The sequence below is a fragment of the Primulina tabacum genome, chromosome 3 (assembly GCF_025594145.1).
Source record: "Primulina tabacum isolate GXHZ01 chromosome 3, ASM2559414v2, whole genome shotgun sequence".
Taxonomy (NCBI): Eukaryota; Viridiplantae; Streptophyta; class Magnoliopsida; order Lamiales; family Gesneriaceae; genus Primulina; species Primulina tabacum.
The window spans coordinates 14,958,567-15,030,655 of NC_134552.1; the positions used below are offsets into that span (position 1 = coordinate 14,958,567).

The following is a 72,089-nucleotide window of genomic DNA, read 5'->3' on the forward strand; positions in this document are numbered from 1 at the left end:
CTTATGCGTTTTGATTAATGGGATTTTAGCGCAATGACAAGATTTAATTTTTCGTCGTGTTGTTAATGATGATTGATTAGTGCAGTATTGTATGTGCCAATATTAGTCCAAGTGCTATGCCCTCTTAGATTAATCATGATTTGTTTCATGTTGATATTTCACTTTAATGCATTTTTATTACCGCTAGGAACAATTGTTCATTGACGAGTAGTTTATGCTAATTTAGTCATTCAGTTCAAGATCAAAATATTTTCTGACTACATTCGAAGTACCACCACGGCTCTTCTTCTCTCTACATTTGAATGAAATAAGATACGAATGTGACCAGATTCGCAATGAAATAAAAATATAAAACATCGGACAAAGAAACATACTTGAATAAGACAATTTCGCCTAAGATATTACGGTTGGTTTGATCCTAATCTTGAGGTGTGGATTCAATTGCATGAAATGGACCACATATGATCTGAAAAACCAGATGTTTTTCATCATTTGTGATTTGACTGACACCACCTGAGATATTGCTTGTAGCATGGAATAAATCCAAATTAGGTCAAAATTCAAATTAGTTTATATTTAATAGACAAACAAAATCCGACCCCGGGCCTAACGAAAATAAAATTAGGTCTTTTGCGAGACGGTCTCACGAATTTTTATTTGTACCGATATTCACAATAAAAAGTAATACTCTTGGTATAAAAAGTAATATTTTTTCATTAATGACCTAAGTAAGATATATGTCTCATAAAATACGACCCGTGAGACCATCTCACACAAATTTTTGTTCAGAAACAAAGACACGTGAAATTTGGATATTATCATAATTAGTTTGGACTTTTAAAATTAGTGACACTAATTGTATCCAATCGAGCCACAGGTTCGTGTCTGGATACAAATGTTTGAAATGGTGGATGGGGTCTTTCGGTTGATCATCCTTTCCGCTTCCACTCAATTTTATTACACGCGCGTGTGTTGATGTTTAATTTTGCCTGCTTGTGTATTTTTTCTTAAAAAATTAATATATAATAACAATAACAACATATAAATCGAACGAGCGAATTTGTCACGATTGAATCTAGAATCCGATACTCCTTCCCAAATTTCGGATCTTAGTACCTGATAGACTATGGAGTCTTGGAAGACTTACATTGTTTTACGTAGAAAAACCAGAAAATGATCCACTGCTTCCCAAGGACTACTAGAGAGTGGAAGAGATAAATTAAGAAGAAAATATATACTTTAATATATCTTATTCAAACCAGACTGAGACTAATTATTCATAAGTCAGAAATAAAATAGATTGTATAGAAAATTCTTTATTGAATTGTAGTTTATGAATAAAATATCGTTGTACCATGTACGATTTGTCGGATCTTATATTTTTTAACAATGTATTTTAACTTTTTTACAGTTTTTTTCTAAGCAATTTATACATATTTTCATTATTAGATGAAGTGATGTTTTTTTTTTAAAATGATATTTACGTGAGAAGTTTCACATTTCTGAATAATAATATTTTCTCAAAACTCGCGTGGTCGATGGGTAACTTTTTGTAATTTTGAAGAATAATTTAATCATATACCACTCACAATTAAAAAATATAGTAAAATAGAAAATAATTAATAAGGTCCCACCGAGATTTGAACTCGGGTTACTGGATTCAGAGTCCAATGTCCTCACCACTAGACCATGGGACCGATTTGTAAGGTGTGCAATATAAATTATATATAGCATTTTTTAAAACAGACATTAATATAAACTATCTTTAAACAAAAGCAGTCTAAATCTATCACATTAGATTGCAATAATTTTGCATTAAATCTGGCCTTTGAGATAACTTAGGATTTCATTGTCTAATTGATTCTTCAATTTGTTTTGTTGAATTTAAAAATCGTATATATTTCCGAAGAGATTAAAATGGATCAACAAAGGCACAAAACATGAACTCGTGGTGTGTGAAGAAAAATAAATCAAACACAAAAATTCATACAAAACAGTCTCATCGATCAATTTTGCGAAAAATATTCTATTTATGTCATCTATAGAAAAAATATTATTTTTATAGCAAAAATATTACTTTTTATTATAAATAGACATGATTGACTCATCCAACGAATACAAATAAATATCCTTGAGAATATTCGTGAGATCGTGTCATAAAAAACTTGCTCTAAATCAAATACTTGCAAATGATCACCGAAGTTGCATGCAAATTTGTTCTCATGTTTATTGTTATTTATTTTTATACTATGTCATCATTTTTTTATCTGCTAAAAACAAAATTAGGTATTTGGTCATAGGGTTTTTTTGGTTATATATTTTGGAAGGACCGGCCTTTTATATATTATTATTATTACTAGCGATGGAATGAGAGTTGTTATATAAAATACATGGTTTGATTTTAAGACCTTGTGGTTAGTAAATAATTTTCTATTCATTGGGCTACATGTATTGAAAACTTGCTTTATATATAGTCAAAGAAATCAGACAATGACACCAAATCTTTACTTCTATCATGAGAAAACTTAATAAATGGTTCTCTATTTTTTATTTTTAATTTTTGAAAACAACTTTATTTATTTGTATATATATTATCTATACTTCTATACTATTTTATTAAGTTTGAGACACTTAGAGTAACTAACTTTGGTGTCATGGTTTGTTTTAAAAATTATATATTTTAATAAAATGTTAAATTTTAATGCAAATTATATGTAATTCAGCGGATAGAGTCTTTGTTTCTCGAGGTTTAGGTTATAGGTTCAATTCTCACTCATATCATTTTTTTACTCTTTTATTTTTCAATTTATTTTTTAACTTATATATCAAAATTACAGTGTAGTCCCTCACTATTTTTTATTATTATATTTTGATTATCGTTTAAATATAAATCAAATTAATTATAAAAAATATTATACAAGGACGCAACGCGTGCGTCGGTAGCACTAGTATTTATATATTTCAGGGATCGGGGTTGTCTATCGAAGCCCATCTAATAGTCTATATAAAGCATGCCTTAATTTTTGAGGACCGACCCTTTGACAACTCCGGCCCATAGACCTGTTATTTTTATATATTTTCGAGGGGCTGGGGTTGCTAATCTCGGCCCATCAAATAATATTCACAAAGCCTGCTTTATTTATTTTCCATGGAGCGTGGTTAATGACCCCGGACCATCACATTTATACACACATATACATACTAGTGCATCGACGCACGCGTTGCATGCTTGTATAATATTTTTTATAATTCATTTGATTTAAATTTAAATGAGGATCAAAATATAATTATAAAAAATAGTGAGCAACTAAACTGTAATTTTGATATATAAATTAAAAAATAAATTGAAAAAATAAAAGAATAATAAAAAAATGACCTTAGCAATAATTGAACCTATAACCTAAACAACCAAGAAACAATGATTTTATCCACTGAACTACATGTAATTTGCATTAAAATTTTTTGGAAGGTGGATAATCAAAACTTGAAAGAGTATTCATTAATTTTTAGAAAGTCTATCATAAAATATTAATTCAAATGATAATTAAAACTAAATATCAAAAGACATATATATTATTATATATATATATATACATTAAAATAACAATTATTATATCAAACGACGCCAGCTACGACTTCTGTTTCTGTATCATTCTTCAACGTTCAATCAAGGCGCAGGTCATCCAATCGGGGACGGTTCTCGGTGGAGGAAGAGGGGAGGGGAAACGATCTCGGCCGTCGAACTCTCATATTCTTCTCTTCCCTGCACGGATTTCGAGAATTTTATCAGCGTTCACAATGAATGAGAAGGCCGGTGTTTCCAAAGAGCTCAATGCCAAACACAGAAAGGTCTTCGTTTTTTTATCGAATTGGATTTTTTTTCCCGATCTTAATTTTTCCATGATTGTTGATTTTCGATTATCATCGATTGTTTGGATGGTTGATGCTTGTGCTTATCATGTTAAATTGATAGAATTGGAGTCTTTAGGGACGTGATGTGATTGTTTTGTGTTTGATTGATTGTCGGAGATTTGGCTTGTCAGATAAATTGTGATTTTTGCTTTGGTTTGTTTACAAAAGAGAGGAGATCTGGATTTGGTTTGGATATATTGAAGATTGTAAGGTGCTTTTTAACTTAGAGTCAGAGTTTGGTTGGAGAAGCCCATGGATTAAAAAAATTTATTTATATATTTTAAATTAATCACTTTTCTCACAAATTATATTGTTTGGTTGCAAAAGTAAATTTTAAAAAGTACTTACGAAGCTAGAATCTTTTACATGTAATTATATTTAAAAATAAATATTAAAGTACTTTTCAAACATTTATCCGAATACCAAAATTGTTTATGTTTTTTAATAAAAATACTTAAAAATGCAGGACTTAAATAAATGCTTTTTTTAAATTACAGTTCATGTATCCAAACCGGCTCACTTAAAAATGTTGGACTTATTTAAATGTTTTTTTTTAAATTACAGCTTCTGTATCCAAACTGACTCTTAACATGCTGCATATTTTGTTAATACCGGTGCTTTTTTGTAATCACTGAAGTGATTGTATATGCTTAATCGCTCGTCTTATGGAAGAATTCTGAGTCGTAAATGGTAATTACTGATGAAGTTTATTCCATCTGCTATCAATGAGCAAAGATTCTGGATTATAATTTTTTGGTCTTGTTTCTGCGATTATCTGTTTCATATCTGTCTTATTAGGCTCTAACGATGAAAGTTGTTAAATATGTGATTACATTGATTGAAATTGGAAGAAACCAAAGTTATGAGTGTCATTTGATGGGGAATCAGCATACTGGTGGATGTGCTTAGTGCTTACTGCTTCTTGTTTTGCTAATTCCATGCATTTGGTTTTTGACTTCTCTGATTGAGTTTCAATGACGTGTTCTTTTTATTAAGCAATTGGATTTAATTTTGCTCGGTTGCTCTGGTGTATGTTTCCCTAATTTGATTTGTAAAACTAATAATGTTTCTGTGTTTGCAGGTTTTGGAAGGACTTCTGAAGTTGCCAGAGAACAAGGAGTGTGCGGATTGCAAAAGCAAGTACGTATTTCTAGCATTTGATCGAGTTTATGATGTGCAGGATTAGGAGAAAAATGAGACTGATCTGGAATCATGCATCTTTTGTGGCTTCTGATTTCTGTTTTTTTTTTAATTGTTATTAGATGTTATCTTTTTGTTTGCTTTTCTTTTCACATGTAGAGGTCCTCGATGGGCTAGTGTGAACTTGGGTATTTTTATATGTATGCAATGCTCTGGGATCCATAGAAGCCTTGGAGTTCACATCTCAAAGGTGATATCTTGATTCATAGCTATATTTTTCCCTTAAATATGATTCCTGAATGAATAAGGAAGGTTAATTTTGTTCATACAACTATTAAGAGGTATGAGGTCTTGTACAATCATAAGCTTGTTCTACTTTTAGGGGCATCCATCTTTTTTTTTTTGGTTCACCTGGAATATTGAGTTTTAGGCTGTGTGGGTTTTAATAATGTTTGGATGTGTGAGTTGACTTTTTGGTTTGGTTCTTATGGTGCAATTGCACTATTAGTCATGCAGGTCTTTTGTTACTGAAATTTAAAAAATATAAGGTGGGAAGAATTTTCTGATATTAGAATATGACCCTTCCAGGATTCTTTTTGTGTCTGACTACGAAATTTGATAGTAGGGACTTGCTTTGGGTGACTGAATCAAATGGATGCTCATTTATTGATGAAATAAGAATTTGTAACCTTTATTACTTATTCTTATTTCAGATTCCAAAGTTGGGAGTTCATTTTGTAACTGTTGTCTTTTGAGTTTTGGCAATGTTTTTATTTTGTCACTTACTTCCTTATTTAACAACTGCGAAAGAGTCAGACTCATAGTCCTTTTGTTTATACATTCTTGGCAGGATCATCTCTTTTATATGCTATCTGTTTTTGAAATAGATGGTGGCATAATAGTTAATTTTGAATTTATGGTTGATATCAAATATCTTTGTAGGTCAGATCTGCCACACTCGACACATGGCTTCCTGAACAGGTTCAATTTATTCAATGTAAGAGTTTCCTGAGTTTGGACGTTCTTGGTTAATTTTAATTTGATAATTTCCTTACTAATCAATATTTACATTTATTGTTATAAAATATAGCCATGGGAAATGAGAAGGCTAACAGCTATTGGGAGGCAGAACTACCCCCAAATTATGATAGAGTTGGGATCGAGAATTTCATCCGTGCTAAGTATGTGCTTTGCATATTCAAGGACTTGAGTCATGATTTGTACTGTGATATGCCTATACAAAACTCAATTTTTTAAATGCTCAAACTAAGGTATGAAGAGAAGAGATGGGTATGCAAGGAAGGAAAACCAAAGTCACCTTCTAGAAAAACAGAAGAAAAAGCATCTGTTCAGTTTCAAAAACCTGGTGATAGAAGTAGTCATGGACATGTCAACAACTTTGGAAACTCATTTGATGGCAGGAAGAATGTTCCAGTGACAACTGCAAAGGGAAATATTTCTGCCACTGGGATCAGTGTTCCTGTGCCTCCTGAAGGGCCAGAACAAGTATGTTCAGTTGCTTATGCATTGTGCTTGATTTCCGTGTCTCCATGATAGTTTCACCCCTTCTTTTCGGAATCCATGTGATACAGTGGCGATAAGTATCTTATTCGCGCAATCATAATCGTCCCCAATTATCCTGAAATATTATTGTTGGCAAGCTTGGCTTCTTTCGTTCTGCTTTCGAAATGGAACATGTGGAGAAGGGTTATAAAGGAAAGAAGTCAAGCTTGGGCTTAGGGCAGTGCATTGTGCCACGAGCTTATGCAAAACTAATAATGGTGCTCTAGATACCATTGTTGCCATGCTTGGGTGAAATAATTGACGAAAATATTTTATTGCTGCATTGTGCTGAAGGCAATGTTGGTTCCAGTAAGGGAACAGTAGACGGTATTTTTCAAAATGAAAGCTAGTTTACGTTACACGGTATACCTCTTGGATGGATGAAAATTCTGACCGTGGGCTCTTACTTTCCTGATGGTATACAGGTGGTTCCAGTTCCAGTGACTGAACAAGCTATTCTTAGAACAGAGCCTTCTCCTGAGGCAGTCACACCTCCTAAAGTCGATTACGCTACTGATCTTTTCAATATGCTTTCTATTGACGGCTCTAGTGAAAATGCTGCTGGAGCATCCGGTGATGACGATGCTTGGGCAGGGTTTCAATGTATATGTTTAAATGAATCTCATTTTCAGATATTTGTTTTTTGAGATACAAAACATTGGATTTGATAATTAATTTAGGTTGTTAGTTTGATGTATATCCATGTAGTCTCAATACTCAAAGTCACCTTTGGAAATTGCAGCTGCTGATGGGGCATCATCGAAAGAGAATATTGGCCCAGCAAAACTCGTTGATACTAAGAGCCAATCCACTTCTGAGATTGGAGATATTTTTAGAGATTCGCCTTCAATCACATCTACTTCCTTGCCAGCAACACCTGAAAAAGATGCCAAATGTGATATTATATCTCTATTTGATAAGGTATGTTATCAGTTAAAGAAGTGCCTGCAGAATATAATCCCCTCGCCCTCTCACCCTAATCGGCACTCAAAAAAATTATATGTTTTTCTTTTAACCAGAGTAAATAGACAAAATATTTTTATCACGAATCCCACAGCTTCCAGATTTTTAGGTTTTCATTGTGACTGTACTTCAATTGCTGCTTCTCCCAAGATTCAGGATCCAAATCAATACCATTTTTTCATATGCAGTCTAATATGGTTTCACCATTTTCTGCGCACCAACTCTCCTTGCTAGCTCAACAACGGTCTCTTCTAATGGCTGCCAAAGTGAATAGTTCGGGTGGAATGCCAAATGTTCCTGGCAATGCACTACAAAGGCCAAATGGCACCACCTCGTCTAATCAAAGTTGGCCAAACGTTGGCTACCAGTTCCCTGGAATGGTGATGCCAGCGACTGGAAAGGTTGATTTAGATAAATACATGCAGGTGGAATCAGGCTTTATCTAATTCTGTTAATTGAAAATCAAAAAGAAATTTGTTCTTAGTTTCTAGTATTTTTCTCATTGGACAGATTGGGAACATGGGAGCAACTCATCCGGTTGGGAACTCTTTTACTCTGTCCATGTCTAGGTATGCATGTGTAAGTGTTTGACGTAGTTGGCATTATCTTGAACTTCTTGGGATGTGGATCTACGTGCTAATGGAGAAACTCCAGGCATTTTTTGTCTCATTTTATTTGATACAAGTTGCTGATTATTTTGATTGGCGTTAGATATGCTTTGTCATCTCATCATATCTTTAATCAAGAAACAGCAACCTAACACAGAAATTTGCTCCAACATTTGACATTTGTCATATCCAGACTTGTCCCAGAAATAAAAACAACAAACATGTTGTTTTAGGAATTTGATAAATGTAAATACACACAATGTTTGCCTGCAATCATGAAATTAGAAGATTTTTCTTACCTACGCAGCTTCCTGAGGTGCCGCAAAATGGAATTATAATGGTTTGCAATTTGCCATGAATTTACGAGTTTGTTGATGGTAGACCTTCATAGCAGGTGTTATTATTGGCAATGCTATCAAGATTCTAATTTTTTATTATCACAGCACATATACCACGGGTCCTAACGTTTCAAACAATGGCAATATGCCTTCCAGCCAAAGCAGACAGCCGGCATCTTCTATCCCCTCCTCGTCTCCACAATCAGGAAAAGATTATGATTTTTCTTCTTTGACACAAGGGTACTTCTCAAAACCTTGAACTGCCTTGTTAATTTGATTCCGTCGTAACATACTACACGTACAAAGAACGAGGTGCTCGGCATTAATTTTCTCATCTGTTTGGAGATTGTAAAATATTGTAGGGAGCAGTTTGTGCATTTCATTTGTAGCTGTATGCCAGTAATAAATATGCTTAGCTTCAAACATTCTTTATTGGCATCTCTCTGGTCACCTGTTTGTTTGATTCATTTAGACCCACAAGGGAATAACCGAATTATATTTGTAGTGAGTTTGTATTGTTTTGCGATGATCGTATTCATGTTGAACAAGTCATATCCTTTGGTTCCGATATATCGCACTTTTTTTTTTGTGAGATCAGTACAGAGTCAGTGTGTTTCATGTTGTATAAGCAGCTATATGGTTGTTGGATGTTGTTTATAAATATTGATGTATTTATCTTTTGATGTCTTTTATTTTCTAAATCATCAGGATACTTCAATAACTATACACATCCACTAATTTAGACACAAACATTGCATGTGCAATGTCGCTTATTGAATATTTATATGATTTGCCTTTAGGGATTGAATCTGAAGATTCTATTTATTTTTTTTTTGTTTTTTGAATTGAAGATTCCATTTTATTCAGATAAACTACTGATTGTAATGGGAAGACATGGACGGCTAGTCATATAGTTTGGTTTCGCTTTCATTTTATGATAAGAAATCTCAAATTGGAATCATTCACTCTGTCTATATAAATCTTTTAGGTGATGTTTGGATCGAAAGATTTGATTTAATTTGGTTTCAAATTCACATGTCAAATTTGTTTGTATCTTGTGATTCAAAATTAAAATGAAAGATTTGAATTTTTTTTCTTGATTTCATATTCATGTAGATTTGAAATATCTCTCACGTTCAAATTAATCAAACACAAATTTAAGTTTTTTTACCTTAAGTTTTTTTTTAATAAATTTATGTAGATATTTTATTTTATTAAAGTTAAGGACATGATAGTAATCATTTAGGAAGGACGTCAATTTTTTCTTCCAATTTTATCCTTATATGATACTAATATGAGTAGGTTTCTTGTGAGACGGTTTCACGAATTTTTATATGTGAGACATGTCAATCTAACCGATATTCACAATGAAAAGTAATATTTTAGCATAAAAACTAATAATTTTTTATCGATGACTGAAATAAGAGATACAGATCGCAAAATACGACTCATGAGATCGTTTTACACAAGTTTTTGCATAATAATATTACACTTTTGTTTTTTGTTTTAAATTTCAACACATACTTTTATTTTTATTTTTTTTATTTCAACAATTCAAATATCAATTTAGTCTTTTCATAATTTGTCAAATTTCATTTTAGTCTATTGATAATGATAAAAAAAGACTATACACACATCTCATGTGCATATTAACTATTGATAGAAAAGATTGCTAGTGTGGTACAAATCTCGGTAATCTAAATTTACCGTGTGTTTTGCAAGGCTCGATGCACGATTTGCACGGTGCAACACTGTACACACATTGTTTGTGGGTAGTCTTGAAATATGTGGGTTAGAGGTGAGCAATCGGTTAAAATCAAATCAATTTGATCGATTTTTTTTTTCTGATTTACTGAATCGATCGATTTTTCAATATTAAAACAGAACAAATTGAATTTATAAAAAATAAAAAATACTTAGTTTATTCAAGATTTTTTAAAATCAGTGTTAAACTTTTTTAATATATAATATTTCTTGGACAAGAGAATATATGCATGAAATTCGTCAGGCTTTTCCCTGATCGAATCTGGGCCACACAAAATTTAAAAGCAATTCCCAAACAAATCTTATAATTTAGGTCCTAACAATTTTAATTTTTCTTAATAAAAACCTAAATCAGTTTAATAGATTTTTGAAATCCAAAAAGTAACCGAACCGATTAAACGAAATAACCTATAATTTTTTAAAATTTTAAAAAATGAACTTCCAAATTAACCTAGTTGAATTTCCAAATTAATTTGATTCAATTGGCTTCTTGGTTAAACGAAATTTTGCTGACCAATATAGCCACACTTTCTTTTGTTAATTAATTATTGTATGTTCCATATTATAGATTATGGAGTAGGTCTTTTTTGAGACGCTCTCACGAATCTTTACAAATTTGACGGGACAACTTACCGATATTCACAATAAAAAGTAATACTCTTAGCATAAAAAGTAATATTCTTTCATGGATGATCCAAATAAGAGATCCGTCTCACAAAATACGATCCGTGAGATCGTCTCACACAAATTTTTGTCTAGATTATATCGGGGGCCTCGTGAAGAAGGTGTATGAGTTGGTATAGTAGATGCTTAACTAATGGTCAGAGTTTGATTTTTCTACCAACACTTTTTCGTGTGAGTCTATCAAACAGGAGTTGTCCAATATGGTTTATATAAGTAGCATGGTTTTCAGGCTATTGCGTTAGTCTGAGAGTTTACCTAACATATATCGAAAAGTAGCAGTTACGGGTTTTAACGTCATAAAAAATTAAGAGCGACTTAATTTTTATTATGTCCCGTAAATATTGATAACAACGTTGTTTATTGTTATTGAATTAATTGCAATGATTACTAGATATAAATCGCAATGTGAACTTCATATCCCATGTTTATTTTGGTGGGCCTTAGTTTGAAGCAATCAAGCACAGTCCAACACAGGATATTTGTTACGTGGAATGTGTCGATGTAGTTTATATCAACAGTGAAAAATAATATATTTGATAAAAAAAATTTATAGGTCGGTTCAGATATTTGTGTCACAAAATAGAATAGTTCGACAGTCTCATACGAGTTTTTATTTTTGTCAAAATATTTGAATTTTTTAATCTTAACAAATGAAATAGTCATATTTTGTTGCCAGTTTGCCTCCTTTTTCTTAGAAACAAAGCGAAAAGTCAATTTTAAAATCTACGCTAGATTTCATAAATAAATATAAGAAGACCTCTTACTTTATCAAGTTTAACTAGAGATCAAGAAAAATGGGACACAAACAAGTAAAATTCAGTGGGACATATTCAAATTCGAATTTCAAAATAAAATTCTGATTATGAGAATTTAAAAACAACCCATTTTTTTTCTCTATTTTTTCGATTTTTTGGAAATAATATTGGATATCTAAAAGGTCCGATTTGAGAATGACAAAAACTTGTGTGAGACGGTCTTACGGATCGTATTTTGTGAGACAGATCTCTTATTCGGGTCATCCATGAAAAAATATTACTTTTTATGCTAAAAATATTACTTTTTATTGTGAATATCGGTAGAATTGACTCGTTTCACAGATAAAGATTCGTGAGACTGTCTCACAAGAGACATACTTTTTTAGAACACCTTCCTTTTTATGTTTACTGTTTTTATCACCTGATATATATTTTTATACTTTATTTCATTCATTTATTTTTTGAAAAAAACCAAACAATAAAAAAAAAGATAAAGATAATATTTGGTGATCTAAATACTTGAAGGTAATTAGAGACATGCATGTCAGCAAGAAAGCCTGCAGCTGACTATTCAATGGAAGATATTCGATTCCATTTCAGTTCCAGTTTATGATTAGATTCCAAGCATTGTCTGTTTGCCAGGAAAAGGATAATCTGGATTTTTCTTGTCTCCCTCGATTTTAATTTTATCTACTTTCTTAAGTTATATACCCATGGTATATCATAGATTTTTCCACTTTTACGGAAGTACGACCGGTTAATTTAACCGTACAATTTAGTGTTAATGTTTTTAATCTATTCAACACGTGACATATACGCAGTGCCGTACCTTTTATGAGGTCAATCAAGCGGTTGTCCTCAGGGCCCAACCCAATAAGAAGTCCTTTATATACATAAATATATATATGTTATATGTTATTTGTTTTTTAAATCACTCGAAATCTCAACCCTAATTTTTGTTCTAATTCAACAAAAAATTTTATGGTCCCCTACTTCTATTAAGCTTGAAGGTAAGTAATGTTCTTCATGAATTATGCTTTATTTTCATTTCAAATATTCTTTATAAATACAAATTTATATTTATATTTGTAGAATAATCTATCAAAGGATACTAATTGAAAATGAAATTTACTTGCGATATGGACAGTGTAATGTGCTTAGAGATCATATTAATTAAATATATAACTGAAGCACAAATCGCATTATTTAAATTCTTTAATGAGTTATAATATAAATTTAATGTGCGACTTGTGTAATTAATAAGTGGATAGTCTAAAAAAATAAAATAAATTGTGAATAGAGCTTGAATGTGTGGACCGTTGAAAGATGAAATCCATTGTTTTTTGGGATTTTTTTGTCTTTTCATTTTATGGTTTGTTATTTCGACTCAAAGAATTATTTGATTTTGTAATTTCTACATCATAGAGACTAAAAATATAGTTTCTACAATAATTATCTTCAATCAACGATATCGCAAGATAGACTAAATGAGCCAACTATGTTGTCGATTGAGAAAGAAATAGTATGACAATTGGATTACACAGATTTGATAAATATTTTCGCATCTAGAAAACTACACGAGTAGTATTTATGTAGTTATTTTAAATATTTATTAAGTTGTTATTGATGTAATATATTGGTTTTGATATATTTATGTATTTATTAATATATTTGGTATATGCAATTTGAATTTTATATTTATTACTGCAACAAGAGGGCCCATTTTTCAATTTTCGTTTCAGGCCTCATTCAACACAGGTACGGCTCTGCATATACGATTACAAGATTAATAATGATTGTATGTTTCATGTGCTGAGTGGATTAAAGGAACTCCTCTTAACGGTAGAGTGGAATAAACCGGATCGACCCTAACTTCATCACTATATTGTAATAAAAAAAACATTAATTCCTCCAAACATCCTTTTGAAAATTTTATTTAATTCATGTGGTATTATTTATTTATTTTTCAAGCTCATTTTTCCAATACAACGGGACATAGAAATTTCCTATCTAATATAAGATTTAAACACGATATGGCATGAGTTTCGGGGTCTCGTCTTTTCGAATTCATCACCCAAAGTTTCAAGAGTATATCTCTTGTAGGACGGTCTCACGAATCTTTATTTGTGAGACGAGTCAATATTACTATTCACAATAAAAAGTAATACTCTTAGCATAGAAAATAAAATTTTTCATGGATGACCCAAATAAGAGATCTGTCTCACAAAATACGACCCATAAGACCGTCTCACACAAATCTTTGCAAAGTTCCAAAGAAGAGATATACTTCGCAAGCTGGACAAAATTTTCGATTAATTTTCTCCAAGTCATTTTGGCATTTTGCTACAAAAATAGGAGATCATAAATTTGAATTTAAATCTAGAATCTTGAATAAGTTGAAATCATCAAACGAAGTCGACGTCGAAATTATTAAAAAAAAAATTCCAAAATATTAAACATAATGCATGTGGCTCAAATCGAAATCTAATCAAATATCTTATGTATGATTAAATAGAACTCAATTAATGGGATGAATTTTTTATCAGTGTTAAATATTTGAATAAAAATGAGATAATGCCAACTAAAAACCGAAGCCTAAAAATTCACGAAGTCGAACCGATGGTTAAATTTTGGTTTTGTTCGAGTATGTAAATTTTACTATTTAATCATGTATGTAATAAATTCAGTATTTTTAGTTATTTAATTATATGATTTTGAAGTGATTTATTATAATTGATTGTCGGAACATAATTAAGATATAGTAATTAAATTTATTTTAGTAAAAAATATATGAATAAAAATATCAAACCTCATTAAATACAAGAAGTATAAAAATATCACGTGCATAGAGAATGATTTATCATATCGAAAAGTTTGGCACAACTAGGCGTAAGAAAAAATACCGTAATTTTCGGTATATTGAGATTATCGTGCCGAAAAAAATGTCGAATTTACCGAATTTTCGGTATACCGAAGATTTCAGTACGGTAACGGTATGCAATTTGAAAATTTCGGTATATACCGGAACATCGAAATACTGAAATTTTAAAATGTAATGTTTTTTTGGTATAAAACGGTATATACCGATATCGTACCGAATCTCGGTATACCGTACAATTTCGATATAATCGGTATGCTAGTTATATTTACGATTTTTTCTGTATACCGATTTTCGGTACGGTATCAGTATGAATTTTCTTATACCGATATTTTCGGTACGGTATACGGTATATGATTTTTGGTACGATACGGTACGGTATGCCACCCCTAGGCACAACCCGACATTCTCGGAGGTTTGGTGGCATAAAAGGGAGAAAACATGGGTTAAAAAAATAATTTTTGTTATAAAACGAGAGTACGAATAAAAATTACATTAATATCTACATTTTAAAGCCAAAAACTTATGTGAGATGATTTCACAGGTCGTATTTGATGAGACAAATATCTTATTTGGATCATCCATGACAAATATTATTTTTTATTGTGAATATCGGTAAGGTTGACCGGTCTCACATATAAAGATTCGTGAGACCGTCTCACAAGAGACCTACTCTTAATTCATTATTGTACTTCTGAAATACGATGATAAATATTTATAGTTTGAATATAATGAATTGAAAGATATAAATAACTAGAAGTGAGAAAAAATACCGATATTACTGTACCGAAAAATATCGAATTAACCGAATTTTCGATATACCGAAGATTTCGGTACAGTACGGTAACGATACAAAATTTTTCGTTACGATAATGATATGAAATTTGAAAATTTTGATATATACCAAAATACTGAAAATATATATAAAATTTTAAAATATATAATATTTTAAAACAGTAAATCTATAAAATTCAAAAAATGTAAGATTTTTTCCGTATAAAACTGTATATATTGATACCATACCGAAATCTCGTTATATCGTATAATTTCGATATAATCGATATGTTAGTTATATGTACCGAAATTTTCGATATACTGAAATAACAAAAAATACAAAAACCCCAATATTACTTACTTGAACACCATAAATTAACAACTAAATACAAAAATCCAAATCAACTACAGAACTAGATTAATTTATGATTTATTAAATGCATAATTAATTTTTAAATGTGTAAATTTACAAATTCATAATTAAATTAATTTCAGCTCAAACTTTCTATCAATTTTGATAAATTCAAGTTTTTTTTTTTATTCCGAGGTTGGAAGCTGAAAAGGTGGCAAATTTATTGGATTATTGTTTTTTCCATTTTCAAACTCAAATTCCCTTTGTCAGATCTCAACGCTCCTCTGGTTGGCTGGCTCTGTGAAGTATTTCGAATGATTAGAGATCATATATTAACAAAAGGTGGTCTTAAGAACTCCATTGCAATATCATTAATCGAATTTACAATATCGAGCCACCTTATACTCTGTTTTTCGTGAAATGTTGGCTTTTTTGTGTGGATAAAGCGTGGAATTTGTGTTCGATTCATGGTAATGCAGTCTTCAAATCCGAAGGTTGTGGCAATGTGGCCGTAATTTTGAATTATTTGGGATTTTGATCTGGGTTTGGGTTTTATGCTCTTGTTTTGAGCAATGTCACCTTAGACGTTGTTTGGAACTTGCTTTCAAAAAAGAAGAGTAATCGCAGAATTTGTGATTGGATTCAGGGCTCTTTTGGGCGGAAATATGTTGTCTATATCGTCAAATTCGATGTCCCGGAGCTCTTTGGAGCAAATGTTGGATTTGCTCCAGCGAAGAGACGAGAATGAGAAGCCGAAGGACTTGGCTCCAGCACTTCCGGTCCGTCCCAAGCTCGCCTCTCGGGCAAGGCTTCCTTCCGCCAAGCGACCGCTGCCAACGGTCATGGAAGGTGGGGAAGCTGAACCACATTCGAGTCCATCAGATTGCAATGTGAAGAAGGAAGATTTGAAAGGCTTGATAAGGAATGAGCCGAATAGTTTTATGGCTAAAAAGGTCAGAGGAATGGACGCAGGAGAATCGCCCTATATCATGGTTTCAGCGGAGAAGGAAGAACAAGAGTCACGATTGGAGGAGAAGGACACCGCCAAGCTCGTGGATTCGTCCCCTGGATCTCTCTTGGGGTTCAGGGACTTTGCGGGGAACGATAGCCTAAAACATTTCATGAAAAAGGTAGTCAATTCGGTTGATCTTTATTGGTTTCTTGTTTGAATTAAGTGATATTTATGTTAAAATTTCTAAAAATGCAGTCATGATTATTTTTAATGAGGTTCTTGGGCCAGCAGTTCTTTATTTGGTATTTCATGAACATGTGAATAATGTATGTGATGATACACGGGTTTTGGATGGGTAGAGCGGAATTAGACAAAGAACGTTTTATAGCCTGTTCAAGCTTCTTCATTTGAGCCAAAAAATGTACAGTTGAAGTTTGTAGAAAAAAATATTATCTCTGCTATTTTGGGGTTATTATTTGCGTACTGTTCTTGTTACTATTTTGTGAAATTTTGGGACATCTTTGTGTACTGTACATTAATCAATTTTCTGAGATTAGACCTTTTCTGCAAAATGGAAATTCAATCGTTGCCTACATCTGTGCTTCATCATCTGGCTATTAATACAATTTACACCATTTAGATCTGCACATTTAAACATTTGATTAAGTTGAAATTCTTATGATCTACATGATATTAAGATTCATTGACCGTTGAATCATGCGTATTTTTAGCATCACTTTCTCATTTTCTTTTCAGAAACTTCGTGTTTGGTGTCGGCTACATAATGGACTTTGGGAATTAGGAAAAATAATTTCAACTTCAGGGGAGAAAGCTTCTGTTGTGCTACCCGATAGAAGTGTTAGTTATATGTTTCACTATCTATCATAAAGTAATCACGTTGAAGATGAATAAGTATAGTTTTTTTTTTAAAAAAATTTGGTTCTTGGATTTCTTTATATCAACATAATCGAATGGTATGAACTACAGGTTGTGACTGTTCCTATGAGAGAGCTCTTACCTGCCAATCCAGACATTCTTGAGGACGTAAATGAGATTATACAACATATTTACTTGAATGAGCCTTCAGTTCTTCATAATCTTCATAACAGATTTTGCCAAGACATGATATATGTAAGCATCTGTATAACTTACTCATCCCCAACAAGAAAAAAGTAATAATATGAGCACTCTTGAACGGATTCGTTTTTCTGTGTTATATAGAGTAAAGCAGGATCAGTTTTACTTGCTACCAATCCATTCAAAGATGTTCAACTATATGGGAATGACGTAGTCACGGCATATAGGCAGAAGCTTTTGGACAGCCCTCATATTTATGATATAGCTGATGCAGCATACAATGAAATGATGGCAGGTGCTATAAATTACCTGAAAATGTTTTGTTCAAGAGCTCCATAGAGTTAATATGTCAATAAGGCTCCTATTTACTCAATTCTTCTTTTCATTTTTTTGAGTTTTGCAGATGAAAAAACCAATCCATCATCATCAGGTTGGTTGAAGTTTTTATATCTCCATTCATTAGTTTCTGTAATCCGCTTCCGTTTTGATGCTTTTTTTGTTGCTTGATTATACACTGCTTCAATATTTCATTTTGTTGATGGTTGTAAAATTTTAGCGGGGAGAGTGGAGCTGGAAAAACAGAAACAGCCAAGTTTGCCATGAAATACTTGGCTGCGCTTGATGGAGGTTGTGGTGGAATAGAGTCTAAAGTCTTACAGACAAGCTACATACTGGAGGCCTTTGGTAATGCTAAAACATCCATAAATGATAACTCCAGCCGATTTGTGAGTCATCTCTTCTGCTATAATTTGAGGGGCATCTTTATATAATTTTAGACATTACTGGCATAAAGCAATTCACACTTGGTGCAGGGAAAGCTAATTGAAATTCACTTCACTGCCGCTGGGAAAATGTGTGGTGCTAAATTGCAAAAATGTCAGTATGCTTTATTGGTCAAGTTGAACTTCGTAAAATCAGGAATGTTGTTTGTCGACTTCTGTTTGTGTTGTGGTTCACTGACTTGATTTCAATACCTTGTGTATGTCAAAAACATCAATTCATGAACCAATGGTGCAGTCCTAATCGATAAGGTCAGCGTCTCTGTTTGAAAATTATAGTCGATTCTTTGAGTTGTGTCTCTATTCCATGAACTTTCTGAAACAAATCTCATTGGAGCAGTCAAGAGTGGTTCAGCTGGATCAGGGAGAAAGATCATACCACATCTTCTACCAGCTTTGCGCTGGTGCTCCATCTGGCCTCCGAGGTTTGTTTTCAGCATTTTCCGCTTGATAGGTTGCCATTTCTTCCTTTTCTTCTGCAAATCACGTCACCGTGCAATTTTTCTAGGTGCTTATGCCCGTCGTAACGTTCTGGTAACCACTATTTTATGTTATTTCACATGTGAAAATAGCAATCTGGTGAGATAAATGTCTTCACATTATAGGGAATGCAGAAGTACCTTTGTTCTTTTGCTTAGCATGTGTCAATGGGTTTCTTTTCAGGTAGGTTGAAGTTAAAAAGGGCTTGTGAGTACAACTATCTCAATCAAAGTGATTGCTTTGAGATCCATGATGTTGATGATTCACTGAAGTTAGTCTGTTGAGTCGGATGATGTAGATGATCGGCAGCAGCATTAGCCTCACAGCAGCTTGTTGATATGAGAGAAGTAATCGATGAGATTAGATAACTTTTGTTGAGTATGAATGGGAACATATCTGTTCAGAAGCAACCTAGACATGTTTCTCCGCATTAGTAAATTAGTTCTACACGATCTTAATGCACCTGTAATTATCTTAAATTTCTTTGTTTTCTTTGACTCGTAGCTCTTTTTAAGGTAAGGTTGGACACAGGTGCCTGAAATTTTTGATATCCATGCTAATGTATAGGTGCTTTCATTTACCAAATCATAGTTAGTTTCCTTTATCTGATGCAGCTGTTACCAATGCCGCTAGCTTGATAGGCTGCAGTGCACAGGACCTAATACATGCTTTGTCATCCTGTAGAATAGATGGAAATGAAGAAGTCACCGAGAGGCTGACACTACAAAAGGTTCATTAAAAAAAAATTTCATGTTTGTTCTTCAAAGATTAGCTGTTTCTTGGTCTCACAACCATACAGAGTTGCACCAATATTTCTTGCCAGTCCTCTGGCACATGCAATGCGTTCTTTGAGAAAGATTATGTATTCTTAACTAAATTCAACTACCAACCCGTTTTAACGAAAATAGAATCTATTTTTATTTTTGATTTAGGCAAGAGATACAAGAGATGCACTAGCAAAGTTCATGTATGCGAGCTTGTTCTACTGGCTTGTAGAAGAGATCAATTCAGCTCTTGCAGTGAGCAAACAGCACTCTGGGAAATCCATAAGCATTCTAGATGTTCACGGGTTTGAATCATTCGAAGTAAAAACTGGTTAAGTTTTTGTTGTTTCTGATATCATAATATACCCATATTTCACTCCTGTTCATTCTTCTTTTATTTTGCATTTTTACTCCAGAAAAATAGCTTTGAACAGTTTTGCATAAATTATGCTCATGAGAGGCTCCAGCAACATTTTACTCGGCATCTTTTCAAACTTGTGCAAGAGGTAAGCAACATATATGTTACTATGAGTGCGAAATAAGTCATGTCATGGTTGGTTCATACCACGCCCCTTTAACATGTCCATTTGCAAGAAATTGAACCACATCACTGCAGTTATCATTGATTATGATAATCTGCTAAAAGGCTGGGCTTTCTATCTGGTGAAACAATAAATCTGAGGCAGATTACTGTGCTTGCAATTTTATCCTATATGACTTATCTTGCACAATCAAGAATTTACTGGGACTCAAATATTTTTTTGTCCAGTTTCAGATTCCTACACTGTTTCAACACTTGTTTGACATGACATTTTGAGTTTAGAAAAACTTAGGAAATGACGGCTTTGGACATGGTTAGCATGCATATGGGGCTCACCCTGACATAGATTAATCCCCGAGGGTGTGCCAACAATTTAAAAATTGTAGAGAAGTTTTTAATAGTTTTCAAATTCTTCACATGAATTTTTTGAGGCTTGATTGATGACAAATTTTGTTGCTTGCATTCACTCTTTTGACTTTTAGGCGAACATGAATCATTATCTAGTTTTATTTTTAATATCGCAGATTTGCTTTATGTCACGGCCCAGCTCACTTGTGATATTGTCCGCTTTGGCCGGGGCCTCACGGCTTTAAAACGCGTCACAACGTGCGGCGCCCACACACACTGGCTCTGATACCAAAAGTCACGGCTCAGCCCACTTGTGATATTGTTCGCTTTGGCTCAAGACCTCACAGCTTTAAAACGCGTCACAACGTGCGGCACCCACACACACTGGCTCTGATACCAAATGTCACGGCCCAGCTCACTTGTGATATTGTCCGCTTTGGTCCGAGGTCTCACAGCTTTAAAACGCGTCACAACGTGCGGCACCCACACACACTGGCTCTGATACCAAATGTCATGGCCCAGCCCACTCGTGATATTGTCCGCTTTGACCCGAGGCCTCGCGGCTCTTAAACGCGTCAAAGCCTCCTGGATAACCTGCTATGACATCAAAACAACCACATCATAAAAGAAAAGAAGGGTCATGCCCCAGTACGACGAACCGATAAAATTATGACAAATATAACTGACATGAAATAAAATCAAGTAAAATGCAATGCAATGCGTATCGGTAACAACGAAATAACGGATACCAAAACATAGTCCAAATGAAACGCATCAGCAACATGAATAGTGGCCACCCGTGCCAGGAATGCAGTAACGAAACATCAAGCCGCCGCTCATCCATGCACGTAGCATCGAGGGTCCGGTAGCGACCCGGTCAGTCCTCGTGCAGTCACCAGGAGTGTGTTAATCCTATCACTCGCTCCATCGATGAGATGTCAAGAGTGATATAATCCTAGCACTCGCTCCATAGATGACTCAACAGATCAATAATGATAGCAATCAATGGAGTCAAGGCTCGAAATGCTATGCATTAATAGTATCAACTCAATAAATGATGAATGCATTCACGTTTTTCACAGAAGCACATAAGGCACGCCACAACTCATTACAAAATAATTAACGTCATTCCACATCATATAGACGTCATAATAAAACTGTTCATGCGTACCTCAACCGAACACCTAGTTACCACTAAAAAATCTTAAAGATTTCTCGAAAAATCCGATCATGTGGCAAATAATACATTTCATATCAAGTTCCATTTATTTTTCCATTATTTGCAAATTTAGCCTAAAATTCCAAAAATCCATAATTTAGGCTTTAATATTTCTGAAATTAATATACGACAATTCTATAGCATCCAAATGCCTAATTATTGAACACTAAAATTCGAAAACCTAATTATAAATTTCTGAATTTTCGAAGTTATGTCCAAATAAATTCTGAAATTTTTTTAATACCTCCAATTAGCTCCGATATAACACCTACAATCAATAATACAATATATATTAATTGTTGGAACTCAAATAAATCAAAATACCCAAAATTCGAAACCCTAAAATCTGAATTATACCTCTGAAATTTCGAAAATTGCTCAAAGCTTTGAATTCAAGTTTCAAACACCCTAAATCAAGATTTCCTCCTGATTTTCCGGCGAAAATAGGCGGCGGTCTCTGGCGTATTTACGGGAATCGCGAGTTTTCTTAGCAAAAGTGGTATCAATGGATAGCTCTCGTCACGGGCTTTCCGAATATGTATTTACTTTAATTTTTGGGTAAGCGGAGCGGCCACAATCGACAGATGAAATTTCGAAATTGAAGAAGAAAGAAGCTTCGGCCGTTTACAGAAAGTTACGGATGATGATGATGATTATTTTATTATATATATATTTAACTTGCTTAATGAAATTGGGAAAGACTTTAGGGAAAATGGGCTCTCACATTCTCCTGATAATGACGCCATACCTTCAATGCAAACACAATGGCAGCTAACTCCAAATCATGAACTGGATATTCAAGTAACGAGATGCATACGCAGTCACTCACCCATTTTGCATCAAAACACAACCCAATCCATTTAGAGAAACATCTGTACAAACTACAAATCCACCTGAGCCTGAAGGCAAAACTAGCACTGGAGCTGTGGTCAACTTTTCTTTCAAAGTCCGGAAGCTTGACTCACATTCCGCAGTCCACACAAAACGTCGATCTTTCTGTGTCAATTGGATCATAGGCCTAGCTATTCTAGAAAATCCCTCAATGAAATGCCTATAATACATAGTTAATCCCAAAAAATTTCTAATCTCTAACACATTTGTTGGTTTAGGCCAATTGATAACAACTTCAATTTTGCTAAGATCAACAGATACTCCTTGTGCAGATATAACATGGCCTAAAAATAAGACTCTGTCCAACCAGAGCTCACACTTAAAAAATTTGGCGTGCAATTGCGCTTCCCTCAGTGTTTGGAGGACTAACTTCAAATGTTTTTCGTGCTCTTTCTTTGACTTGGAATAAATCAAGATGTCATCAATAAAGACGATAATGAATTTATCTATGAATTCCCGGAATACACGATTCATTAAATCCATAAAAACCGCTGGAGCATTAGTCAAACCAAACGGCACAACTAGGAATTCACAGTGTCCATAACGTGTCCGAAATGCTGTCTTAGGAACATCTTCCTCTTGGACTCTAAGCTGATGGTATTCGGAACAAAGATCAATCTTGGAATACAGAGAAGTACCCTGCAACTGATCAAACAAGTCATCAATTCGCGGCAGAGGACACTTATTCTTCACAGTAGCCCGGTTCAACTGCCGATAATCGACGCACATTCTCATCATTCCGTCCTTCTTCTTTACAAACAATACTGGAGCTCCCCAAGGCGACATACTGGGTCTGATATAGCCTTTTTCCAGTAAATCCTGAAGTTGTTCTTTGAGTTCTTTCAACTCTGTCGGAGCTAAACAATATGGTGCTCTAGAAATAGGATTTGTCCCTAATTCAATGCTAAGATCTATTTCCCTTTGAGGCGGAAAACCTGGAATCTCTTCAGGAAATACATCAGGAAAATCCTTGACAATAGAAATATCAGAAACTTTCAATCGTTCTTTTTGTGCCGCGTCAAGAGCATAAATCATAAATCCTTCATTACCTATTGACGACAATCTGACATTTCCATCGCCGATACTAACGGAATGCGAGACTGTGAATCATAACCGTAAAAGTTCCATTTGCTGCCACAATATGGTTTAAGTCTGACAATTCCATTGAAACAATCCACATTAGCTCGATAATTTGTCAATATATCCATACCGGGGATACAATCGAAATCAGACTTAGCTAACTTGATTAAATTAGTTGTCATAATATTATCCTCAAATCTAATCACACAATTTAGTACTATCTCACGAGACATCAAGTATACACCGGCAGGAGTAGCCACAGACACAGTATCCAATAATGGAATAGTAGCAATCTCATGCTCATCAACAAATGCAGCAGATAAAAATGAATGAGATGCTCCAGTGTCTATCAATATACGCGCAGAATAATCGAAAACATAGCAAATACCTGCAATCACTCCTCATGGTGCATCCTGATCCTGATCCTGAGTCAATGCATGGACTCGAGCCTGCTGTAGCACCGTAAATTGCTGCTGAGCAGGACCTCTAGGTGGTGGATAACCGGACTGCTGAAATGACTGTGTAGGAGCATATGGCCTGAAAGCTGGTCCTCGGAGAACGTGCCCAGACTGTTGTGGCTGAAATTGCTGTCTTTGTGCATTGGGGCATACTTTGGCATAATGCCCAACTTGACCACAGACATAACAAGACTCCTGAACTCCTACACACTGTGTACTAAAATGTCTTCCACCACATCGGTCACAGTACACAACAGTCGATGACCCAGATGTATTGCCCCCTCTAGTACTGCATGAACTTGAGGAGCTAGATTGCTATTTATTCTGATTACAAGAGTCTGAAAATCTTTTCACACATTTAGCGTCGATGGTTGGAATTGCTTAAAGACTTTGATTGTGAGATTCAGTACCAACCAGGGCGAATGAATCAAGTTGCAGATGCTCAAGGTTCAGCCTAAAATGTTGGCATCTTTGACTATTTCAAAAGTTCATGTGCATTTGGGAACTTCAGGATGAACTTATCAGTCTAGGGGCGACTACTTTATAGTTTCATCTATTCAAGTTGAACCACATATTGTTTCTAAAATCAAAGCAGCACAGAGAACTTATCCGCATGTTCATAGATTGAAAAAATTGACTCAGACAGGTCAATCAGACAAGTTCAGTGTTGCTTCAGATGGATGTTTGCGCTATAATGGTAGACTTGTGGTTCCGAATTTGATAGACTTAAAAGAAGCTATACTTCGAGAAGCTCATTGTAGTCGACACAGTGTTCATCCTGGAATCAGAAAGATGTATCATATCTTGAAATTCCATTACTAGTGGGAAGGTATGAAGAAAGAGATTTCTGAATTTGTGGCTAGATGTTTTACATGCCAACATGTTAAGGCTGAGAGAATCAGACCCGGTGGTATATTACATAGTCTTGAAGTGCCACAGTGGAATTGGGAACACATTGTTATGGATTTCGTTACACACCTATCTCGTTCTAATCATGGTTGTGATGCGATTTGGGTGATTGTGGATAGATTGTCTAAATTAGCCCATTTTATTCCTTATGATCGAACTTGTACTTATAAGAAAATGACAAAAATATACATCGATCATATAGTGAGATTGCATGGTGTGCCTGTAACCATAGTATCGGATCGTGATACCAGGTTTGCTTCGAAGTTTTGGGGTAGTTTGCAATCAGCATTGGGTTCAAGGTTGGCAATGAGCACTGTATATCACCCACAGACAGATAGGACCATTAAGACACTCGAGGACATACTGCGAGCAATCATGATGGATTTTAGTGGTGGTTGGCAAGAATCATTGTCACTTGTTGAATTCTCTTACAATAACAGCTTCCAAGCAACAATCAGGATGACACCATTTGAAGCCTTATACGGCAGAAAGTGTAGATCTCCGATATGCTGGGAAGATATAGGAGAACGATAGACGTCAATGCCAGAATTTATACAAGAAATGAAAGAGAAGGTTGAAATGATTAGGAAAAGAATGAAAGAAGGTCAGGATCGTCAAGCCAGTTATGCTAATAAAAGGTTTAGGCCTTTAGAATTTCAGGTTGGCGATCGGGTTTTCTTGAAAGTATCACCGTTTCGTGGTACTATGAGATTGGGCGCAAAGAGAAGCTAGCTCCGCGTTATATTGGTCGTTATGCGATTGTTGAGAGGATTGACACTTTGGCTTATCGTTTGGACTTGCCGCAGAGTTTGTCTGCGATACATGATGTGTTTCATGTATCTATGTTACGAAAGTACGAGCCAGATCCTTCTCATGTCTTGAGCACTGATGAGGTGGAGTTGGATAGTTCCATTAGCTATGTTGAGCATCCAGTGCAAATTTTTGATCTTAAAGAAAAACAACTCAGGAATAAGACGATTTCACTGGTTATGGTGCAATGGAGTAGACATGGAAGAGAAGAAGTTACATGAGAATAAGAATCTAAGATGTGTTAGGAATGACCTCATTTGTTTGAAAATGCAATAAATTACTCCATGTATTCTGATTTTCCTATGTATTATCAGTGGTAAATGTTCATAAACCATTTTTGTATAAGTGATGTGTATGCTAGATTTCGAGGACGAAATCTTATATTAGTAGGGGAGAATGTGAAAGCCCAATTTCCCTAAAGCCCAGCCCAATTTCATTAAGTAAGTTAATATATATATATATATATATATAAAATAAAATAATCATCATCATCATCCGTAACTTTCTGTAAACGGCCGAAGCTTCTTTCATCTTCAATTTTGAAATTTTATCCGTCGATTTTGGCCGCTCCGATTACCCAAAATTAAAGTAAATACATATTCGGAAAGCCCGTGACGAGAGCTATTCATTGATATGATATCACGTTTACTAAGAAAACTCGCGACTCCGGTAAATCCGCCGGAGACCGCCGCCTATTTTCGCTGGAAAATCAGTAGAAAGCCTTGATCTAGGGTGTTTGAAACTTGAATTCAAAGCTTTGAGCACTTTTTCGAAATTTCAGAGGTATAATTCAGATTTTAGGGTTTCGAATTTTGGGTATTTTGATTTATTTGAGTTCCAACAATTAATATATATTGTATTATTGATTGTAGGTACTATATCGGAGCAAATTGGAGGTATTAACAAAATTTCAGAATTTATTTGGACATAATTTCGAAAATTCAGAAATTTATAATTGGGTTTTCGAATTTTAGTGTTCAATAATTAGGCGTTTGGATGTTATAGAATTGTCGTATATTAATTTTAGAAATATTAAAGCCTAAATTATGGATTTTAAGCTAAATTTTCAAATATTGGAAAAATAAATGGAACTTGATATGCATTGTATTATTTGCCACAGGATCGGATTCTTCGAGAAATCTTTAAGATTTTTCAGTGGTAATTAGGTGTTCGGTTGAGGTACGCATGAACTGTTTTATAATGACGTCTATATGATGTGGAATGACGTTAAGTATTTTGTAATGAGTTGTGGCGTGCCTTATGTGCTTCTGTGAATAACGTGAATGTATTCATGTATTTATTGAGTTGATACTATTAGTGCATAGCATTTCGAGCCTTGACTCCGTTGATTGCTATCATTATTGATCTGTTGAGCTGTTGAGTCATCTATGGAGCGAATGATAGGTTTATTAGCACACTCCTGATGACTGCACGAAGACTGACCGGGTCGCTACCGGACCCTCGATGCTACGTGCATGGATGAACGGCAGCTTGATTTTTCGTTGCTGCATTCCTGGCATGGATGGCCACTGTTCCTGTTGCTGATGCGTTTCATTTGGACTCCGTTTTGATATCCGTTATTTCGTTGTTACCGACACGCATTGCATTGCATTTCATTGCATTTTACTTGATTTTATTTCATGTCAGTTATATTATCGGTTTGTCATTCTGGGGCCTGACCCTTCTTTTCTTTTATGCTGTGGTTGTTTTGATGCCATAGCAGGTTATCCAGGAGGCTTTGACGTATTTTAGAGCCGTGAGGCCTCGGATCAAAGCGGACAATACCACAAGTGGGCTGTGCCGTGACATTTTGAGTGCTTTGTTAATGTACACGTGGACATTTTGTTTCTTCCTTTATTAATGTACGCGTGGACATGGAATAGCATTGTCATGTCTTAAAATTTTCAAGAATTCTGCCCCATCTATGCACGTTGATGTGCCATTTCGTGCGCAAGATAGCACTCCTTGGACTTTCAGTAGCTCATAGATTTTCGGTTGAATCTTTTTAGAAGATTCCTGAAATATTTTTCTAGTACTCTAAATGTTATGCATAATGATGACATAAAGATTCCAGGATTACGAGGTGGATGGAATTGACTGGACAAAAGTTGATTTTGTAGACAACCAAGACTGTTTAGATCTCTTTGAGAAGGTATTTCTTTTCTCCACGTATTGTATGCTTAGGGACTTATCATGTTTTCTTACCTCTTCTTTATTTTTTATCCTTTTGGTTTTCTTATTTCCTTTTAGAATTCCTTTTCTGATACATTCAAGATTTTACATGGTTAATCTAAATATGTGTTTATGTGGTGGGTCCCTGTGAATTATGTCTAGGCCAAGACTTATTGTTGGTAGAGAATTGCTAACATTTCTTACTTCCAAATTCATGTGTGCTCCCTGCTTCAATCTTTTAGATTTATGTTTAATATAAACCTGTAATAGACTTATAGGCATATTCACTCGTGCAAGAAAAATAGAAGGTTGTTGGTACGGTATAGTGTAATTCTTATAGTTTGTTTTGTCTATCGGCAGAGGCCTAGTGGGATAATATCTTTGTTGGATGAAGAATCAAGTTTCCTCAATGCCACAGCTTTGACTTTTGCTTGTAAGCTTAAGCAGCACCTGAATGCTCATAGTTGTTTTAAAGGAGATAGAGATGGAGCATTCAGTGTCCACCATTCCTGTGGAGAGGTTAGTTTTATATATCGTTGTGCCTTTGCTTCTCGGATGGTCTATGATAAATGATAATCATTATTGTCAGGGAATGTGTTATTTTCGAAAAGCATTCAGCAAGTATTTGATTTTATATAATATTTTAGTATCTTATGGGTTGTCTAGTTTCATGTGAGTTTGCCCAACTTATTTATGTGCGCATTAGATTTCCAAGTGTCTTGGGACTGCTGCTGTATCTAACCATCTGCTTCAAATTATTAAGACCTGGTCTTTCCAGCAACATATATCAGTTTCATGTATTAAGTTCAATCATGCAATAAAGTGATTTTAATAGCTAAGCCTTCTCTTCAATTTTTCTTTTTATTTTACAATAGTTCTGTTGAGAGGCAAAGTTGAAAATGCGTCTCTTCCGAAAATCTTAATAGAGTTATTTCACTGAATATCTTAAATGAGCAAGTTGGTTAGAAATGGGCATGTATTCAACGCTAATCATGCCTTGCTCCAACTTTTCTTTAACAAAGTGTCGATCAACTTTTACGTACCTTGTCCTATCGCGATGAACAAGATTTTGAAGGCAGATTGTTGTTTTGTTGTCACAAAAAGCTGTGTGGGATCCATGAATGTTATTTTTAATTTTTCCATCATGCATCTTATCCAATTGAGTTCACATACTCCTTGAGTCGTGGCTATATACTCTGATTCTGCACCACTTCTTGCAACAATGAACTGTTTCTTTTTGTTCCAAATAACCAAATTTCCCCAAAATGAAGTGCAATACCCAGATGTAGATTTGTGTCAGTGATAGATCTAGCCCAGTCTGTACCAGTGAAGTCCTTCACTCGTCGATCAATGATTTTTGCAAAAAGAGACCTCTGCTCGGATCTGTTTTAAGTATCTCAAAATTCTGTATACAACATCTAGATGACCCTAACATAGGGAGTGCATATACTGACGTACTAAACTCACATCAAAATCAATATCTGGGTGAGTATGAGACATAACTAAGTTTCCCAACAAGATGCTGATATCTTTCTTTATCCACCGGTTTTCCTTTGACACCCGACTCAATTGGAGTTTTATTCGGTTTGCAGCCAAGCATGCATGTTTCTTCTAGAAGGTTTAAAGTGTATTTTCGTTGGGAAACCGAAATACCCTTTTTGCTTTAAACAAATTCCATCCCCAGAAAGTATCTCAAAAGTCCAAGATCTTTGACTTCAAGCTATCACCGACTTGATATCTTCAATATTATGGCGATCATTCACTGTTACAATGATGTCATCAACGTTTACTATACAAGTAATGATGCTTTCTTCCTTTGAATGTTTGACAAAATGGGTATGATCTGCTTGTCCCTGGCTATATCCGAATTTTTTTATTGCCTTGGAAAACCTTTCAAACCATGCACATGACGACTATTTCAACCCATAGAGAGATTTGTTGAGTTTACAAAAGTCTGCTTTCTCAAATCTTGGAGGTTGGCTTATATAGACTTCTTCTTAGAGTTCACCATTCAAGAATGCATATTTATATATCAAACTGATGCAGTGACCAGTCAAGATTTGAAGAAGATTTGTGAAAGCAGACTGTTTGTAAACTCAACATGGTAAGGATAGAAGAATCCTAATAATGTTGAGCTTGGCGACTGGTGCGAATGTCTAGGTATGATCAATGCCATAGGTTTGAGTGAATCCTTGGCTACGAGATGTGCTTTGTGCCTTTCAGTTGAACCGTTTGCCTTGTACTTGATTGTAACACCCATTTGCATCCCACTGTGTTTTTCCCTTTTGGCAATTCAACCAAGTTCCATGTCTGATTCTGTTTCAACGCATTCATTTCTTCGAAAACTGTTGTTCGCCACTCAGGAATTGTTAGTGCTTCTTGGATAGACCCGAGAATCATCAGACTTGACAGACTCGAGTTAGAAAAAGATACAAGTTAGAAATCAGGTGTTGAGTGCAAGATCTCACAGTTTTTCTAACCCCAATTTAGGGGTGTCAAAATGCAACACGACCCGTCAACCCGATACGACCCAACACGAAAAAAATCAGGTTCGGGTTGGTGTTTTTCGGGTTCGGGTCGGGTGGGTTCGGGTTAGTGCCAGGTTAGACGGGTTTCGGGTTGGGTCGCGGGTTGACCCGAAAACTTTTTTTTTTGAAAATATTACCTATATTTTTATATATTGTATGTTTGAACAAAATTTATTGTATATTTATATGATAAATTTTCATCATTTAATATTTATTTTGTATATTTTTTATTTTTTAACAATTATTTATTTGATTTAATAAATATACTTTAATTTTCTACAATTAAACTTTCAAATTTAAATCGGAAATTTTGTTATTATGTGTTTAAATTAAAATATTATTATTATTTTTAATTTTTTTGAATTTTTTTCATTAATTTTTTTTTAAAAAATAAATAAAATTCGGGTTAGGCTGGTTAGACGGGTTGAGTCGGGTTAGACGAGTTCGTGTTCGGGTTGGGGGTTTTCGGGTTGCTTCGGGTTCGGGTTGAAAAAAAATAAAAAAATTTCGCGGGTTGACCCGAAAACCCAACCCACCCGACCCGATTGACACCCCTACTGCAATTGGAATATCAGTATCATGACAAGTACCTGATCGAGAATCTACCACTTGTTTTGTTTTGTTGGCTTAGATTAGAATTCACGATGTGCATTAACAAAGGTTGTACACCAAAATGTTTTTAAGGGAAGACGGTTGGAATTGGACAAATGTTGATATGATCTTCTAAGGAGAGATAACAGGGTGTCAAAATTTATGGTTCGACTGGGTAGGCGATCGATGAGATATGCAACATTAAGGATGATATCCCCCATAGGTACTTTGGAACATGCATGGTAAAGATGATGGCACGAGTGACTTCTAATAAATGACAATCATTGCGTTCTGATACACCATTTTGTTTTGGACTATCGACACAAGAACTCCGATGGATTATGCCTTGATGCCATAGGTATTCCCCGATAACAGCATTGGAATATTCTTTACTGTTATCAGTTCTAAGGTTCTGAATGCAGCTTGGAATTGAGTTTGGACCATTTGGTGAAATGTTTGGAAGGTTTTGTTGGCATCAGATTTATTATGAAGAAGGTATACATACCCAAGTCGCTCGCGTATAGTCATCGATGAAAGTTATGAACCATCGTTTCCCATGGGATGTAGTGATTGATGAGTGACCCCAAATGGCACTGTGGATCAATGAAAAAGGTGTAGAAGGTTTGTGGGGAAAAGATAAATGAGTATGTTTGGCTAATTGACAAATCTCACAAGTAAGAAAACCAATATTTTTGTTATCAAATAACGATAGGAACAATCGTTTCAAATAAGAAAAACTAGGACAACCTAAACGATGATGTCATAGCATTATTTTCCTAGAACTAGAAACAAAACGAGAAGCTACACTAGGCACTAGAGCCTGCTAATTTCTTGGCGGAGCAAACTCAAGATAGTAGAGGCCATCGTGAATCTTAGCAATGCCAATCGTCATCCCCGATGGTAGGTCCTTAAAAGTACAAGAACAAGGCAATAATTTAGCAACACGTTGATTATCATGGGTGAGTTTATAAACATAAATGAAATTGGAAGAAAGAGAGGGAACATGAAGCACTTGTTTTAGCATAATATCCTCTGAGAGTTGAATATCACCAACTCCAACAACAAGACTTAACGAACCATCAACAATCTTAATATGGACTCGAACTACGAGTATAAGAACAAAAAGGCTCAAGTCTCCTGTCATGTGATCGGAGGCACCGGAGTCAATTATCCAAGATGGTTGAAATGATGCACTAAAAACTGAGTGGAATTTATAAGATTGAGTCAAAGAATAAGATCCACCCGACAATGGTGTTTGATTGTTGACCAAGGAATTTTGGCCTTGTTTTAATTCTTTAAGCTTTGAACTTTGCTCAAATTATGAGAAGATTTTCCCAAGTCAGAGTTCATTTTTCGCGCCGCATCCCACACTTCTTTTGCGGTCTGAAACCAAAGATAGCGACGATTAATGTTTTAGTTTCCATGGAGTTGATCAGCCAACAAGCACAATTGAATTTTCTGCCATCCAAGTTTTTGTACGAGGAGTCGATTGATTTGGGTGCTGTAAGATTGCCCAAGAGATAGCCAACTTCCGTCGGCTGCAAATAATGATCTTGACTGATTGGGTCCATTGTAAATAGTTTTAGCTATTTAGTTTGTTGAGCATGATTTGCAGCGATGAAAAATCTCCTTCGGAAAGGAAGGAATTTTCTGTTGGGAGCTTGTCGCCTTGGATTTTAGAAGCATAAGACGTGTTTGCATCGGAATCGGAAGGCATTGTTTATGTCGATGGAGAAGAACCCTTCGGCTCTTGATACCATAAAGAATAAATGGGGATAGGAAAAATATATGAGAAATATTTCCCGTATCATCTGCAGCGTACAATACACAATAATATGATGTGGATGTTTTAAAATGGCAATGTTTTTATACACGGCTCATTTTTTTTTAATTTCTCTGTTAAAATGATTTCAAACTTCTTACTGATGTTAAATTTTGTGTTTAGGTACTTTATGACTCGGATGGATTCTTGGAAAAGAACAGAGATCAAATGCAATTTGATGTCATTCAATTACTCTCGTCATGCACTAGTCGGCTTCCTCAGTTGTTTACATCTATATTGCTTAAAGAATCCCAGTTAGCTTGCGAACAGCAAAGTGCAGCCACAAAATTCAAGGTGTGGCTTTTTCTCCCATTCCTAGCCCCATTTATTATTGGACCATTTACGCCAAAAGAATACAAAGTTGGAAACAAATGGATAACTGCACTTCGGCAGATGGAAAAATGCTGAAACTGTTGAGCTAATTCTTCTTTTAGCGTAATCAGCATGTTGGATTGTATAGAAATGATCGTAACGTCCACCCTTGATGTTTCCCTTTGGGCATACACTTAATCGATACAAACTTTCCGTGCAAGTTGCATGAGTTAAGAATGTTTTTTACTTTCTTTTGTGATTGCAGGGTCAGCTATTTAAATTAATGAGTCACCTTGAAAGCACGACGCCACACTTTATTTATTGCATAAAACCAAATACTAAGCAGCTTCATGATGAGTTTCAAAAGGATCTTGTGCTCAAGCAGCTCAGATGCTGTGGGGTTCTAGCAGGGGTTAGGATTTCAAGATCAGGTTACCCCGCTCGAATGGCACATCAAGAATTTGCAAGGAGGTATAATGTGGCTATCTTAATTTTTTATTCACTCCTTATGGTTGTATTGATATTTTATAATCTGCTGGGAGGGATTTCAGGTATGGCTTCCTGCTTCCAGAAAATAATGTTTGTCAAGATCCTTTAACCACATCAGTTGCCATTCTGCAGCAGTTTGATATCCTCCCAGAAATGTATCAAGTCGGTTTCACGAAACTGTAATTCCGTGCAGGACAGGTGTGTTTTTGTGTTTGTGTTAGGTTAGTTTCTAATATTTATTGTTCATGCTCTTCTTATATGGCCGCAAAGATTTGGATCTTGATAGTTTGGCTTTCATTATATTGTATTCCAGGACATGATATTTTTGGATTAATATCAATAAGTAACTGGCTTAAGACTAACAGCATTACGGAAGTTTTGGTTTTCAGAATCTACTGGAGGTGTAATGAATGTTACTAGTTGATGCACTTCTTTTAGATTTTATGGTTAGTTTCAGAAGTAGTAGAAGTTAATACTGAAGCAAAGAATGATTGAATCCGGTTTATCTTTCATCTAGCAATTTCAGTTGATTCTATTATTTTCTGGAGTTGCGCATCTGTTGCCAACATTTCCTGGAGGTTGCTTCTAGGATGTTAGTCGATCTCACAGATTAGTATGCCTCATCGTCTGTATACTGTGTGCAACAGATTGGTGCCTTGGAAGAAGTTAGAAAACAAGCTTTTCAGGGTTCTCTTGAGGTGCAGAAGTGCTTCCGCAGTCATCGCCCTCTTCAAAATTTCCTTGAAGTCAAGCAAGGAGTGACCAAATTGCAATCATGTAAAACTGATTTTTACTGTAATTTTTCATCATCAAATCAATCAACTCCCTTTGAAATTTTAGAGAGAAGAATACTTTTCTTCTCTGATGATATATTTGAACTACTGCCCCTATCAGATTCTCTCTTTATTTTTGGGGACAGGTTGTATATAGCTTCAAGAATTGTTTGTTGTTTTTATAGTTCTGGCCCTGACTTCTTTGTATTTCCAGTGTTTGGATCAGGATCACATTTGTTAAATGATATGACATTCTTTTTTCATGCCAATTGATCTCATTTAATGCTATTGATAAGTAAAATGATAATTATTTTTTCAGATGTTCGTGGCGAAATATCCAGAAAGGAGTATGGTTTTCTTAAGTTGAAAAAGCAGGTAGTAACAAAGGCGTTGGATGAGCAGCTCGTGGCGGTTTTGCAAATACAATCTGGTAAGAGTCATCTTTAAGTCCTCATTGGGACAATGAAGTATCATTATCCTCACATGCTCTTGTCTGCAGTTATCCGTGGATGGTTGGTTCGAAGACATTTGAGTTGCCTTCACAATGTTAATAAACAGAAAATGTTGAAGAAGGATTCTAAAGTCGAGGTACGGTGTTTCGAAAGCAATAACTTGATGGAACCCTTAGAAAAATGTTATTTGTGTTTTTAGATGTTTTTCAGAAAATATAAATATGTAAATATTAAGTAGTCATGTTTTGCAGCATCTGTTTCTTGATAAATGATAAGCTCAATAAGCCAAAAAGGGTATCTGACTCCTCATATTGATGGCCTTTTTTATATTTATATTGTTATTATTTAACAAGTTAAATACATTTTATATTCTTCGCATTCGAGTTAAATTTAACTCTTTTTTACCTAGTTCATTTATCTACATTCGTTTTCTTCTTAAATAAATATTATATTTTACATTTGATTGGTTTTTACTGTCCAAATTATTTTTTGCTTTGATATGATTTACAAATTATTCTTTTTTTGAACATGTTTTATGAACATTTTTAATGATTTATTGGTTTTTATGTAATTTTATTTTTATATATCTCTAATTTTGTATTTACTAATAGGAATTTTATTTATTATTATATGCATTATTTTTTATTTAATTTAAGAATAACATACGCAAAAACTAAAAACTACTTACTGATGTTATTTTTCAGTTATTTCAACAAATAAAAATTGCTTTTGACTACTCATCTCAAAGAACTTGCATCGTTTTTAATCGAAAATATTTTTAATTTCATCTTTTTTTATTTCTTTTCCAAGAGATTGAATTATTTTCATCCAATTCGTAGAAAATGAGACAAGAAACAAAACATTTTACTCCTCTACAACCTATCTAAACTTGGCTTCCCGTTTGAAACCTTGTATCTGCTAATTTTGTTATCTTATGTCTTAGAAGTTAATGCTTTTACTTTAAATTTTAAAAATTTATTCACACGACAAATAGACTTCGTTTTTCTGCCGTTTTACCTTTTTCTTTTATTTTTGAAAAACACTCTGAATGTCAAACTCTTAAGTCTTGGGTTACATTGCAAGGAAATGCTTTATCAATTATTTCACGTTTTGGTTCTGGGTTATGTTTAACTGGCAGTGAAGTGAATGAGTGCAACTGAACTGGTGCCCATTGGTCCACTTTACTACAAATTTCTTAGAATTGTTGTGGATGTGATCGTCTATGAAGGGAAGTGGAATAAAACTGATACTGACTATGCCTAATTTCGATCTACTGAGCAGGATTTGCCACCACATCTGTTACCTTTGGGTGCTGAAGAACTTAAAAGGCAGGTACTGATGGCAGAGGTGACACTTTTACAGAAGGAAAATGAAATCGAGGTTTTGAGAGCGCAAGTACAGCAATTTGAGGCGCGGTGGTCAGAATATGATGGGAAGATGAAATCCATGGAGGAAATGTGGCAAACTCAGATTTTATCTTTACAAGTGAGTTATTCTTATTCTTTTGCTATGATTTCCAGTATATGGCAATGAACACTGTTGACAGGAAGCATCCAGCTAAAGGATGCCCTCAATTGCTGAAAGTGGGTTGTTTTTGAACTTATATATTAGCCATGATCAATAGTTGCTTAGGTTTGTCAACAGGAAGTTGATATTCAAGTCTGTCTAGGATGAAACTGAGCATACAGGCAGTCCTCTATTCACTCATATTTATCTATGGCTGAAGTTAGGCTAATGTGAGACAAATTATGATTCCGAAAAACGGAGGGCTAAAACATTTGTAATGTTAAATAAAACAGGGAATTAAATATATCAGCTTTTGTGAAGTCTTGCTTTATTGTCACATCGGCTGTAGCGACATAATCAGTTAACCCATGAAAAAAAGAAAGTATTTAAAACTAAATGATTTAATAACTGTCTGTAGGGCTGCTTACTCCTTGTTCGTTATTGCAGATGAATTTGGCAGCTGCAAAAAAGTCTTAATAGTGACAACACATCGTGTCAACCTATGGGAATCCAGAATCCTGGTGGTAGCATCCCCGTCAAATCCTACAAAAATGATGTGGAGGCCACGGCATGTCGTGAGATGAATGGTGGGTTAAATGCAATCATTCCTCTTGTGGAGGAGTTTGACCAAAGGAAAATTGTTTTTGAAGATGAAGCCTTGGCAATTGTGGAAGGCAAGTCTGGACAGTCCTATTCTGTAAATCCTGTTGAGGAAGTGCAGAAACTGAAACAGAGGTTCGAGGCTTGGAAAAAAGGCTACAAGGTTCAGTTAAGTGAAGCCAAGACAAAAGCCCACAAGCTGGGGCTGGCCGACGTGGAGAAAAATCGAAGGAAATGGTGGAGAAGGGCATGTATAATGTTTTAGCTTCCAAGTCTGAGATGCTTCTTTTCAAGACTGTTATTGTTCCCCATGTCGCTGATGGGGGACTATGTAAGTTTAGACTAGGACAGAGATGAGCAAATGTTTATAGATCTCTGTTTTCTATTTTCGAGGGAATTGCAACCATCATGCTCCTGAGTGAATGATTCTGTGTTTAGAACTAGACTGTATGTTGTAATTAGTTAGACACAGCAGGAAGAGAAACGTCTGTATCATTTGACTTCTCCTGTAAGAACGATATTAGGACATTATGTGGCACAAGAAAAAATTGTGGCAGCTTGTGATTTTCCCTAATTAAGTTTTCTTAAATTACATCTTTGTTCATGAGATTTTAGCTCATGTTTATCTTTAGTATGTTATCGGCCAGGTCTTTGAGGTTGCTGAAGACAAATTGTCACGTCATTGAATTGAATAAATCTGGCGAGGGGGTTCTCCACTATTATGGAATCAATACATTGTTTATGCAAACACTTGGGACAAAGGTGCACATATCTCTGATCCAGGTGTAAACTTGGTGGTATAAACCCAGGCATTATCAGCTACAGGGTTATCAAGATGATCCAACAGATTCTCCAGGGGACCTTTGCCAGTGACAGTAGCTTGTGCGAAGAATCCAACATGGGAAACATAGCCAGTCTTCCGTTCTTGATTTCCTTCACTTTAAGCTCAGCAAATGTAACAGGATCACTGGCTAAGCCAAGAGGGTCAAAGTACTGGCCACCAGGGTAGAGATCGTTGCCATCTCCAACTCCATCCAAGCCGTTGATTCTATATCCTCCACCAGTCCCATTAAAATAACTTGGAATCCAAGAACTGGGAGATGCTTTGTGCATGGACAAGATTTGGATTGCCCAAGTAGTCCAATCCACAATCGGTGAAGATCTGGGATCTGGCCTTGAACCACACGGGCTCTTTGAATTCAACATTCAGCCGCTTTTGAACATCAGGGGTGATGCATCCCAGAGCTCCGAGCATGGCCCAACGACCGTGGATCACCTGGACAAATTTTTTAGGTGGGAGCAAGTTGCAAGCATTAATTTACATAATGATGCTATTTATGCTTCTTGAAAATGGGAGATAGGACTAATACACCATACCTCGAGGCCTCTGTTCTTGGCAAAGGCCTCAAGATCAGCAGATAGACCAGCAGTATCCCGACCATAGTCACTGGGAAAATTCTCCGGTCAGGTACGATGGAGCCGAAAAGGGTCCCAAGTACTTCACACGATCTGTGCCGTACCATAAGTCATTACCCTGTCAAGTATCACAAACAAATTCATATCGCAAGTGAGTATCACTCCTTTTACTTCATTTTTAATGATTGCATCTGTTCATATGGTTGATGTGAATCCAGATAAATTTAGTATGAACTTCAAAAAATAGTTTATAGCCTTTTAACACAGCTCAACGTGTTTTTCCCTATGTGTGCATGTGATTCTTATAATCTTGAAGGAGTACCATGGTGTATTTGCCATTCCCCATTAAGACAACATCTCTTAAAGGATTGACATTCTTGGTTTGTCCCAAGAATGGCGCTGGCAGCCATTGACGCCATTTCTGCTTGTCAAATTTGTTCCTGTGCCTGATTCCCCTTGCTGGATTTTTTTAACTTAGTTTTTTTTTTGGAGAATGCAAGTTGAGATATGAGAGGGGAAGATTATATCCTACGACTTCCTTGAAGGAGAATATCGGATGAAAGGATGGTGTAGATTGATTGTTATGGGAATTATAGCTGTCGATGTTGATAAAAATATATGAAAAAACAGGACAGATATGCAATAAATCAAACAAGCGTGCTGTTCACAGTAGAGTATGACTAATGTATAAAAACAGCAAATCAGTATCTTGAGGAAAACAATAGAATAATGCTTAATTAAATCAAACTGAGGCCTATAGCTTGTATAGTTTCCTTAAAACAGATTCACCCCCTCCGGTATGTGCTCCGAGGATTCAGCAGACGTCTGTTTTCCAGGATACAACGGGCAAACCAGCAGAGTTGCAGCACAAAGCACTATGCTAGCGAACAAAATCAGTACGTGAACTTTATAAGTGAACAGAGCAGAATCAGAACATGCAGAAGCAGTACTGTAGCAGCAGAAGCAGCAGTACTGTAGCAGAAAAGAAGTACTGTAGCAGAACAGAAGTACTGTAGCAGAGCAGAAGCACTGTAGCAGAATTTCTACTGTAGCAGAATAAGCAGAGTAACTGTAGCAGCAGGAGAAAGTGGATTTTTCGGTCTCTCTTTCTAGGCTAGGTACATCCCCTATTTATACATGTCAATACCATCCATATGAAAGGTCACAGGTTGCCTTAAATATGCCTTAAAGATGGTAGATGAAGCACCAACAGTTGGGGAGATGAAGCACCAACAGTTATGCCATGCGAAAGGTCTCAAGGGCATGTGAAAGGTCTCAACTGAAAAAAAATAACAAAAGATGGCATAGACTGCTAGGCAAATTTTGCCTTGATCGGTCCGACATTCGACGCACCCAGGTCGCGCTCGTACGCTTGCACACAAGTCAAGCCTTTTTTTCACTGCAAATCGGGCCCATGATTTGCACCCCTCCTGCGCCTGTGTGCGAGAGAGAGAGAGACTCTTGACCAATCATAGTTACACCTCCATAAAGTGTAACACAATATAACTTATCTATACCACTTCATTTTTCTAATGTGGGACAAACCCACCTTTCCAAATTTTCATTCACTCACATGGAAAGCCCATAAGCCTAAAAGTCCACCTTTAATCCAACAATCCCTCACATGAATGGGAATTTAACGTTATATGAAAGGATTCCACTGATAAAGTTCGACAGTTGTGTCTTGCATAGGATAGGTAGGTATTACCCTTTGAACCTTCCTTTATGAAAGCATATTAATTCACTGGTTGACAGTATACGTGATGTCTTTGAACTGTACATCCGTTTGTGTGAATGGTGATATACTTCACACAAGACTCTCCCTGATACTATTAAGTTCTCATGATTGTGTTCTTTTTGGCCATGAACACACGCCTGGTTCTGCAAGAGGGTCTAGAATTGAGCCCTGCAATTCCTTCGAAGCGGCCCCACTTCTCTCTCACATAGGTGATTCTATATTGCTTCATATCAGAATCATTAAAAGACGTAAGCTTATCCTCAACATTCACTGTTTCATAATAGGAATGGACTAGGGATAACCCCCACATTGCTTATCCAAATTAGTGCGATTAGGTTGTCCCATTGAACCTAGTTCTTGGGATCTCCAGTCAGCGTAGGTTGAGTTTTCCTTCGCACCAATTTATTCTATAGGCTTGAGCTACATTCTCCTTGACGATTTCGCAACTAACTCTCTGTTTAACCCCTTGGTCAGTGGATCCGCTATATTATCCTTTGACTTTACATAGTCAACAGAGATAACTCCAGTTGAGAGTAGTTGTCTAATGGTATTATGTCTTCGACGTATATGCCTAGACGTAATCATTATACATTTTATTATGTGCCCTTCCAATCGCAGATTGGCTATCACAATGTATGCATATAGCCGGCACTGATTTTTCCCATCCTGGAACATCTTCTAAGAAGTGACGCAGCCATTCAGCCTCTTCAGCACACTTGTCAAGAGCTATAAACTCAGATTCCATTGTGGATCTGGCTATTACAGTTTGTTTAGAAGATTTCCACGCAATTGTTGCACCTCCTAAAGTGAATATAAATCCACTTGTAGATTTTGAGTCTTTCATATCAGATATCCAATTTGTATCACTGTATCCTTCAATAACAGCAGGATATCTGGTATAGTGCAGCCCATGATCACGAGTGTATCTTAAGTATCTTAGCAATCTGATAATTGCTTTCCAGTGTTCAACTCCTGGATTACTCGTGAATCTACTCAATTTGCTTACTGCATAGGCTATGTCTGGTCTTGTAGAACTCATTAAGTACATCAGACTTCCAATGACTCGAGAGTATTCTAATTGAAACATACTCTCATCTCGATTCTTTGATAGATGTTAACTGGTATCTATCGGGGTTCTAGCCAATGCAGAGTCATCATTATTGAACTTTTCAAGTATTTTGTCAACATAATGTGACTGACTTAGGACTAGCCCTTTTGATGTTCTATGGATTTTAATTCCAAGGATTACATCGGCTAAGCCCAAATCTTTCATGTCAAATCTTGAGTTCAATAACTTCTTGGTGGATTTGATCATCTTATCATTACTACCAATGATAAGTATGTCATCTATGTAAAGACATAAAATGACATATCCATTTTCAGTGGTTTTTATGTAGACACATTTGTCACAATCACTGAATTTAAATCCACTTTCCAACATGGCCTTATCAAATTTTTCGTGCCATTGTTTTGGTGCTTGTTTTAAGCCATACAGAGACTTCGTCAGTTTACAAACCTTATTTTCTTGCCCAGTCGCAGAAAATCCCTCAGGTTGTTCCATGTAAATTTCCTCTTCTAAATATCCATTTAGAAAAGCTGTCTTTACATCCATTTGGTGTACTTCAAGATTCCGCAAGGCAGCAATTGCAAGTATCACACGAATAGAGGTTATTCTCGATACAGTAGAATATGTGTCAAAGTAATAAAGCCCTTTACGTTGATGGTAACCTTTAATTACCAATCTGGCTTTATACTTATCTATGGTTCCATCTGATTTCATTTTCCTTTTGAAAACCCATTTACAGCCTAGTGGTTTGCTTTCCGGAGGAAGATTTACTAATTCCCACGTATGGTTTTGTAAAATGGATTCCGTTTCGGAATTGATAGCCTCTATCCATAGAGGTCCCTCAGATGAACTCATTGCTTCCTTGAAGCTTTGAGGTTCACTTTCCATCATGAAAGTGATGAAATCCGGACCAAATGATTTCTCAGTCCTAGCTCTCTTGCTACGTCTAGGTTCTATGTCTTGATCAAGCTCTTGTTCTTCATCATTTGTTTCATATAATCTTTTGGATGAACTTGGTTCTTCCTTAGATTTGCATGGAAACATGTGTTCAAAGAACGAAGAATTTCTTGATTCCATTATCGTATTCTTGTGAATATCAGATATTTTAGATTCATGTACAAGAAAACGATACGCACTACTGTTTTGAGCATATCCAATGAAAATGCAATCCACAGTTTTTGGTCCTATTTTTACTTTCTTTGGAGTGGGTACTGCTACCTTGGCAAGACACCCCCACACTCGCAAGTATTGGTAAGAAGGAATTCTACCTTTCCATAACTCATATGGACTTTTATCTTGCTTCTTTTGGGGCACTTTATTTAAAAGGTAATTTGCTGTTAGAACAGCTTCCCCCCACATGTTCTGTGGTAAACCAGAACTTAATAACAACGCATTCATCATTTCTTTCAATGTGCAATTCTTTCTCTCTGCAATGCCATTTTGCTGAGGAGAATAAGGTGCAGTTCTTTCGTGTTTAATACCGTGTTGAGCACAAAACTCAGCAAATGGTGATTCATATTCACCTCCACGATCACTTCTTAGCACCTTAACTTTCTTGCTAAGTTGGTTTTCAACTTCACTCTTATATTGGACAAATTTGTCAATAGCTTCATCCTTACTTTTGAGGAGATACACATAACAAAATTTTGTGCTATCGTCAACAAAAATGATGAAGTATTTATTTCCACCACGAGTTTGCACACTTTTTAGATAACATATATCATTGTGAATTAGATCAAGTGGTTCATTATTTCTTTCAATAGTTCGAAAAGATGATCTCGTTAGTTTTGCCTCAACATAAGTTTTACATTTGTGTTGTTTATCAATATGGAATGCAGGAATGCTTTTCATGTTAATTAGTCTACGAATTGTATCGTAATTAACGTGTTCAAGTCTACCATGCCATAAACAAGAAGACTCAAGCAAGTAAGCAAAGGTATTAACTTTATTCATCACAGGCTTAATAGCCATTACATTCAGTTTGAATAAACCATTACAAACATACTCTTTCCCAACAAACATTCCACTTTTCGACAAAACCACTTTATCTGACTCGAAGACAATGCGGAAACTATGCTTGTTAAGAAGCGACCCGGACACCAAGTTCTTACGGATGTCTGGTACATACAGCACATTGTTCAAAGTCAGTTCTTTTCCAGATGTCATCTTTAGGACAAATTTTCCTTGACCCTTGATCTCGGAAGTGGCGGAATTTCGCATGAATAGTTTTTCCCCATTCATAGATTCCTCTAGGGTAGCAAACATCTTCTTGTCGGAGCAAACATGGCGAGTGGCACCAGTGTCGATCCACCACTCCCTTGGGTTAGAACCCATCAGATTAACTTCTGATATTACAGCACAGAGATTCATGTTCGAAACCTCTTGAGATATGTTCTCCACCATATTCACCTCTCGGTTTCTCTTTGGCTTCTTACATTCAGATGCCTTGTGACCCATGCTATCACAGTTATAGCATTTTCCAGAGAACTTCTTCTTTGAAACACCTCCTTTGGGTCTGAGGTTCAACTTCTTGTTGGAGGGAGAGAAGTTTCTCTTTTTCGAGCTTTGGCCATGCTCGACAACATTTGCCTTAGCGGCAACAGGAGAAAACAATCGTCTTTCCGAACTCTTGTTGTCTTCCTCGATGCGAAGTCTAACAATGAGCTCTTCAAAGTTCATCTCCTTTCGCTTGTGTTTCAAGTAGTTTTTGAAACCCTTCCAAGCTGGTGATAGTTTCTCAACTATAGCAGCCACTTGGAAAGATTCGCTCAACGTCATCCCCTCGGCGTGAATCTCGTGAAGAATCACTTGAATTTCTTGAACTTGACTGATAACCGGCTTAGTATCCACCATTTTAAAATCCAGAAAGTGGCCTACAAGAAACTTCTTGGCCCCGGCATCCTCGGTTTTGTACTTTCTATCAAGGGATTCCCATAGCTCTTTGGCTGTCTTCTTTTCGCAGTACACATTGTACAGCGAGTCTGCCAATCCATTTAGCACATAATTTGGGCATAGGAAATCAGAATGATTCCAAGCCTCCAGTGCACTGACGGATTCAACATCTCCCTCACCCTCTTTCAGGTTAGGAGCATCCTCGAATAGGAATCTAGCCAGGTTCAGTGTTGTCAAGTAAAACAATATTTTCTGCTACCACCTCTTGAAATCCACACCAGTGAACTTCTCAGGCTTTTCACCGTGACTGGCTGGGACAGTAACCGCAGTAGCACGTGGGACAACTTGAGTAGGCACAGTAGGGACAACATGACTAGTTTCCCTTTGCACGCTGGATTCAGTAGCCATATCTGAACTGAAATCACGTAATGAGTAAATCTGTTTTACGTTTGTTGATAAAAATATATGGAAAAACAAGACAGATATGCAGTAAACCAAACAAGTGTGCTGTTCACAGTAGAGTATGACTAATGTATAAAAGCAGCAAATCAGTATCTTGAGGAAAACAATAGAATAATGCTTAATTAAATCAAACCGAGGCCTGTAGCTTGTAAGGTTTCCTTAAAACAGATTCGCCCCCTCCGGTATGTGCTCCGAGGATTCAGCGGACGTATGTTTCCCAGGATACAATGGGCAAACCACTAGAGTTGCAGCACAAAGCACTATGCTAGCGAACAAAATCAGTACCTGAACTTTATAAGTGAACAGAGCAGAAGCAGAGCACGCAGAAGCAGTACTGTAGCAGCAGAAGCAGCAGTACTGTAGCAGAACAGAAGTACTGTAGCAGAACATAAGCACTATAGCAGAAGTTCTACTGTAACAGAGCAGAAGCTTTGTAGCAGAATTTCTACTGTAGCAGAATAAGCAGAGTAACTGTAGCAGCAGGAGAAAGTGGATTTTTCGGTCTCTCTTTCTAGGCTAGGCACATCCCCTATTTATACATGTCAATACCATCCATATGAAAGGTCACATGTTGCCTTAAATATGCCTTAAAGATGGTAGATGAAGCACCAACAGTTGGGGAGATGAATCACCAATAGTTATGCCATGCGAAAGGTCTCAAGGGAAAAATAATAACAAAAGATGGCGTAGACTGCTAGGCAAATTTTGCATTGATCGGTCCGACATTCGACGCACTCGTACGCTTGCACACAAGTCAAGCCTTTTTTTTACTGCAAATCGGGCCCATGATTTGCACCCTCTGCGCCTGTGTGCGCGAGAGATAGCCTCTTGATCAATCATAGTTACACCTCCATAAAGTGTAACACAATATAACTTATCAATACCACTTCATTTTTTCAATGTGGGACAAACCCACCTTTCCAAATTTCCATTCACTCACATGGAAAGCCCACAAGCCTAAAAGTCCACATTTAATCCAACAGTCGATTATATGATCAAACGGCCAACCAATCAGAAGGCTTCTAAAGATTTCTGGTATATCCAACTCATATCTCTCCATCCCAGATTTTATCTAGTCAACTGGATAATTTTTTTATTTTACACTGTTAAATTTTGATTTTAGTGTCGAGCATTTTACTTTTATTAGATTTGTTTCCAACGCAAACTAAATAATAATAATTGTGGAAAGAAAAGATGAAGTGGTGTTTGCGATACAATATGTCGTACTAGAGAAACCAAAAATTGTAACACTTCGGACCTTAATCAATATAGTGTAGAAATTATCAAACTAAAACTTTAGATTCCTCAAGCTTGATCTATAAAGGATGGATAGATAAAAACATAAAATTATTTAAGAATATTTTTTTTAAAAAAAAAGTAATAACCATTTTAACTTTATTTTGTACAATGCTATTTAATATTTTAATTTTAAGTTAAGTTTTTTGACTAAATCAAAGTTTTTAACCAAGGGCCAAAATACTATTTCCCTTTTGAAGTAAATTAAATGATTCTACGTTTAGGAGATTGCGCATTGATTATGTAGTAGAATTTGTGAAAATGTGCATACATTCTACTGCAGAATAGTTAACATATGGATTAAATATGACTGAACATATGGTCTAAACCAAAAAAAAAAAAAGAAAAAAGAAACAAACAAAAAAAGAAAAAAACTAATGCAACTACGTCTAATACTATTCAGCAGAACCAGAGCTCCCGAGTCGATGTCTCCTCCTCGCGTACCACCAGAAAAAATCCACAACGAACCAGCAGAACAAGACGTGTCACCTTAACTAAGATGTGCCAAGTCAAGAAGGTCGGGTATTCGAAAAGTGTTGGCTGCACCTAACTTCTTTCGCTCCTCGGAAATTTCATCTTCATTGCTGTCATATTCTTCATCATTGTCATCTTCGCAACCATACGGTGATGGAGGTGCATTTATGCTTCTGGATTGGCAGTGAGTGTTGGCAAGCATGCTAACTTGGCCAAAATGGGATATTTCAATCACAACAGTATCATCATCCATTGGAAGTGGTTGTTTCCAAGGTTCACCGTCAATCCTCATGAATGTGTGGTCAGTTGCGCCCTTGTGAAACTCGAAACGAATTCTGTTTGCCTATGTATGCATAAAGAGATTGATATTCAGGTAAAATATGCATTGCAACTATTGATGCGTCAGACTCAGTCCTCAGAGCATATTTATTGATTGATTCAAATTTACCTGAGCAAGGCGAGTTCCATGACCCTTTGGAGCTAGCAAGACAAGTCCATGCCATGCATCTCGAAAACCAACCACTTCAATAAACCCATCATCAACATATGGAGGAGTTAAGTCCCTCTGTTAAAAATATGAACCAGAAACCTATATGTTATTAGGAATGAGGTACACATCAAAATACATCTGGATTCAAGCTATGTTGTAATGCCAAATGCATGATTAAATATGTGCTGACCGAATGAAGCTTCATCCTACTAGGTCTTCCCCAAGGATTAAGGCCCCCTGAAAAACTTGGCAAGTTAAGGCAGACAATGGACCTGATGCTGTGTATAAATAACAAAAGTACGTCAATTAGCTGACAGTTTAATAACATTACTAGAGTCTGGATACAAGGCATTAGATAGGATATTAAAGTGCTACCTCTGAGGTATATGAAGATCTATCCATTCACCCGGCTTTTTCATTATTTTGACCTTTGTTAACTGGGCTATGTTTCTGTGAACAGAAGAAAGTTAACACACTCCAGTTATTAACATGAACTTGAAAAAAAAAATTGCAGGCCAATGGAAAGAAGCAGTTTGGTAGGCAAATGCATTTGACATTGTAAATCTAAACAACTATGTTATCCTTGAATAGAACAATAAGGTCAGAAAAAATCAAACAGGAAGTTGGAAGGTTGGTGATGGAACCTTGAAGAGGGATGCAAGAGAGATGCACAAAACCATCCTTGTTTACAACCAAGCTTTGCATAAGTACTCTGGGGAAATGAAGAAAAACAAAAATAAAACAGAATTACCCTAAAATTAAATGTGGGATGAACAAATTCAGCTGAATACCACATATAAAGAATCATGAGCTACAACCAACAGGTAGGGTCCATAAAATACCCATCAGAGTTACTACTCTAGTTTGACTTCACCGATCTAATAAGAATTCCTGTTCACTGCCTAACCATTTATGTTATGCAAATGCTGCAATGTTTTAAGAATATGGAAACAGTTCATACTTTCTTAAAGCGTGACTATTGATTTGGTAACCAAACTCTCCAAAAGAGAAGACAACATGGAAGCAGGAATGTCAAGCTTATACTAAGGAGTCACCCTTAATTAGAGTCAACATAAGATTTGAAACCCTTAAAACAGAACCAACGCACTTCCAATTAACATGCCTAATTCTGCAGCCAGTCGTAGAAATGCTAAGTTTCTTCATGTTCATATATGCAAGCATTAACTTCCTCCAAATTATTTTCCAACCGTATCACATTAACTAGTCACAACAAAATTGTGAGAAATTTTATTTTTATCATACCAAGAAGAGAAGTGAACCTGATTAACTAATTGATCATCTAATAAGGTAACCGGTGAGTAATAAAGAGTAATGCACCTGATTAACCAATTGATTTTTAAATTTCTCAGGGTGTAGCTTTCTCTCGGAGTGAAATACATAAGAAACTTGAGCATCCATTCCTGTAAGGGAAAATTTAAATGAAGATCCCAAATTAACAGCAAGAATTCAGGTCCTCTGGATATGCATACGTCAGCAAGAAAACAGAATCTTAACTATGCCAAATGATTAGACATCTAGGCGATATTGCCCCTAAACCTAAGGTTAAAAAAATAAAGTTGGCATAGTCAGTTTTGAAAGAGTTTCAGAAGATTCTTGAGACTTAACAAAGAGATGGACATAATCACAAAATTAAGACCTAAACGGAGAAAATAACAGGAAACAAAAACCTACCCATGCTAAAATAATTCCAAAGTCCACCACGAAATGTAAGGAATCCCTCCTGAAATGCATATGTTGAATATAATTAGTGAACTTCGGAGCCCTTTATAAATTTATGCATTGATTGCATATAATTTATAATCAAGCAGGATTGATTATAAAAGATATATCAGTTCTTTTCAGGTTCCTGTTACCACATTTTGAGTTCTCTCTTATAAATGGAATTACTTTATATACAGGTGGAAGGAGATAAATAGCAGAAGGCTTTACATCTCACGTTTATATTGCAAAACCTGTATATTGATGGTATGCATTTCATGTACAATATATAGTTCGCAACCTTAGGAATTGTAAAATGAAAGGAGAGAGATATATGCAAAGTCAAACAAATAATAACAGTGAAGTCAAAGCAGAAGAAAAATAGCAGCGAAGTCAAGTACCTCATTTAATTCATCTCTTGGGGAGACACGGTGAAAGGCATGCAATGAGTGGGGTAGCTCAAGAGGTGCAATGGGATCACATGAACCTTCTTGGACAGCTCTCATCCGCATGAGAATATGCCAGCTGAATGTGAATAGAATAGCTCATAATTTATGCATATTATATGTCTATTTAACAAAGATACGGAACTCTGGTCCATGAAAGTTTATGTAAAATGGCAATGTGATGGAAAAGGATGACTGTAATTTTTTTTTAAGCCAATCAATTAGTAGCATAAAGCGCCCCATACTCAAAAATACATCCGAACATCACTCAGCAGCACATCATATGGTCATCATAAAGAAGTCTGAAATTCACAATGGATCAAGCACTGAAGAAGTTTGATGGTCATCAAAGTCCAATCTTTATATGAGATTCATTAAAACCATAATCTGGAAGTCATTAACGATAAAAAAAATAGAGACGTGATAAGTTTTTGGGAATCATCCACTCACTATACAGTTCTCCTCTCAGCACACTACTCTACCAAATACAAAACATTTTGAAGTACATGCAACTAAGTTGCCAAAGTTACAACAAACCTATTAAACTGTACATCAAAAACATAATTCCAAGAGCTGAAAATTTTAGGATTCAATCTACAATGTATGCTTGAACAGTAGAACTACAATAAGATCCCCATTTTTTAAGTAGCACTTCAAAGCTTATCTGTTGGGAACTACTTTTCAAATAGAAACGATAAAAGTTCACGCTTTAACATGCACAACCTATGCATTCCGACTCCACACAATTTATATCTCCAGATAGGACACTAACTAGCAGAGCATGCAGAGTGAACATAGAGCACGGACATCAATAATTAAAAAAATAAAACATAATAACCATAAAAAATTACTTTACACCTGAAACCTGAACAGGTTCCTCGACATGAACAAGGAAACTGTATACTTGTTGAATAGTATAATAACTGGAAGTAGAACCTGTTTACCTGTCGATTTTCATCTCTTTCGCATCCTTTACTTGATCCAAAAATAACTTCACAGATTGATAGTTTGTGCCAGGATTTTTCTTCCCCTAAAAAATAGCAAATAAGTTTTAGTACAACCACGTTATTCATGTAACAAGCATGTTGATATTATATTTTGCTGATCGTCAAACTAAAAATTCTTTTCATACACTACATCAAAGCTGTGTTACTGGGGGAAAAGAATCAGAGGCAGACAATAGTTTTCTGCCATAATTAACTAATACAGAGTAGAAATCAGAGGTAGTTTCGGAGAGGGAAAGAAGTTGAGGAGGCTCAACAAGAAGATACGAGTTATATAAAAAAGTGAGAAGCAACAAAAAGGACAAGTATAATATGAGAACCGTCAAATGCCTTTTCGCAGTAAGTATCCACGTTCATGTGCACTATTGGCAGGTATTAGATAATTTGCATGAAAAAAATACAAGAAAAAAGCCACTGGACTTGCATGAGTAATTGGTGCCAGTAAAAAATATGCCGAAGCAAAAAATATATATATCAATGACGTGAGTTCAGTTGAGGTGTTGACATTCCACACAAGTTATTTTATATAATTTTGGTGTGTTAAGAACTAAGCAATGATTAGCGGCCATAATAAGATATATATATATATAACTCACCCAACCAAATGAAAAAGGAAGATTGTTCCCAGTTCCTAGTGGCATTGTAGCAATTGGTGGTGGTTGTGCCAGCTTAAGATCGCAAACTACTCCAAGGATCCACCCAGCGGTACCATCCCCACCAGCAACCTACAAAATTAATTATGTATGAACTGATAAATGAATGTAACATGACCCGATCACATAGTTTTTGGATTTAATATTTTCTGTATGAACTATGTATCCAATGATCGGAACTTTGACCAAATCTATATCTCGAGAAAAAGAGTTTTAACTGAAGTTACAAGAAACAGTGACTTACTATGATTCTTAATCTCCTCAGAATATCGGCAGACAAACTATCACCATTTTGCTTATGCTTTTCTAAATTGAAATAGAGCTGGTGCAGCACTTCGTCGGGTTTCTTTTCTCCCAAATCAAGCACCTAAAAAATAAGAATCCGAAACTCAAAGTTTAAGTAAAGATCTCTCTCCATTTCTTTTGGCAATTCTTCCATGGATTTGAGCAGCCAAACCACAGACACACGCAAATGAAAAAAGCAACCTGATTTCTGTTGAGAAGAGAACTGTATGTATGTAGAAGTTCACCGCCCAGCTGCCCACCACTTTTCGTATTAATGAACACGATCACAGGACATGAAGGAACGTGACATCCTTTTACCGTTTCTGATTCAGGTAGAAGTACGTAATCCGGAATGTAGTGGTCATACAATATTTCCACTTCTTCAGGATTTCCAAAAGCACATTCTTGACTGAAATAAAACTCAGATAAAATTCAGGTCTAGTTCAGCGTAATGATGGCTGAAACGTGTAAAATTATGAAAGCAAAACAAGATCTTTCGTCCTTTTCGTTTCCAAACTACTGAAGGTTGGACGAACATATTGCTCAAAAAGTTTTCTCAACACCAGGGCATAGTTGAACCATTAATCAATTTGAATGCAATTCTCTCATGCAATCCTGACAACTAACACTCACTTTTTACTAAAAAAATTGTGAACCGATTGTTTCAGCTCCTTGGCCTTCATTTGTGCTACCATGGACATGCTAAAAAGTTCAGCGAAATTGAAACAAAACCTGCCCACAAAACCCATATCATCTTTCTTTCTGATCGCCGATACAAACTAGTCGAAACAAAAAATAAAATAAAAATGATATGATATAACCCAAAAAATCTAATAAATAAAAAACCACATGACCATAATGCTTCCTTACCTGACAAAACAATTCAGCTGGGAATCCACAGCCGAAATCAAAATTCCAACGTAAAACAATAATTTCCAAAGGATGATCAGTTTCAAGGTCAACTGAAGGCAGTTAAGTACTCACTTTCAAAACCAGATATTCAAATCTGATGGGTTTCACGCCTTTGGTTATAATATGCTGATTGACAATCCTCAAATACAGTGATTTATATAGGATCGTCCGAAAGACAGAGAAAACGCGTGATTGACAGAGATTGGATGAAACAGATTTTGTCTGGACGTGATTGAATTGAATCGAGACGATGTGGAAATTTAATTGCTCTGACTCGATTGATGAATGAAGAAGGATTTGGATCGGAAGCTTCGACTTTAAGGATCGGGGCTGGTTCGCGCCTTCTTCCTGCTTTGCTTGACATGGATGGATTCATACTATCCGAATCCGAGCCAACTTTTGGAATCTCATCTGTTTTTATTAGATTCAGTATATCTTAAAGCGAATCATTGTAATATTTTTATTTCAATTAATATAAAATAGGTTCTGACACGGATATCTTATTTAGGTAATCCATAAAGAAGTATAAATTTTTATGTTAAAAATATTACTTTTTATTGTGAATATCGGTAGGATTGATCCGTCTCACAGATAAAGATTTGTGAGAGTGTCTCACAAAAGACCTACTCTATAAAATATATTTTTTTTTTAATTTTGATAATAAATTGTTGGGTTAAGAATACAGAAGAAAAATAATCAATAACAACAAATATTAAGATAGATAAGCGTTTTTCCAAACTCATGTGTTTACAAATAGATACCTGTCCATCGATGAGTTTTATGCTACCACAAATATCTTAATAGAGAGAAATTAGTGTGAATGAATTTTTTCAATTTCCAAAATACCTGTTTTATTTGACATGATAAATTAATTTTATATATCAAAAAATTTTAAAGTTTACAAAGTTAATTTCTAATTATTTTAATAATAGTACTCATACAAAAAAAAAAAAAAAAAAAAACTATACAAACATGCAACACATGTTGGAAAATAGTACACTTAATAAAACAAGATATTATTTTGGTAACTACTTTTTGGTGAGATTATTTTCATAATGTTTCATGAATCTTTATATGTGAGATGAGTCAACCCTACCGATATTCACAATAAAAATTAATACTCTTAGTATAAAAAATAATATTTTTTCATGGATGACCTAAATAAGGTATCCGTCTCACAAAATACGACCAGTGAAACCGTTTCACAAAAGTTTTTGTCTTTCGTAATTTATGAAAATTATCTCAAAAACCACTTCCATACAAGTTACTTTCCTTAATCAAACCTTAATCATAGCTAAATTTAATATAAATGATGCGATCCTGGTGAAATGGATGAGCATGGTCGGGTGCTCTACCGGATCTGCTATCAAAATGATGAAGGAAATAAGAGCAATGTAGATATCTGAACCAGAAGCTTCCTTCCCGGGCTTAAGAGGATTTCCTGCACTCAAGAAGGTAACCACGTGAATGGACGCCGGAGGGGTGTCTGACGTGGCCACTCCAATGCTTAAGTCACTGAATGATTCAAGCTAAGAACCAATGTAACCAAGTGATGGTTGTGATATTGGTGTGAATGAATGAATGTAAATGTAAAGAGAGAACCTGGTATTTATAGTAGGAGAAGTAATGATGACCTCGTTCTCCGTGCTACCTACTAGTTATAGTAGGACGGCTGAGCACACCCTATATTCTGACATGTCAAATCGCATAGTAGTCACATCCAGCCCATCTGATTTTGTCAACCCATCGGCCTGGTGTCAGAGATGGGACAGTCGCTCACATCCTATTCTGCTAGTATACTCGAGTGCGGTGCTCATATCGAGGTGGCCTGAGTAGAAAGTTCCCGGGAGTTTGAACGAGAGCCCGGGCGTCCAGTGGCCCAGGGAGGAGACGTCCCGGGCATTCACCCGCCCGGCTCCTGATGAACTCTTCCTGCCGACTTGTCCTGATTCTGGCCATCCATCCAGTATCCTGGGTCGCCCATGACTCAGGTACAACCCGGGCTATCCCGAGGGTATCAATAAATTATTAGAATATTTTATAATAAAAAAACATACAATAAATTTAAGTTGAATAACGCTAGTACAAACGGGTGTGCTAGTATTATTTATTATCCACAATGTGCACATATGTATATCTGTTGCCCTCAACAATTAATAAAATTACTTTAAAATTTGGTACATCGATTTTTTTTTCCAGCAAACTCTAAGGTTGCGTTTGGTTGGAAGGATATGATAAACTAATTATTAGTATGTAAATAATAAAGAAAATGATTGTGGTAGGATTGTAATATATGGTGTAAAATAATATTATGTTTGGTAAGATTTTTAAGTGTAGGATAATTTTAATTTTTTTAAGGAAAGACAAAATTGCCCTTCCCCTTCGCGGCGGCGGCGGCGACGGCAACAGTGGCGGCGGCGGACGGCGGCCGGAAACGGCAGGCGGGAGGTGGCGGCCAGAAACGGCCGGCCGGAAATTTCGACCGGCGCCGGAAATAGTCGGCGCCGGCGGCGGAGGTCGGCCGGGGCTCGGCCGGCGGTACGTCGGCGGTCGGCCGGCGGCGGCGGTCGGTGGCGGGAAGTGGTGGTGAGTTTGAATATAAGAGAAAGGTAAAATTGGAAAAATAGGAGGTATTAAGAGTTGGATAAATAATCCTAGGGGGTGAGGAGGTATTATTTTAACCTACCTAATATAACCTAATCATTCATAGGAGGGATTGACTTGGTTAAATAATCACGCGTACCAAACAGCTGACTAGGTAGGATAAAATAATCTATCCCGGCTACTCATCCGAACCAAACGCGGCCTAAAGCTGTTACGTCACTCTAATTATATGGACAAAATTAGTCACCTTTCTCGAGATTCTCGATTTTATACACGGTTACATATTATTTTTGAGATTATAAAATTAATTTAAATATATTTTTTAAATTAAAATAAATTTGTAATAGTTTTATAATAAAAAAATAACGTGTAATCGTATGTATAACTTTCATCGTATATACAACATAACTCAGATTTTGAATGGATCCTTTCAATATTTTTTTAAAAAATCATATATTTCAGATAAGTCAAAAAAATATTTATTCTGATCGTTCTGTTTTACTTTTTTTTGAGTAGGTATTTTGTGAGACGGTCTCACGAATCTTTATTTGTGAGACGAGTCAACACTATCGATATTCATAATAAAAAGTAATACTCTTAGCATAAAAAGTAATATTTTTTCATTAATGACCCAAATAAGAGATATTTCTCACAAAATACGACAAAATACACCTGTGTGGGGGGCCCCAAAGTACACCCAGTTCGCATGAGTGGTCCGGGCACCGCTGCCGCCGCCCCCCAAAAAATTATTGTTAAAATCAAAACCAAAATTGTAGGTACCATATAAATATATTATTTTTGTTTGTAATATAATAAGATCTTATTTGATTTTACAAAAAAATAATATATTTATATGGTACCTACAATTTTGGTTTTGATTTTAACAATAATTTTTTGGGGGGCGGCGGTGGTGGGGGCGGCGGCAGCGGTGCCCGGACCACTCATGCGAACTGGGTGTACTTTGGGGCCCCCCACACAGGTGTATTTTACCGTCTCACGCAAGTTTAGTCATTTTTTTTAGAATAAAAAATTGATGTTTTAAATAAAGTATAATTATATTTGTTCAATGGGACAATGCGGTTTTGGGTCCAAAGTCAATCTTATTTTAGTGGAACTGAAAACAATGCCGGTAAAAGATTTGGAATTGATAACTTGGATCCGGCCCAGTCCAATACAATCTTCTAAGACCCAATTCCAGGCCCAAAAACGGAAAACATCAACATAAAGTTGCTTATTTTTTAGTAGAGACATTGCATATATATTTGAATAAACATGGGAAATAAAGATGATTTTTTTGGTCAAGGAAATCAAGATGTTAGTAGATAATATTAAATACTATAATATAATTATAGAATGTATTATAGAGATAATTATCTATGTAGTCCATCATTTTTTGTAATGTTCCCAATTTAGTCCTCTATTTTCCGATTGACTCGAATTAAGCATCTATTTTTCGTTTGTTTTCTAGATTTGATCATCCCATTAATTTTAGCATTAAAATGGATTGGATGGAATTTAGAGGATAATTCTCTATTTAGTCTCTCGTTTTATTGTACTTTCTCGATTCAGTCCTGAGTTAATCCTTAATTTTATATATTTTTTTCGATTTAGTTTAATTTTTTTATAACAAATGAAACATGTACACACTCGATAATTTAATATATCAAATTAGATACAATGTAAACATGAATATATTTTTAAACAGAGAAGATATGGAAGTAATTGTGATGAGTTGAAAAAAAAAAACATAGGGAAAAAACTACTAGCAAAGACAGAAAATGAAAGCTTGGGTAACTACGGACATATCCTGGTTAAGTAAGGTTAAGACTGTGTCTGTCGCCTACTTCTAAAATACCATTTTTTTTTTTACAAAATCAATAAATATATTTCTCGATTTAAGTTATTATGAATTAAATGTTTATTTTTTATCGTATAATTAACCTGAAACTAAAAAGAAAAAAATTATGTAAAATGAAGGATTAACTCGAGACATTTGGGGGAAAAAATGATCGAGTAAATTAAGAAAATACATAAAAACGGAGGACTAAACAGGAATTTTTAGAAGCATTTGCTCACTTGTTAATAAGAAAAATAAAATGTCCCCTAAGCTTCCAACCTGATCTGATCTCCACCCAGTCAACCTTCCAATTAGAAGTAACCCAATCAAAACCCTAACCCCCTGCTTTTCCACCGAAAATGCAGCACCTTCCGCCGGATTCCGATCTGCCGTCGCTTGCCTCCATCAAGGTCCGCTCCTCCTCCCCTCGCTTCCCACCTCCCACCACCCCACTCGCCACTGAAACCCCTACTGCCAACGCCCAGCGCAAGATCGGCATCGCCGTCGATCTCAGCGATGAGTCCGAACTCGCCGTTAAATGGGCAGTCCATAATTACATCCGCCCAGGAGACGCAGTCATTCTGGTGCATGTACGCCCCACCTCCGTCCTGTACGGCGCTGACTGGGGATCTGTTGATCTTTCTATAGTCGATACTGGCAACGAGGAATCTCAACGAAAGCTTGAAGACGACTTTGACGCTTTTACAACCTCCAAGGCGGCTGATCTCGCTCAGCCGCTTGTGGAGGCGCACATACCGTTCAAAATTCACATTGTGAAGGATCATGACCTGAAAGAGAGGCTTTGTCTGGAGGTTGAGAGGCTTGGATTGAGCGCCCTGATCACGGGGAGCAGGGGATTTGGTGCGGCGAAGAGGGGACATAATGGGAGGCTCGGGAGCGTGAGTGATTACTGCGTGAGGCATTGTGTGTGTCCCGTGGTTGTCGTGAGGTATCCTGACGAGAAGGATATCGCGGAGGGCAACCGTCCCGTTGTTTCTGTGGGATCTGCGGAACAGTTTGAGGAGGAGCAGCAGGTGGATCATGCTGCTGCTGCTGGTGATCGAAAAGGTCAGCCATACCCTTTTTTCAAGATTTTTCAGTTGAATATGTTTAAGTTGTTCATATTGCGGGTGTGCATGCACTGAGCGTAGCTGGTTGACATTCTTTATTTAAAAGTCGACTATTAGATAGTTGATTATTTGGTAAATGAGAGTTATTGAATAGCACTTTGTTACAATTGCACCTCTATTCCCAATAATTTGTTGAATGACATATAAATTCAAGAAGATCTCCCACTGGAGTGTTTTTGGTTTGCGTACTTCATTGGCACTCTTGTTCTTGGTGGCAACCTGGAAAAGGAACGCGAATACCATTGGGTTGATCGTGCTCACTGATCAGTTAGTGGAGGGCTCCTTAGATTCCAGCCTGTTAATGTTACAAACCAGATCGATTTTGCAAGCAATTATACAATTTCACGTAAGCTTAAGACGTTCTTTTGGGTTTTGACTCTTCTGTTAGAAATATGCCATAAAATACCTCCTTGGTGGACAAATGATAAATGCTCTATTTCGATCTGCATTGCAAAATATAAAAGTTTATTCTGTCATTAATATGTTCAAACTATAGCTCCTTTTGCCCCCTATCAATCTGAAAAAATAATGGTGCCAGAGGTTTGTCTCAATATGCTGTCGTATTTTATCTTAGTCTACTCATTCGACAGACAGATGTCTGCCGAACCTTGACCTTATTTGTTTATTGCTTGTTTGTTTTTTGTTGCTGTACATTATGATTGGAACGCTGAAATTAAAAAATATCTCAATTTGGGAAAGTTTTAGAGTTCTTATTTCCTATTACACTCAAAATTCCTTATAGAAAAGCACGTATGCTCATAAGTAATCACAGCCCTTAATGAATCATGTGTCTCGGCATTGAAATGCAATTCTTGGAATGTTTTAAAAGCTTGAGGTGCTTTTTGAGTGCCTTAAAATGCAGGGATTATGAACATTTGGTGAAGTGCATCAAATTTGTTATCGATGATCAACATTTTGGAAAGTAATCATTGGATGTTATATATAATAGTATTTTGTATATCTAAATTCAAAATATTATTTTTTAATGCATTTGGATTAGGTGTGCTCGACTAGGTTCTGACATAGTTATTGCAGCACACGTGGTATGCGCCGAGAGGCAGCAGCCTTTTAGTGAAGGGTGCATCTCGATGTTTAAATCTCTTGGCACTTTTTAGTGTGCTTCACATATTAATAACTATGGGCTCATGGTGCTTATGCACCCATTGACGTCAAGCTTGATTTGCTCAACATTCCAATCCCGATCACAATGAAAGTAATGTTTTTGAAAAAAAAAATCGTGACAGTGTTATGATCTAATGGCAGGGTTCAGCCTATTATTTGGTGTGAAATTTGTTCGCATTGTTTCCTGTTGGGACTTATTTCAAAAGAACAAAGCTTATACACTGACATGAGCTATCAAGATGCAAATAATAAGCTGATAAACTTTGGTCATTTGGATGAAATGGATTTGGTTTGCATTAGTAATTAGTAATAATTATGACGATTAGAATCGATTATGGTTGTTTTCAAACTTGTAGTTGTTATTGTCACCAGCACTTGAACTCATAATCACATACCAAAAATAAGGTGAGCATTTCTTTGGCTGTACTTGAATCACAGAATTTTGATTCACCATCTCTTGAAAGATCTTCATGCTTTTGCTAGGAAAAACTATGAATTCAGTTTAAAACAGATATTTCCTTCTTTGTATGAGAGAATATTATTTTCTACTTTCATTCTTTTCCCCCTGAAGTATCTAGAGCTTTTTTCAAGTCTTCTTTTTGTGTTCTTTTGGTGACATATTTGGTAGCCATTATTACCTATCCTCTTAGCCAGCTTGCTATTTAAAAGACTTGTACATCTGAGCTTTGACTGAATCTTAATCTTTATTCAAAGCAAATGCTTCTCTGATTGATTTTTCAAGTGTAGTTGATAAATGGAATTCCTAATTCCATGTGTCAACACTGTTCATTTCCCCACCATTTTACACAGTTCTATTTCAACCTTTTATCTTGTCTATATACATGATGGGGTGGCTGGACGTGTTTTCTGCACTAGATTCTGGTTGGTCTAGTACTCTAGTTTTGAAGTCATAGTTCTTGGTCACAACGTGGTTCACTTAGTTCGCAGATTTTGAATATTTAGATAGGATTTTCTAAAGGTACCAATGTATGCGATGAGCTGTTGAATTTTCCTAGCACAAATGTAATTTGCTTATGATAGAAACAAGGAACAAATCTCTGAAATGGTTAGATTGTATTTTACACTCGAAGGAACAATCATCAAGGAAGACAATTTTAATGCCTGGTCTTTTGACCAGTGCAACAATATCAAAATGAAATTACATTATATTGTAAAATTTGAATTTCATAGAATCATCAAATATCTCAGAACCTCCATGTTTTCTTTTTGTCATAAATTTTACACTTGTCTAATGTTGCTAATGTTCAATGTTTCTGACAGATTCCTAGCTGATGCAATGGCTAATGGCTTCATGCCATTACACTAGGTAAGTAATTATGTTGTTTAATATTTGTGTCCCTATTGCTATCTACGTATATCAACCAATTCTTCAGCAGTTGTGTCCCGAGTTTTAGACTTGGTATAAATGCTTTTGTTTGTGAAAAAAACTTGCTGATGTTTCTTGTGCACCATTTCTTACGCAGCTTGTGGAATTCATCACTGTTTTCAAGCTCTGGGTCAGTTATAACGATCAATGAAATTTACTTGATGTGGAGTATTGTCATGTATATGAACGTTTGCTGCTTTTATTAATGCTCACACTATCTACTTTGTTGTGTAACATTGTCAAATGATACATGTATTTTAACTTTTAAGTGGGTATCGTGTTATGGACCAGTGTCGTCTGTCATGTCACCTTTGCTATGTGTATTTCATTGCAGCACTTGAATACAGCTATCGCACAATACTACTTTATTTTACTTGTGGTGAGCGAATAAGATAGAAGAATATAGTTTTCCTAGTATTATAAAGAGCGTGCGCTGCATGCATTTGTAATATTTTGTGTTCGGTAGATATATATTCATGTAAAATACCTATATGTTTAAATATCTTTTTTTTGTATGAATAGTTTTTTCTTGGTGTTTTTAATTTACTCTAATCAAGTTTATTTTCCTCTTTTTGTGTTTTTATTTTTTTGTTTCTTCAAGAGTGATGTGTTTTTCATTTGGGGTAAGTTTTGTGTATTTAAATTCTGTTTTATTTTTTAAAATTAAAAGTTTATAATGTTTATTTGGTTTATTTATTTTATTGTTTTACTTTTTACTTTTTAGTGATGAATTTTGATTTGGTGAAAGTTTTTTGTGTTTTTAATCTTTTAATAAATAGTATAATATTTATTTTGTATTGTGTTCTATTTTTTTTGTTTTTAAGGTGATGTGTTTCGGAAAAAGAAAAATTTTGTGAGACGGTCTCAGATTTAGATATGCAAGGTGACGGGTATTTCGACTGTCTTGTATCAGGTGAAGAGAGGGGGGTGGTAGGCTTAGTAGGTCTCTCAAGTTTATATCCGTGAGATAGGTAAATCCGACTCATACATATCATGAAAAGTAATGTATTTAACATAAAAATAATATTTTTTCATAAATTCGATCGAGTCAAAGATTGTCTCACAAAATTTGCACGAAAGCAAACAAAGCAAGTAGCCTGATGTAGATTATCCATCTCGGGTTTTCACAATTAATTTTAGCATCTCATTATCGTGTTACCTTTGGATGACTGATCAGGGAGGTTCAAGAAACAGAGAATGTGTGATTTGAGCGTCCGATGTTTGTAATTTTAGTGCATTTTTTCAATTAAGCAAGCAAGATTGTCGAGTTTGGAATATGAGATGAAAGTGGAAAGATTGGTTGGTGTGTCGCCTTTGCTTAGACTTCCAAGCTCCTGGTTACCATAAATGGAGATTTATTTTGCCATCAAAATCTGGATATATCTTGAAACCCATATATAGGACGGAATAAATAATTTATTAACGGGTGACTTGTTTATAAGTTTATATTTTGCCTAGGAATTAGGGTGTGAGATGTAAACAAGATTGTAAAAGTTTGCAAGAAAGACGATTTACATTTTTGATAAAACAACAAATGTTTAATTTATGATTGATGTTGTTCGATTCCGGTGAACAATCATCAAACTTACTTTGAAGCATTTCTTCATATATAACATAGAATATAATCTTAACCTTTGGGATCTTTTTGTTTATCATTTGTGGCTATTTTTGTGATAGAACAAACTAGATGTGATGTTCCAATCACTACACTATAAAAAACTAAATCGAAGTCGTGTGTATAATTCCCATGCCAAGTGGTGTTTGACCAATCTCTTGGTGGGATACCGTAGGCCTACTCCAACATCAATTCTCATGTATCAACCATATTTTGGCCATTTTGGAGTATAATTATATTTTTTTGTTCCTACGGTCGAAATTGTTTTAGTTTTTCGTGTTTGCCATGTGCTAAAAAAACATCCATTGACATATCAAATTTATAAACTCACGGAACTCATCTCTAATTACCATGAAAAATAACGAAAAAATACGACACCTGATCTAAAATAAACAGGATTAAAATAGGAGTAGGTCTCGTGTGAGACGGTCTCACGAATCTTTATGTGTGAGACGTGTCAACCCTACTGATATTCACAATAAAAAGTAATACTCTTAGCATAAAAAGTAATATTTTTTCATGGATGACCCAAATAAGAGATTCGTCTCACAAATACGATCCGTGGTCGTCTCACACAAGTTTTTGGCTTAAAATAGTACTGATTATTTCTGATAAAGACCATACATTTGATTGTGTCTTAGGGTGAAAAAGCATTAAATAAAATATTCAAATAGTTTGAACAAGTCTCAAAATGCATGACAATTGCCAAGGATGATAACCACATGTTATATAGTGAACAAGATAGCAATGGCTACGCAGCAAAGTGAAGGTCCCCCCATATTAATTATCCACCCCACGTTTGATATCACCAAGTACAAAGTCATTATACCTCATTCACATTTTGTCCTCACTCTTCTTCTTTGTATATTCTTATTTTTTCCAACAATCAAAATACAAATACATATTATATATATATACATATACTTTGAACCTAACGTATATAAGTCATTATTACTCTTAGATCCAACGACTTTAATGTATTTGGTACCGAGTGGGTAGAAACATAGCATTCACCATCAGCCACAAGTTTAATCTTCAAACAACCAGACATTCAAAGTACACTCGTTGTGCGGATGTTCTGTGTTGACACAAACAATTTATGATCAATGTGTGTTGGCTCGAGTGGCAAGAAATTTGAGTTGTAACTTGTGTGATATCGAGTTCGAGTTTTGTAAATCGAGATAAAAGACGGCGGAAGAGCTTCCTTTGATCCGATTCAAACCTACTTTAATTTCGTATATATATACGAAAATGATGCACTGCTCACCCCTTGGTGAGCGTTCGTGAGCGACAGCCCATGTGGCTGTACACCTGGAATTTTTTATTTTTTTTTCAATTTTTTAACTTTTTGTGTGGACATTAATATACTATATCCCAGCACAGAAAAAGCAATTCCCAAAACAAACTCATCGCGAAGCCTTAATTTTTGTGGCCGATTCACCAACCCTGTTTGGGTTACTCCACTGGACGTGAGAGCGCCACCATTTGCCGACGCCAGAAAAGGGGAACCCAGGAAAATCGTGCGGTGTCACAACATTCAATGGTATTCTGCATTTTTTCTAACTTTTTTTTTCAAACTTTATACAATTATTGTTTTAAAATGAGTTTGTTAGTTTGTAATTGATGTTCGGATGGCAACAATTTGAATGTAATTCTGTGATTTGTGTTGTTTTGTGTACAATTGGGATGGACTTGCTGAGCCACTGTGTAAAGCGAGATTTCGACGAGTTGGGGAATATAAAGCGAGCAATTAAATTAATTATGGGCTTCTAGTGCTGACTATAGACCTATACAATTGCTCATCCTTCACAATCTTTAAAATTTTCGTCTCAGCAGTCACATTACGGAGCTAATAATTTGTAGACATTTGTGCCAGCATCCTTCGCATTCAGATTGCTTGCCATAGCGTACTCTTATGATACACAGAGAATGAAGATTGACTTAAAACCTCCATTTTTTCAAGGGAATGGTGGAGGAACATGAAAAACCCAACTAATCTTTATTGTCATTGGCTACTTTGATTATTAGATCTCCTGAGAAGTTTAAGTTGTGGCAGACTGTTAATTCTTGGTCAAGAATTGAAATAATATAATTTTTGGTTTAGTTTATTTGTATTCACATTCTCTGTTTTTTAAACAATTTGCGTTACAATGTAGGGCAAAACATACGTTGTATTTGTTGGGCGTACATCTGGCATTTATGACACGTGGGCGGAAGCAAGCTCTAATGTTATCAGGTATAAGGGTGTTGTCCACCAATCATTCAGAACCAGAGAGGAGGCCGAGAAAGCTTACAATGCCGCATCGGTGAAACAATCTACGTCGACGTCCTCCCAAAATACAATAAACGAAAGTTCAAGTGCAGGTTCAAGTTCAAGAGGCGAAGTATCCCAGACCGAAAAATTAGATGAAATATTGAAGTGCTTGGAGGTGATACAAGAAAATTTGAAAGCACTAAAATTGAATAAAGATGATTAGATAAATAATTGTAATTTATTGACAGTAGTTGCAACCGTTGTATTTGTTTTGGTGAAGATAATATTTGACAGATGATTGTATTGCAATTCAAAAACTTTATCGTGCAGTTTATAATATTTGATGAATGTTAGTTGTATTGTTATTCAAATAGTTAATATGAGTTATTCAATTTAAGTCAAAATTTTTGCATCCTTTATTATTCTGGAAATGGCTTCGTCTCCATGGTTTGAACTAGTTGGTTCTTTTTGTGGTGTATGTATCGATGAATTAAATGTCCTGTTAAAAGCAATCTCGATTTTGTTGTCTTCCTATTTAGTTTCCAAGCATGTCATTTAGACAATGTAGTAGAAGATTTAAAAAGCAAAAGCTATCTCCATTTTTTCTATGCACATGGCTACTAAGTTCTGAGTAACCTTGCTCCATTTAAATTCTGCAATCTGTTATGCAGACTAAGAAATTAGTGGCAAGCAGCATACAAATTTTAAGTGGCAAGCAGCATACAAGCAGCATATCTGTCATGGACTCCTGAAAAAAAAAACCTTACATTGTAGATGTCTACTGTATTACATTCAATTGTTTGTATTTTTAAACACCCAAGAAAACAGTAATCAACTTGGAACTGAACTTCTTATGCTTTGTTCATTTGCCATTGAGATATTCTCCAGTGAGATGACATTGGCGTCTGCTTGGATCCATTTGTTGATTGTAGAATTTTTTTGCAGCAAGGTTACTTCTATCTTCGACACAGATATGAAAAATCAGAAATATGAAACCAAAAAGAGAAAACGCAGATATATAAAAACCATATATATCAAACAAAACACCGAAAACACAGATATATGAAAACTCATATATATCAAATCAAACACTGAAAACACAGATATATGAGAGCTCAGATTTATGAATATTTATATATATGAAACAAAGCACTATAAAATGGTTACCCCTTCGCAGATATACAACTTGATAAAATAATAACCTTTATCAAATCCAGTTGTTAGAACCTACAAAATTCAAAACAGTTATTAATAAAAAAAATATTGATGATTAACCACATATATTTAGAGATTTAAATTACCATCTATCGATCCAAAATCTTCGTCATCTGAGCTTTCTTCTTCGTTTTTATTATTAATAGTTGACCTGAAAAACGTTGAGTATGCCAACATATATTAATTTTGATGATTAACCAAATATATACAAAAATACTAAAAATATACATTGGTGATAAACACATACCCGTCTTGCAAATTTGGACAGTTACGCTTGTCATGCTGCACACCTCGACGTCCTCACTCTTCTTCTTTGTATATTCTTATTTTTTCCGACAATCAAAATACAAATACATATTATATATATATGTGTATATATATATATATATATATATACTTTGAACCTAACGTATATAAGTCATTATTACTCTTAGATCCAACGACTTTAATGTATTTGGTACCGAGTGGGTAGAAACATAGCATTCACCATCAGCCACAAGTTTAATCTTCAAACAACCAGACATTCAAAGTACACTCGTTGTGCGGGTGTTCTGTGTTGACACAAATAATTTATGATCAATGTGTGTTGGCTCGAGTGGCAAGAAATTTGAGTTGTAACTTGTGTGATATCGAGTTCGAGTTTTGTAAATCGAGATAAAAGACGGCGGAAGAGCTTCCTTTGATCCGATTCAAACCTACTTTAATCCAAAAATAACCCACAACTCAAATAACATTAAGGGTTATATAATATCGAATGGAAGAGTAGTTCTATATCATTATTATTTTGGCATAGGTTAGATTGTAAGGAGATGGATAGAGGCCACATTCTGAAAGGGACGGTGAAGATTAGGCCACGTATACATTCTTGTCCCTCCCGTGGAGCGATAGAATCCACATCTCACTTTCTTTGCAACTACTTGCTCTCCATTCATGTTACATTGAATCCATCTCTTTTGCCTTGTGTGTCTGCGTGAGCAAGTGGATATATGACTAAACCAACTCATTTATTTAAAAGCTTCGTGTAAATGAATTTGTTTTGGGGATATTTGTTCATATTATGCAACATGAATGTAATTAATACTCTTATCAAATTCGATTGTGATTTCTATGTTACGTATGGTTGTGCCTAAAGATATATCGGTCGAAGTAAATTCCTGTTTTTGATCAATCAATACTCATTCCCAAATTGTACAAGCTTCTTACAAACATACGGCATTCTGGTTTTCTGGATGTGGATGATGATATCTATACAACAAGATCCATTTTATATATATATATATATATATATATATATATATATATATATATATATATGCCAAATCACTCATGGTATAATTTTCTAGGTCCTAGATCTTCCCGTTCTGTCATTTGGCTTATATTCATATAGTATTCAGACCGAATGAATACATGAAATTACATCGACATAAGAGACATCTCTATTTAAGATATTATTTATTTTGAATTTTAAAGTGTTTAGATATTAAAAGAATGACAAAAACTTGTGTGAGACGGTCTCACGGTTCGTATTTTGTGAGACATATCTCTTATTTGAGTAATCAATGAAAAAATATTACTTTTTATGTTAAGAGTATTACTTTTTATTGTGAATTTCGGTAGGATTGACCCATCTAACAGATAAAGATTCGGAAAATCGTCTCATAAAATACTTGCTCTAAAAGAATAGCTTGATTGAGAGAGATGTTACACGACTCACACAAAATGAATGGTCATAATCTACTAAGTCAATAAGTGAGAGATACTGAGAAAGTTTTATGTTAAACCATAAACATTTCACCCGATAGATTCACAGCAAAAGAATGGTTATGATCTACCGGGTGATGAAACCATATAACGTAAGAGGTCTAAAAACAAATATTACAACCACTAAGAATCCCAAATTCTTGAATTAAAAGTTCCATCTCTTGTAAGTAATGCAAACATACAAATATCCATATTTATCTGGCTCAATCAAATAAAACCAAAAACTAAAAATCTACCACCAATTTCCAGCAGTATTGTTTTTTATTTTTATTTTTTTGGTGAATATAAATAAAAAATCCGACAACAAGCATCAAACTAATATTGGAGTCCGAGGAATTTCAGGTTTCAAGAATCTCTGGTGAGTTTGCAAATTCCTAGGATCATTGAAGAAGTATCTCTACCTTCTGCCATGGTTTTCTTGCTGGAATCTTATGACTGTGCGGACAATAGCTGCCGATGAATTCTCAGGACTCTGGCCTGAATCTGTCCGCTCCGACGGGATCGACACGATGCCAGTATTTGTTCTCCGCAGTTTCAGTGGTCTGAACAAGGTCTGCTCTGAAGAATCAAGATTTTCAGATTCTTGAAAACTTGAGTCCGGTGAAGCCAATTTGGAGTCCAGATTGTGTGAAGAACAGCAACCTTCTTCGTTCTGCATAAATCCAATAAAATATTCAAAACTGGGATCCCCAATAACTAGAGTTCCAGACCAGTTAGGTGTAGAAATTTCCAATGTTCGCTCTCAATCATACAAAAATTTGGCAAGAATAGTACGATGTTTAACGAATTTATCTCAAAGATGCAAGAAAGGGAAAGAATAAACCTCGGACTCAACAGGGTGGTTGTGATCCCTCATTCTTTTCCACAAGAAAAACGAAGCATCATCCTCACTACAGGAAGAACTCGGCGCCGTCGGCGCCGCCTCGGATGGCGTTGCTGCACTGCAGATCGACCAGGGGACAACTTGATTCTCTCCCTCCTCTTCCTCTTCCTCTTCTTCTTCATCATCTTCTTCTTCTTCATCATTGTAATATTCTCCATCATCGCTCTCACTTTCTTGGGAATCACAATCACGATTCCCATTCCCAAACCCGCCGCTTCCTTCCGCTCCACTGCGAGCCTCACCCTCAACACATGAACTGCAGACAGAAACAGCGTGGCCGAGCTTCAAGCCGGAGGCTTTCCACGGCGTGGGAGAGGCGCAGGCGTGGCAGAGGAGTGTGCGGTAGTGTTTCGCCACCAAGAAATTAGCGGCGTGCACCTTCTCATCACAGTCCCAACACAGGCGGGCTTGATCCGACTCGCAGAACATTCTGGCCGGTTTGCCGCACAGTTCACAACCACCCTCGTTCGACATTGAATTCAACAAATCCCTGCTGCTTGCTCTAGATTCTGGGGTTCCCAATTAAGAAAAATTTCGCCTTTCTTCCTCTGATTGGTTGGAAATTTAAGTAATCTTGAAGAATGGAAGAAAGTCGAGAATTGGGAGAGTGGTTAACGATGGAGCAAAGGACAAAGGGCATGTTTCGGTTTTAACCACTTGATATTAACAATAACCTTTTATTTTATAAACAACAAAACCACCGCCATAGCTAAGGATTTTTTTATTATTGATTTCTCCCTATTTCAAGCTCAAAGAAAAAAAAAATGAAATTTCATGTTATTTGTTTTGAAAAAGGTAAATATTTTATTTAGTATAATATTTGTACAAAATTAAAGGTAAACTTGTTTCACTCCTAACAAAATTTAGTAGATGATTTGATACAAAATCCATAATATTCATTTGATGGAAAATGTAAGGCAAACATCATTGTTTGAAATAATGTCTGAAAACTGAGTAGCTATGTTGTGAGACGGTCTCACGAATCTTTATCTATGAGACGTGTCAACCCTACCGATATTCATAATAAAAAGTAATACTCTTAGCATAAAAAGTAAATACTTTTTCATGGATGACCCAAATAAGAGATTTGTCTCATAAAATACAACCCATGAGACCGTCTCACACAAATTTTTGCCCTGAAAAATATATATAAAAGAAAAAGGATATTTGTATGGTCCTGGTACTTATCTTCTTTTATAAGCAGGTTGATGACGTGGCGTCATAGAAAAGCAATATAAGATTCTTTCAAATCTTGGGCCACATGGCAGCTTACAGTCCACAGAAAGAATGATTGACCCAGATGAATTTCACTTGCCCCAAATTCTGGGCCCACTTCATTGTAGCCCAATCTTTAAAATATTCGAAAATAAAAGGCATGGATGGAAGAGAATACGATATATTATAAAATCTTTATTCATCTTCTTCACAAGTCCACGTGAACAAAGAAAGCCCTGTGTGGCTGTGGATTTGGCATCGATTATATATATATATATATATATATATAATTGATTGTGAATTGAGATATTGAGAGGTCAACCTTACTAATAGGAGTATGTACGGTCTCACGAATCTTTATCTCTGAGACATGTCAACCTTACCGATATTCACAATAAAAAGTAATACTCTTATAATAAAAAGTAGTACTTTTTCATGGATGACTCAAATAAAAAGACCCGTCTCACACAACACGACCCGTGAGACCGTCTCACGCAAGTGTTTGTCTACTGATTATGATTATATGATATTTAGCAACTATACAATATATGATTAATTTGTTATATCTGATCTACGAGAATGATATTCGAACTTAATAAATCATAATTTTTAACACATATATAATAACATTTCAGTCAGTTAAGTCATATATTGCAGTTGATTCAACAAGTTAAATCAAATATTTCAGTTGGTTAAATGTGTTTAATCAGTCGATAATGTTTTTAAACCATTACGTATTTCAGTTTCATAACATAATATATAATAAAATTTCAAATATCATATTCAATAAATATTCTTGACTGTAGCCATAGACCAAATTACACGACAAAGAAATTACAGCCAAGTCGTCTTTACTTTTTCTATACTCAATCTTTATTATATATTGGATAATAATACCAATCAAAATAAATTTCCATATTTAATTTTCAATTTGTCCAGTTTTTATAAAATTTTCAATCTTTATCTGAAAGTCATGGGAAAACGTTTTTTGCCTAACTAAATGTCCATTGCTCATATACGATTAAGCTCCACGCACAACATATATCTCGAGAGAATCACTTGCTAGTTAGAATCAATTGTTTTTACTTGAATGATATATTAATGCTTTGACAAAGAACTATGGTTGTGTCTTATTTCTTACAAAATATTTTTTTCCGTGAAAAGAGTAACATTTTCAGTGTAGCATAAAACTAATTGCAAACTCTATGTCGAGAGCAAATCCTATTTGTGGCAAAAATTTATTAGTATTTGAAGTGAAATGACTCCAAAGTTTCAAGGAAAAATGACATTTTTTTGTTCTATATATGATTTGAATTTTTTTCAATTTTGGTTATGTTATGATGGATTTTCATTTTTAGCATTGTAATTTTAATGTTTTTTTTTCATTTTTAGTCTTTTTTTACCTGAGTTCATCGTGTATTTCGGTCAAAAAAAGACCAAAACACACAAGTTAAAAGACAAAAAAAAAAAAAAAAACAAGTTACATGACTAAAAAATAAAAATTCACCGTAACAATACAAAAAATAGAAAAATATGTTAAGTTACAAGACTAAAAATACAAATTCACTGTAAATATGAAATTACGAGATAAAAATATAATTTTCCCAACGTTTTAAATAGGTTTTAAGTAAAATTAAATACAAAATCCGGGATCATCATTTTAAAATAAAGACCAAAAAAAATCGTAAACATTTTTATTTGGGTTATTATTTGTCTTCGTCAAGTATCCAACTAATCAAACACTTGGGTTAGATTCATATATTATAAATCAGTATTTAATAACCCAAATATTTAAATTCAATCAATCAAAGTATCCACAAGACTCAATTAAATCATTATGACTTTTTTTCTCTAAAGTTAAATTAATTTTCCTATTTATTAGTTATTTCTCTTTCTGAATGCATGCATACATGCATATAGATTTATTCCACAATATCCTTTGGTAAATTACGGACTATATATATATATATATATATAATTTCAACTGCTAGATGTGCTAGGAACGAGACACCAGTGCACAAACAATAAGATTGCAAGTTTGCAACGTAACATATTTCCTATCTGGGATCTAGCTGGGTGATGGTGAGATAATTTGGCGAATTCGTTGCGTGCGAGGACGATGAATCTTGAGAAACAACGGGCTCTCTTTCTGTGAAGAAACCGGGCTGTTTAGCTTCAGGTAGCACGCCATCATTGCCCAACATCAGGACCACCGAGGACATGCTTGGTCTATCCTCAGGGTTCTGCTGCACACACAGCAGGCCAACATGGATCGACCTTATCACTTGAGGCAAGTCTCGAGGATTTTGTAGGGAGGCTTCGGCTAATCCGTGTGACCTTTCTTCTTTGTAAAGGGTCCACGCCTGATCACAATTTTAGGACTTGTTTATACCAAATATCATATTGATAGGAGCTGTTTGCAGACTAATGGATTGGAGACACATCACTTACATGTCCGATGAGGTTGAGGTGGTGATCGCTATGTGAAAATCCTCTGTTTCTCTTCCCACTCACGATTTCTAGGACTAGTACTCCAAAGCTGAACACATCCGATTTTACCGAGAAGATTCCATCCACTGCATATTCGGGAGACATGTATCCACTGCAAAATGGGTGTTCGTTAGATAATAGTGTCACAATAACTGAAATAGAAATACGTTCAAGCTAGTAAGATTCTTATTACTATGTCCCGACAACTCGGCGTGTCTTAGCTTCAGTCTCATTGCCTCCGAAACTTCTAGCCATTCCAAAGTCCGATATCTTTGGGTTCATTTCTGAATCCAGCAATATGTTGCTGGCTTTGAGATCTCGATGAATAATCCTCAAGCGGGAATCTTGATGAAGATATACAAGTCCCCTGGCTATTCCATTGATGATACGAAAACGTTTTGGCCAATCAAGTAAATCACCTGTTGTATCATCTGGCAAT

General features: G+C 35.5%; 5 protein-coding genes, 1 long non-coding RNA gene, 1 other non-coding gene and 1 pseudogene across 11 annotated transcripts in view; 3 read left to right on the forward strand and 5 right to left on the reverse strand.

Annotated features, from left to right (window-relative positions):
• Positions 1–1,625: 1,625 nt before the first annotated feature.
• TRNAQ-CUG (transfer RNA glutamine (anticodon CUG)) lies at positions 1,626–1,697 on the reverse strand. The gene has a single exon. It is a non-coding gene; the product is annotated as a tRNA-Gln (tRNA).
• A 1,926-nt stretch (positions 1,698–3,623) lies between these two features.
• On the forward strand, positions 3,624–9,112 carry LOC142540707 (ADP-ribosylation factor GTPase-activating protein AGD5-like). 4 transcript variants are annotated; one of them, XM_075647051.1, is made up of 11 exons: positions 3,624–3,849; positions 4,994–5,052; positions 5,212–5,302; positions 5,995–6,049; positions 6,143–6,233; positions 6,324–6,558; positions 7,041–7,218; positions 7,358–7,536; positions 7,767–8,003; positions 8,089–8,147; positions 8,630–9,112. In XM_075647051.1, exons 1-11 carry the CDS (start codon positions 3,799–3,801, stop codon positions 8,781–8,783), a joined length of 1,389 nt encoding a protein of 462 aa, XP_075503166.1. In that variant the 5' UTR covers positions 3,624–3,798; the 3' UTR covers positions 8,784–9,112. The 4 variants fall into 4 exon arrangements, with proteins under 4 accessions (XP_075503166.1, XP_075503167.1, XP_075503168.1 ...); XM_075647052.1 differs by having other exon boundaries at positions 7,767–7,979; XM_075647053.1 differs by having other exon boundaries at positions 7,767–7,958.
• Positions 9,113–15,889: 6,777 nt separating this feature from the next.
• On the forward strand, positions 15,890–37,550 carry LOC142540709 (myosin-2-like; annotated as a pseudogene).
• Positions 37,551–46,432: 8,882 nt separating this feature from the next.
• On the reverse strand, positions 46,433–52,534 carry LOC142540710 (diacylglycerol kinase 1-like). 2 transcript variants are annotated; one of them, XM_075647056.1, is made up of 14 exons: positions 52,096–52,534; positions 51,859–51,957; positions 51,427–51,634; positions 51,185–51,307; positions 50,884–51,012; positions 50,228–50,313; positions 49,239–49,362; positions 48,811–48,859; positions 48,457–48,539; positions 47,763–47,830; positions 47,494–47,568; positions 47,309–47,396; positions 47,077–47,193; positions 46,433–46,971 (listed from the first exon to the last, which is right to left on the reverse strand). In XM_075647056.1, exons 2-14 carry the CDS (start codon positions 51,924–51,926, stop codon positions 46,645–46,647), a joined length of 1,545 nt encoding a protein of 514 aa, XP_075503171.1. In that variant the 5' UTR covers positions 51,927–51,957; positions 52,096–52,534; the 3' UTR covers positions 46,433–46,644. The 2 variants fall into 2 exon arrangements, with proteins under 2 accessions (XP_075503171.1, XP_075503170.1); XM_075647055.1 differs by lacking the exon at positions 52,096–52,534 and having other exon boundaries at positions 51,859–51,989.
• A 4,297-nt stretch (positions 52,535–56,831) lies between these two features.
• Positions 56,832–60,563, forward strand: LOC142540711 (universal stress protein PHOS34-like). Its single transcript, XM_075647058.1, has 3 exons — positions 56,832–57,646; positions 60,112–60,157; positions 60,315–60,563. Exons 1-2 carry the CDS (start codon positions 56,938–56,940, stop codon positions 60,117–60,119), a joined length of 717 nt encoding a protein of 238 aa, XP_075503173.1. The 5' UTR covers positions 56,832–56,937; the 3' UTR covers positions 60,120–60,157; positions 60,315–60,563.
• Positions 60,564–65,213: 4,650 nt separating this feature from the next.
• LOC142539016 (uncharacterized) lies at positions 65,214–65,605 on the reverse strand. The gene is made up of 3 exons (XR_012818776.1): positions 65,549–65,605; positions 65,388–65,452; positions 65,214–65,313 (listed from the first exon to the last, which is right to left on the reverse strand). It is a non-coding gene; the product is annotated as an uncharacterized LOC142539016 (long non-coding RNA).
• Positions 65,606–67,189: 1,584 nt separating this feature from the next.
• LOC142540712 (uncharacterized) lies at positions 67,190–68,607 on the reverse strand. Its single transcript, XM_075647059.1, has 2 exons — positions 67,886–68,607; positions 67,190–67,714 (listed from the first exon to the last, which is right to left on the reverse strand). Exons 1-2 carry the CDS (start codon positions 68,417–68,419, stop codon positions 67,460–67,462), a joined length of 789 nt encoding a protein of 262 aa, XP_075503174.1. The 5' UTR covers positions 68,420–68,607; the 3' UTR covers positions 67,190–67,459.
• Positions 68,608–71,131: 2,524 nt separating this feature from the next.
• The window catches only part of LOC142540713 (G-type lectin S-receptor-like serine/threonine-protein kinase At4g27290), a 6,057-nt gene continuing 5,099 nt past the window's right edge, over positions 71,132–72,089 (reverse strand). Inside the window, exons 5-7 of the mRNA XM_075647060.1 lie at positions 71,844–72,081; positions 71,612–71,762; positions 71,132–71,523 (exon numbers count right to left, since the gene is read on the reverse strand). Coding sequence (XP_075503175.1) covers positions 71,218–71,523; positions 71,612–71,762; positions 71,844–72,081 — 695 coding nt within the window. The 3' untranslated portion in view covers positions 71,132–71,217. The remainder of the gene's footprint in view (positions 71,524–71,611; positions 71,763–71,843; positions 72,082–72,089) is intronic.

Bases quoted from the DNA above. Each gene is read 5' to 3' on its own strand.
- LOC142540707 (XM_075647051.1), top strand. From the start codon at position 3,799: ATGAATGAGAAGGCCGGTGTTTCCAAAGAGCTCAATGCCAAACACAGA. The intron at 6,050-6,142 runs GTAAGAGTTTCC...TATAAAATATAG, and splicing joins ACAGGTTCAATTTATTCAAT to CCATGGGAAATGAGAAGGCT. The intron at 7,219-7,357 runs GTATATGTTTAA...TGGAAATTGCAG, and splicing joins TGCTTGGGCAGGGTTTCAAT to CTGCTGATGGGGCATCATCG.
- LOC142540710 (XM_075647055.1), bottom strand. From the start codon at position 51,974: ATGGGTTTTGTGGGCAGGTTTTGTTTCAATTTCGCTGAACTTTTTAGC. The intron at 51,635-51,858 runs GTGAGTGTTAGT...GTTTTATTTCAG, and splicing joins CACAATTTTTTTAGTAAAAA to TCAAGAATGTGCTTTTGGAA. The intron at 46,972-47,076 runs GTAAATTTGAAT...ATGCATACATAG, and splicing joins ATGGAACTCGCCTTGCTCAG to GCAAACAGAATTCGTTTCGA.
- LOC142540711 (XM_075647058.1), top strand. From the start codon at position 56,938: ATGCAGCACCTTCCGCCGGATTCCGATCTGCCGTCGCTTGCCTCCATC.
- LOC142540712 (XM_075647059.1), bottom strand. From the start codon at position 68,419: ATGTCGAACGAGGGTGGTTGTGAACTGTGCGGCAAACCGGCCAGAATG. The intron at 67,715-67,885 runs GTTTATTCTTTC...GGATTTATGCAG, and splicing joins ACCACCCTGTTGAGTCCGAG to AACGAAGAAGGTTGCTGTTC.